The sequence below is a fragment of the Onychostoma macrolepis genome, chromosome 18 (genome assembly GCF_012432095.1).
Source record: "Onychostoma macrolepis isolate SWU-2019 chromosome 18, ASM1243209v1, whole genome shotgun sequence".
NCBI classification, from domain to species: domain Eukaryota; kingdom Metazoa; phylum Chordata; class Actinopteri; order Cypriniformes; family Cyprinidae; genus Onychostoma; species Onychostoma macrolepis.
In genome coordinates, this window is record NC_081172.1 from 31,441,328 (window position 1) to 31,513,416 (window position 72,089).

At 38.0% G+C, this 72,089-nt stretch overlaps 1 protein-coding gene across 6 annotated transcripts; it reads right to left on the reverse strand.

Moving 5' to 3' along the window:
- Nucleotides 1–1,522: 1,522 nt before the first annotated feature.
- On the reverse strand, nucleotides 1,523–55,864 carry ets1 (v-ets avian erythroblastosis virus E26 oncogene homolog 1). 6 transcript variants are annotated; one of them, XM_058750689.1, is made up of 11 exons: nucleotides 55,823–55,864; nucleotides 54,805–54,990; nucleotides 52,854–52,952; nucleotides 43,267–43,417; nucleotides 16,166–16,285; nucleotides 15,297–15,497; nucleotides 14,227–14,301; nucleotides 12,598–12,843; nucleotides 10,348–10,608; nucleotides 5,570–5,688; nucleotides 1,523–4,183 (listed from the first exon to the last, which is right to left on the reverse strand). In XM_058750689.1, the coding sequence occupies exons 1-11, from the start codon at nucleotides 55,847–55,849 to the stop codon at nucleotides 3,968–3,970; spliced, it is 1,701 nt and encodes a 566-aa protein (XP_058606672.1). In that variant the 5' UTR covers nucleotides 55,850–55,864; the 3' UTR covers nucleotides 1,523–3,967. The 6 variants fall into 6 exon arrangements, with proteins under 6 accessions (XP_058606672.1, XP_058606671.1, XP_058606676.1 ...); XM_058750688.1 differs by having other exon boundaries at nucleotides 14,227–14,304; XM_058750693.1 differs by lacking the exons at nucleotides 43,267–43,417; nucleotides 52,854–52,952; nucleotides 54,805–54,990; nucleotides 55,823–55,864 and adding exons at nucleotides 22,638–22,745; nucleotides 22,817–24,746 and having other exon boundaries at nucleotides 14,227–14,304.
- Nucleotides 55,865–72,089: the final 16,225 nt, after the last annotated feature.

Sequence of the window (72,089 nt, forward strand, 5' to 3'; positions counted from 1 at the left end):
ATTTCCAAACCTAGTTACCAAAAGACAACAGTGTATGCAACTAGTGCACACACAATAACTGAAAAAGTCTGAAAGTTTTTTTCGATCTGTGCTCTAATTTTGCACAACCCACTGACTCTTTTTTTCCACAGAAGCGAGACCCATATTTTCAGCTAAATTGTGAAATCTATCACTCGTACCTGGTGAATCCCCTGCAAGTTCAACTGCAACAGCGTAGGAACACTTCAAAAAGTAGGCATTGACAACTTGAGGCACAAATCTCTGAAAAGTAAGAATATTTCCCAGAAATACAGGGGATAAATGTAGAAATGGCATTGCCCAACCTCACCTGCAATGTGTGTGAAGAAAACACCAGACTCAAATGGCACATCAATAGTTTGTATGTGCATATATCCATATAACATCCATAACCTACTCACATATATGAGAAAAAATGCTAATTATGTAACAGTTAAAATATGAGCATGCATTTCAAAATGTCTTAGCATTTGGTTTGACTCTCTTTCTTTCTAGTACGCAATGGAAGCAACTGAACATCTGATGCACACAAAATTTACTTATTTGATTAGTGACCTAGAAATATTTTCTTCATTTTATGTCAAAGTATCTGTTTATTTATGGGTAAAAATGAAATTATCATTAAAAATTTACAAAGCTAATTAAATAAACATTGCAACCACTTACCTTAAAAAAAAAAAAAAAAATAGTGAATTCAATTAATATTTTTTTTAGTGTACAAAAGCTAAAAGGTACATCTTCTACCCCTAAAATATACATATTGATACCTTAAAGCTACATATTAGTAACTTTTGAAAGGATAGCAGCCCAGTGACAGCTTTTGTACCTTTTAGTCTGAGTGTGTAGCCTCAGACTTTTGGACCTGATTGAATGTGTGATGTTTTTTTTAATTTTTTTTTTTATTTAATGCTTTGGCAATATAAACCCATATTTGTATAGTCAAGAAAGAGTCTTTGGGTCTTGACAGAGAGCGCAGACAGTCATGAAAAGAAGAGACGACCCTTGTCATTTGTAATTTATTGTGTTGAGGTTACACTTATGAATGGACTCAGTGTGTCTGTTTTAGTTCTTACGTCAGGGGCCTTTTTTTTAGGGTTGTCGCTGCGCAACATATTCCCGTCCCCTTCCTCAGAAGAGCCTGTGGCGCATGTAAATCCCCGGCATATGACGGCCAGAGGAGCAGCACGCCAATCTTAAGTGTGAGAATCAAAGGCAGCGGCCTCTGTCTTTCCGTGATGTGACGATGAAAAACTGCAGCTGTGGTATTTATGATGATTAGCAATGAAAGAAACGAGCTGCTCATTTAACCAAGACTCATAATAAACAAAACCACAAATCTGCCGCAAAGCCTGCAGAGCTGCAAGGTGATAACTGCATGTGTTTGCAACTTCATACCTGTGTTTGTGCGAACGTTGGGTTGCTATGGGTGTGTCTTTCTTCGTGTCACTTTGATTCAGCATTATTGGCCAAAGATTCATTTTGAAATAACAAAGACGCACATGAATCATTTTCTCCACATATATTTTAATAACATAACAATTTAAAGTACAATAAGAAATAGAAGCTACTGTTTATAAAACTCTCCAGCGGAACATAATGATGGGCCAGCATCAGCCTTATCTATACAGAACTGTATAAGCAGACAGGTCTTTAAATTCTTTAAATTTGACTTTTTTTTTTCTTTCTTTCGTTCTTTTTTTTTTTTTTCATTTCATTTCATATAAAAGAAAATTCGCTACATTTTGTCCTGCGCTACCTTATTTTTTTCCCACGAAAGCACCAGCTGTCTGCATCTCATATTTCAAAGTTTATAAAATATAAATTATTGAAAAATATCAAAATGTTTGTGAACTAAATACATTAAAATTCTCATTTTAACAAAAAAATACAGAAATATAAAACATACAAAATAAGGCAAAATTGTGGGGAACTAAAAACAACACTCGTCAATATGAATATGCATGTATGTATCTGTCAAAAGTGTTCATTTTCACACAAAATGCATCACTTTTGCAACTTTTACAATCAGGACAAAGATGCATTATGATTTGGACCTTGTCAAATTAAAAAAAAAAAAAAAAAAAGTCATGTAACATGCCGTTGGCTTTAACAAACTCACACTGTCCTCTTGTTATTCCAGAGAGACTTTTTTTAACACTATAAACTGCTTGTTCAAGCGACGTAGCACTTTTGTTGTTGTTCATGGCAGGACGGTTGCGACTGAAACCAGCTCATCTCTGAATTAAAGACTTTTATTCCGAGCTCTCATGAATGTGTTCCCAGTTTATTGTTTAATCTAGCCATTTTATGAAATGTTATCTGTAAAAATAGACAATTGCAAAGCTACACCAATCAGGATGGGTAGCATATTCTGCCACTGTAAACAATACGGTTTGTTTTCTTAGAAGAACGTTCTTTACTTTGGCTTTTCCCACAAGGTCTCGTGTACGAGACCCTTCCCACACAGTGAAACGCTGGGCTGAAGAAAACACAAACTGAATCTGACTGCCATTAAAATACTGGTAAGTACAGTTTCTCCGGGACACTGTAATATAACTCTGGCTTGACTAAAATACTGCATTTATCTGAGCCGTTACGAAACTTACTCCCATGTTGGATGCCGTGACGTTTGTTAGCCAGTCATAGCACACGCCATCATCTTCAAGTATCAGCATGATCTGGTCTTCCTCCTGTCTTAACCTTATATCAGCCACTAACAGTAAAACTTTCACAAACCATCTGAAAAATCGAACGCAACCCAACAGATCCTTCGTTTCTGCTGCGATATCCATCTCACGTACTTTGCCAATCCAGAAGCATGCTGAAGCGTGCGCTTTTTTCAACATGGCTAACTTGGCCACGTCTGTCTCAAGGTTAAAAGGCCTCGCTTTATGGCTTTCGGTTCAGTCTAGCGCAGCCAGAAAACCATTTGAGGCCCGGTTGAGTGACATTTCAGTTGTCACCTCGAGAAAACACAGCGAGTTCATAAAGACGGTGTGCTATATTAAGGCAAAACTTTATGAAAAACCATTCACGTACAAACAAACCGAGGCAAGAAACGTCTGATGTCTTTTGTCTTAATACAAGTGATAAAAGGACACCTCGTTTTCACCACAAGCGTGTCACCGTTGAGAAGCCAACGGCCGCTTTCATTTGCGTCTCTCACTCACACTCTCAGTTTGACTGAGGTACGTCTCTTTCAACTGAAAAGGGCGAGACTCTGGTATCTATTTTGATCTGGTGATCAAAAACAGCGTTTTCAGCTATGGACATTGTGGTAAGAGCAAGCCATAACCGAGCGTGACCTTAAAAGAAGCGGAGAGACTATCTATCTAAGCACAGTTTGACTTCAATAAACCTTCATATGAAAACGTACAAAACGGCGCAATCTCTGTCCGGACAGCATCGCAATACGACAAATTAATACTGACACATATAGATCTTTAAGAAACCATAAAAAAATAAAAAAACTTTTTGTTATTTTGGTCCGGCTGAGAACTCTTCCTCGTGGTTGGGTATGCAAGGAGACAGAAACAGTAAGCAACTCAATCGTAAATATTTCTGCGATATTCCTCTTGTCTCTAATTTTGGCAACATGTTTAATAACAGGAGCGTTCAGTCCAAGAAATGTCCATCTCATTGTCCTCTGTTCCTCCCCGGTGTTTGTGCTACTGGGTCAAAACGGCAGTTCTACCTGGATTTAGAGTTTTCCCTTCCCACAGAGCTATAAACAAAACAGACGCGCAAAGTCTACGGATTCTAAACTTTGGTAAATGTTTTGACGCTTCCTCTTTTTTTTGTCCCGTGTGAGCTCAAAACAAGACTGGACCACGACTAAGTGTTAAGATGGAATGTGATTGGACCCAAAAATGGACGCCCCGTTTTATTTCCAGGGTCTGTGAGGGACTTTTTCAGCCTTTTTTTAATTTTTATTTCCAACGTCCGAGGTTTACTCATCCGTGTCGGGCTTCACGTCTAACATGGTGTGCAGCTCTTCGGGAGTGTATCCCAGCAGGCTTTTCAAGTCACACACAAAGCGGTAGACGTAGCGCTTGCCGGACGTCTTGTGGATGATGTTTTTGTCGTAGTAGTAGCGCAGCCCGCGACTCAACTTCTCGTAGTTCATCTTGGGCTTGTTTTTCCTCTTGCCCCATCTGCGTGCCACCTACAGGTCAGAGAGACAGGGGTCAGGATCATGAACATGAGATTAATTCACGTGTGCAACCATGCTTCTGTCTTACTTGCAGTAGTGGTGCCAATGTATAGAGACTGCATCAGATACTACTAGAGAAAGAGCGATCGTTGGTTTTCAGCTGATAATTGGCACCGTGTGGTTTGTGTGTGAAGAACAGCAGCCAGCTACACACTCATTATTTAACATTTGCAGTTACCCAACTAGTGTATGTATATATATATATATATATATATATATATATATATACACACACATACACACACACACACACACACACACACACACGTTTGTTTTTCTATACTTGTGAGGACTTTCATAGACTTCTATTGTTTTTATACTGACCTAACAATATTTTCTATTGCCCTACACCAACCCTACCCCTAAACCTACCCCTTACAGAAATCTTTTTGCATTTTTACATTTTGAGATAAACTTCATTCAGTATTTTTAATAATTTATTTCCCTTGTGAGGACCTGCCAAATGTCCTCACAAAGTCAAAAATGTTAGGTTTTACTATCCTTGTGGGGACATCTGGTCCTCACAAGTATAGCTAAACAAGCCCACACACACACACACACACACACGTAACTCATATAAAATACACATAACTCTTTTTTTTTCCCTAATGATTTTTTTATTCCTACATTTTTAATAAATATTGGTAATACGAGCATTTAAAAACTTTTTGTCTGTTACTGTCATGGTATCAATTCTAAAAAAAAATAAAAATACATATCAAATGTAAATGTAAAAATACATATTGGTCAATCTGTTATGATTTCCAAATTGCACCATGATATTTTAGCATGTATATTCAGTTATTACTATAGTGCCAGTATTATTATAGTATCATTGAAATATTATAGTTTTTATTAATATTATACATTTAATTAATGTTTAATATTTTCAGTTTTCATTTTAATTTTAGTTTAAGAAATGTTTTTAGATATGTTTTTGTCGTTTTAAACATTTTTTTTGTTAAATGTCTGTATAGTTTTTATTTCTTTTTATATCAGTTTTAGTTACATTATCGCATAAAGTAAACTAAGTGAAAATGAGAAATGTTGGCTCAGTTTATTTAATAATTTATATAAATAAAATAAGTTTATTTATTTATTTATGTTTCCATTCTATTACAGTTAATGCTCATTTCAAGCAACTATTTGAAATGGTTTCAGTTGACAAAATAAATAAAGAAATTTCTCTCAGATAAAGACTTTTTTGTTTTGTCTTGTATTTGTATGCGTTTATTTATTTTTATTTTATTTTATTTATTTTTTAGAGTACTTTTTTTTTTTTTTGAGTCTAACCCTTCCTGACTACACCGGCAGAATGTTGCCTGTATAACCGCTCACCTCATCAGGGTCAGAAAGCTTGAACTCCCAGCCGTCTCCAGTCCAGCTGATGAAGGACTGGCAGGATTTGTCTGTCAAGAGCTCCAACAGAAACTGCCAAAGTTGGATGGGTCCGCTGCCTGAACAGAGACACAACACCACCACTTAATACAGTCCCATGGAGGATGTTCACAACAAAATCTCAATACCACATCCATGAATCACATATCAAAGTAGCATGTCATTACCATTCTAGATTTCTCAGTTCTAGATTTCCTACTGTATTAGTGCATTAAGTATTTGCATCCCGGTTCAAACTGAGTCTCACATGCCATTAGCTTTATGTCACTCTGCATGAAAACAGAGATGGCTGAGACACAATGGCGTATTGACTGGCTACTGCTCAGACTGCATGTCCTACTTGAGCTTTGGACTCTTTATGTGAATACCAAAGCACTGACATCATTTAGATTTTGCCCCAAGGCTAAATATCTGGCAGATAAATGTGTTTGATCACGCAGGCCATGATGTATATGTCTGCATGTCGCCCGGGTGTATTTGAAAGCATGCATGTGTGTGATGTCGACATGTGTGTGAACGGCTGTGTGGGTGTGAGAGAGTGAAGCCCTTGGCGGACATCTGCAAACCGAGAGGCTTTTCTCACAGGCTCCAACATCGCATTTGCCCCTAACCGTGCCGGGGTCAACTTTAAAGACTTTAGCCTTTCTGCACGGTGACATATTTAAGGAGACATTTGAAATTTTGCAAATGTGCATATTAATGCATTTGATTGTGAGAAGCGATTTAAGGACTAGCACGAAGGGTTTATGCGGTCGTGTTGACCTACAGCACGAGAGCTATCCTGCAAGGGCTTCACAGCGTGTAGGCAGCAGCAGAGCAGCTTGTGCACCCGTCTAGATAAGCTTTGCTTTTTTCTTCATCTTGTGGTTTGTGTGCATTAAAATGAACCGTCATTTCATATCACACCTGCTGCAAAACAAGAGCGAAGAGAAGAGAGAGACTCTCAATTTTCCTTGCAGAAGTCCTGCAGGTTTAGGGATGGACAATATATAGGTAACATATTGATTATCAATTGGCAATACTGAATGTTTTTTTTTTTTTTTTTCATTTATCAGTGGGCTATCAATATTGGATAATTAATTGTGCATGCTCATTTCCCCTATTTTTACATTTAGATTACTTTTGACGTCATTTCAAAGCAAAATCAATCTAAATAAAGCAAATCAAACTGAAAAAAAAATAATAATAATAATATAAAATAAAATGGTGTAATCGGGCAGAATTTTAATATTGGTGCAACCTTAATTTATATGCTTTCAGGACTGATTTTAGATTAGCACATTATTCAGAAGACAAAATACACATTATGTCACATAATGTAAAGTAATAATGTCACATTATTACTTTAAGCATAGACTGTATGCTACATTTATTCAGTTACCTAATCTGCATTATTATTTTGGTGCATTGGGCGGGAAAGCAACACACATGCAAAATACATGACGATAACAGCAGGCACAATTCATTCTTAGTGAATTCCCCACTGCGTGTTACATCCAGCTAAAAATATCCTTGCCGATAATGCAATAAAACACTAATGCAATTCTGAAACAGATTATCTCATCAACAATTCAACAGTTCATTCTAACCCTCTCCCTCTCTGTCTGTCTGCCTCTCTTTGTCTCCATCTAAACATATGAATCACTAAAATCACTCATCTGGATCAATGCAGTAATCTGTTTATGTAGGTAAATGCATTAAAACACATTCCATAAGCTCAGCTACTGTAACACACCCTCATCAGACCCAAAGAGACCAGGGACGGAAAGCAATCGGTCTGTCCTCTACACGCCTGAACCAAACCCTCAGACTGACAGACAAATCCACTGTGGACTTTCAGCAAAGCTTTAAGAGTACATTAAGGCCACTTTAATTGAAGTGAGTGCATGATTACAGCAAGCAAAGGCGAGGATTTCTGAAAACAACTTGGAATGCTAACACTGAGCTTAAAAGGATAGTTCACCCTAAAACAAATATATATATATTTTTTTGGTGAATTAGTATTTATACTCGCCCTCATGTCATTCCAGATCTGTATGACTTTTTTTTTTATTCCATGAAACATAAAAAGAAGATGTTTAGCAGAATGTTCACTCTGTACTTTTCCATCCAATGAAAGTGAATAGTGACCAATATCCAAAACACAACAAGGTCAAATTTGGTAACATTAGTTTACATGAACTAACAATGAAAAATACGTAATCTAAAATACTAATCTCAGTTCATGTTAATTCTGACATCTAATATATTATTAAAATCAAAAGTTATTATTTGATGGACCTGAGCTTACATGAACTAACAATGGACAGTTGTATTTTTAATAACTAACATTAACAAAGCTTACTAAATGGTGTAAATATTGCTAGTTAATGCATTAATGGAACCTTATTGTATAGTGCTTCCAAAGTTGTCACTGGTTCTTGAGTGTTTTAAAATGAAACAAAGTTATCATAACATTTCAGAAGAATTGGGTTTCCATGCATAGTCATATTAAACATTTTTGTGGTGCTTTTTTGCCATTTTCAGAGCTTGACCACCCAGTCCCCATTCACTTTCACTATATGGAAAAAACAGCACGAACATTCTTCTAAACGTCCTTTTGTGGTCTACAAGTAAACGATGACAGAGTTCTATTTTTCTTGGTGAACTGTCCCTTTAATGTGTGCGTGTCTTTATAAGGAAGCCGCCCTGTAAAGTTAAAAATCAGCCGTCGCTGAAGAAAGTGTGTTGCGGTACTGTGGTTGTGCTGCTCTCCTCACAGATCTGATGGATTTGTATGTGCATATGTGATTAATGATGACAAACACGAAACCTCAGAGCTCTGAGAGCAAATAGATCTTTTTTTGTCACTAGCTGTCTTTATCTACCTCATCTCTGAACTCTGAAGGCTGTTGTGTTGACACTGCGGTAACACTCGTAAAAACAGGTAGTTATGTCCATTATAGAAATATGTTTTGCAGTATTCCTCATGCATGTGCACATATACAGAAACAAACACATTTTACAATCTCTTACGTTAAATATGACTCTTACGTCTCGTTTTTTGGGCTCGGATCTAGTATGGAGAATTCCAGATGACATCCAACTACAGGCAAAACGGTGCTTTATATGTTCAAAGAAACCTTAGCTTCCCAAAATAGAAATACGCATAGTGAGTGTGGCCTGTGTGTGCGTTCTTTTATGGTAGGGAAGTGTTTTCTGTTACGTTTTCAGATATATGAGCAGGTAGGTTCGAGACGTATGGCACAAGGTTAAAAAAGCCCCTCGAAGATGGGCCGATAAAGGAGCTCTCATCTTAAGTGCACAGGGCTGCTATCACTTTGTGCTGCACCCTCTGTTGCCAAGACGACCTGGGAAATGGGTTGAGATGTGGGCCGCAGATAAGGAGTACAAGATGAAAACAGCAGAAAAAGAGACGGAGAGCTGGTGGCAGTGACAGAACGTGTGTTTTGATGTGAAGAGGCCGGGGTGTGGCGTGTTTGCTGGTACATGAGCCGCTCGCAAAAACACTGCCACGGCGTTCTTACAGTCATGTAACAAATGTGGCTCTGCGGTTACCAAGTGCACCAATGCATTCAAAACTGGTGCACGACTCGTCTTCACTGATCCTCCAGCAGCCGTGTCCCAGTAACATGAGACGAGACGTCTCCATTAGCAGGACTCGTGTGATTCCAAATGCTTTCTGAGTCCTTTTTTTCATCATAGATATTTCATTTGCCACTGTATGTTTATGATATGGCCTATGATATCATATACATATGGAATAACATCATATGCTATTTAATATGATGTTATTTTATATATGAAGTAACATCATATGCTTTTTGGTATATGGAATATATCATATGGTATGCGATATGATTTATAATATGATATATTGAATAACATGTTTTGATTGATATGGTATAAATAATACAATATGGCATGCAATATTTAAAATATGATATGGAATGACATGTTTTTTTTTTGCATATGGTATACATCATATGAATATTGCATGCAACATGTAATATGATTTATGATGTATAGAATAACATGTTTTTAATATGATATGGTATACAGCATATGATGTAGTAAGCAATATGATATATGATATAATCTATTATATCATACATGGAATAACATGGCTTTTGATAGGAATATACTTTTTTGATTATTTTTGCATGATATGGTATTGAATATGACATATAATAAGATCAATTATATGTGCAATAACATCATATGGTTGTTGATATGATATATACAGTATATGGTACGGTGTGTTACATGATATACAATATCATATGATTTCTGATATATAGAATAAGGCTTTTTTTATATGATATAGTATATAATATCATAAATAATATAAGATATGCTATTCAATATCATATTTACTTCCAAGAATACCATGGTAATAATATGGTATCCAAAAAAAAAGTCATACCTTAAAAAAATTCCACGCCAGTACCATGGTACATGTTCAAAAAAAACATTGTATTACCATGCAACATGATAACATTGTACCATGCTCATCATCTTTTTTTTTAAATAGTATTAAAGTACTAACTTCAGTAAAGTTATTGTTGCTGGTCTTGTGTATGAATGTGAAACTAGGCTATGTCTCAAGGCGCTGGCTTTCTGTCTTGTGCTTATTTAAATTCTGACTCATTTGGGTTTATTGCATGAGTAGGTTGTGTGCATGAGTGGAGAATGATTGTATCCGGGGTAATGCTGACCTGTGTAGCCAGCGAGCGCAGCCGCCGGGATGACCGGTTTGTCCTTGCTGAGGTCCGAGCGCTCCCGTACGTAGTCTTTGAAGGTACCCTTTGGTTTGTGTCCGTGCAGTGCGGTGGGATAGTCCTCCGAGTCGAAACTGTCGTAGGAGGGAACTCTCTGTAGGCTGTTGAATGACGACTGACTACTCCAGGACTGCGTCAGTCTGTCACAGCTCTCGAAACTGTCAATGCTCTCAAACGAATCTTGACCTCCCAGCTTACCTGCGACAGAGATTTCACTGTTATTAAACATCATTCACGGTCATTTTTCATTCCACATGTTCAAACAGACAGTGTTTCGATCTGACGCATGTTGTATGGAAAAGAGGAGCATGTACATTCTTCTAAATATCTACAAAAAATAAATAAATAAAAGCGTATAACAGTAGTATGGTGACAATTAAAACCAACCGGATTTTCCTTTAAAGATCAGCGTCCCCATTTATAAAGACATGCATAAAATGTATATTGTAAGTATATTTAACTAAATCTAAACCAAAATTAAAAATGCTGAATGAAATAAGTAATACATAGTAAGTTGATGTAATAAAATAACTAAACCTGAGAAAAAAAAAAAAGTATAAATCCATATAGACACACACACACAACAAAATTAAAATGTAAAATTGAATCATATAAAAACTCATTTAAAGTATTAATAAAAACTAATGCTAAAATAACACTGAAATATTCCTAAATTTGAATGTACAACAATTTCTGAAATGTTAAAAAAAAAAAAAAAAAAAAAAGGTTATCGTTATTATTATTATTTATTTAATTTTTCAGTAAATTATATATAATTATTTAATTAATTTCATTGACATTTATTGCAAAGCAGTTGCCTGTTTGCAGATATAATAATAATAATAATGCACATTATCTTTACATTGTAATAAACAATGCTTGATTATTTTAATTTATAAATACACGTACTATAAGTATATAATAATGCAAAATGTTTGCACACTTACTTTTCAGTTGGCATACACATAAGAACATTTTCACGTCAATTTTTGATTTTATAAATCCTGATTTGTTCCTCGCTTGTTACATAGCATAAACTCCATAGAATTTAGGATCAAATCGGATTGTACGTGTGTTTTAAAAATGAGGTCCCAGGCCTTTATTTCTACCCATGAACCCAATGTCTTTGGTTACAGAAGGTGCAAAGTTTGGCCACTACACCAGCCAGAGAAGTTCACAAGCAGTCTAGACCCAACCACGTGGAAAAATCCAGAACTGGTCCACACCACACTGTGTTTCTCTTACACAATTTCCATGTGGAAATATTTGGGTTTTCTCTAATTGGAAGAAAATCAAAACAAATTGCTTCTCTATTTTTGGCCAAGCTGGAGATAAAAGGCCGGTCTTGATTGAATGTCAATTACAGAATGAAAGATAATACAGAGCTGGGACTGATCCTGAAATCCTCAATTGAAAAATTGAAGCCACATGCGAGTTTGGTGGCACCACAAATACTTTCCCACGCAGGAAAAACACAGCGCCGTTGCCAAAGCTGGGATTTACTCCACAGTGTGTACCTAGAGGGCGAAAACCCAAATCTCTGCGTTGTTCAAAAATATACAAGCGACTTTAACAAATCTTAACGTCTAATCCAAATTGCGATCATTTGTTCAGCTGCACAATGGTTAGACAGGAGGGTTTATTCGAAACCAGACGTACGTGAGGTAAAGTTACTTCATGAGAAACCGGAACGCTCTTTTCACGCTTTACACCTCTCGCTCCTTACGAGAACCTCAGGTTCACAAAAACACCTCGTACCCCAGTAACGTAACCTCACACGGACGCCTTGACACAAAAGACGGCTACCAGCGCTCTGTGGCTTCAAACATCTCTCACTTTGAAGCAAACAGCTTTGTTTTTCTCTCCTTTTTCCCCACCACAGTTGAGAGCATCTCAAGATGGTGTAAGATAGAACCGCAAACAAACCCAACGGTCTACTTCATTCCCTGGCAATGCGTGCATAACTGCAGTAATGCGAGATGAGAACGGCGTTTCGGAGACCACACACTGCTGATCACTGTGGGGGTGATGGGGATCAATTTAAGCTCCGATGGGAGATGGTAAACATGCATCTAAGACGAGAGGAATTAGCTTTCGCCTCCCAAACATTTATGCCGTATTAATCTAGACCTTGCATGAACACGGTTTCATTTGCATCGAAACGTGTGACCTTTGGCCCATACTCACCTCTGCTAATGCGACCCACACACATGTTGTCGGGTGACACAACTTCCTGTTTGACTGAAAAGTAGTCCCCCTGCAGCGGATTGAGAGGCGTGTCTCGGAGTATAACGTTGGGATACTCGCTCTCGTATTTGAGCGACAGCAGGTCTTCTGAGCTGATCGGGTGGAGGGTCTGGTAGGACTCTGTGATGAAGCTCGGCTCTGAGTATTCTGACGGAGGGACGCACTGAGGATGTTCAATGCCATAGTCTGGAGGAAAGAACAAACAAGAGTATTTGCATAGACCTTTTCCATAAAATGACATAGTGACCAGGGCTATTATTATTATTATCATATACTATACTATATACTATAAATTATATGAATATAAATATATACATGTAAATATTTTCAAAATATAAACTGTATGTGTGTTTATTTATATATACATAATAAATATACACAGTACACACACATATATTATGTAAACAAAAACTTTTATTTTGGATGTGATTAATGGCGATTAATCGTTTGACGGCACTAAAAAAATGCATTGTTTGTGATTAAATATATATTATCTGAAATAAAATTATTTTATTTCATTTTTTTCAGCTAGCTGCCAAAACAAAATTATATTTTTTTTAGTTGAAGCACTAAATAACTAAAACTAAAACTTAATAAAAACTATAAAGACATTAAAAAAAAAAAAACTATCTAAAATTAAAATAAAAACAGAAAATATAAAAAATAAAATCTAATTCAAAATATCAACAAAAACTATAATAGTATATCAGTGATACTGAAATAACTGGTCTGCGCTACAAAATGATGTAATTATGTTCGTTCATGAGACCATTAATAATTAATTAAGGCTTGAGTTAATTAATCTGCACTAATCTACTCTACAGTCACCATGTATGATTTGAGACCTGCAGTGGAGGTAAAGATTCTGAGTGAATAATGGCTTAAATTTAGTGGTGTGTGCTGTATCGGTCACAATATCGGTACACAATATCGGTTATCGGCTAAAATTAGAGATTATTTATTGTCTCGGTCAATATTAGATTTTTAATTGTGTTTATTTCATGATTTACATTTGGAGTACTTCTGCAGTCATCTAATTCGTACTTAAAATGAATTTATAAAACACTAGTAACACGGTCACTGTGCAAATATATAAATATTAGCGAGTATTAGCAAATATTGATACTAGTACTTAAATATAAAATAAATATCCATTTTTCATACTGTGAATTATAATGTTGTGATGCTTAAATTCACTTGTAGCATTGAAAACAATTGATTTTAGTTTTGTATTTATTTATTTTAGCTATTTAGACAAACAAGAAATTAATCATCAATTTTAATATCATTGCATCCCTAATTCAATTTCAAAGCCATGCGTGACTTTGTATGATGGTGCTTTTCTTCTCAGCTTGATAGCAACAGCTTTTTCTGTATTAATAAAGTTAGACTTGAATGACATACAGTAAGTGTGAGTTAATACAGAAATTTTATGAATGAACTTTTCCTTTAAGGCAGGCGTTAAGTGATAAAGGATTTATTCACTTACAGACAACACCTAGTAGAGTCATGACTGAAGTGCTGAACGTGTAGTGATGACGTGAACTGAAAGAAAGGACAGATACTCACTGAAGAAGTAGTCGGAGGGGTAGCGAGATTCCTGGAAACTGGAGGTCAGGCCGTTGACAGGGAAATGTTTCGGGTCTTCTGTGTGAAGAAAACAACACACATCACTGAACCCATGCACACTTTCAAAGCTGAGCTTGTTGTATAACAGATTAGATTGTGTAAGGTAGTGCAACAGAAACTGCTTTTATATGCATGTCAGAGTGGAATTTACCTTACAGGCTTTCAAAATGTGAAACCTCATACATGCTTCCAGCATTTGACATGTCAAATCACAGCACACGTTATAAAATCTAGATGACAAAATCTGCTAAAGATGATTTAACGTACTGTATCTTACTCTTTTGTAAAAGTCACCTTATAAATAACATTACATCTCAAAATTATAATGGGATGATCTGTATTCAGAATTTTGGATGTACTCTCACCTGTGACTCTAAAATACATCTGTCAAATGCCGTATTAATGTTTGAGGTTTCTAAGTTGAAGTATTTATCGCAAAGCAGCTGCTCATTTGGACATAATAATGCATTTTGTGATTTTCTATTTATAATCACATTTTAATAAACAATGTTGCAAAAAAGTTTGAGATATACTGACACCTATGACTGTTAAGTTTCAAATGTGTCAAGTTTTTAAATTTAGATTAATGAACTATAGTGTATAACGGTTATTACCGTTAACCAAAACATAAAAAAAAAAAAAAAAAACATTTTAATTACCTGAAGTAAAATAAATATTAACTGTTTTAAAAATATTTTTATTTTAGCTAGTTGACAACACAACATCTAATTTTCATTTAAGTACTTAAATAACTAAAACTTTAAAAATATACAGATATATTTAACAAAAATAATAATTAAAAAAATGACAAAAAACACAAATTACAGAGAAAATCTCTAAATTGAAACTGAAAACAGAAAAAAAAAAAATAATAAACAAAATAAAAAAATAAATATATATATGAAAACAGAAAAAAACTATTTTAAGGAAAATGATAACAGTATCTCAATGATAGTACAGTATCAGTGGTTGATGATTGGTGTCTTTCATGAGGCTGTGAGGATGTCTACCTTTCTGCAGCATCTCTAAATGCTCCCAGAGGATGTCGCCCACAAAGTCAGGTGCCAGATCCAGGAATCGCTCTTTGCCCAGCGCACAGAGATTGGCCCCGTCCATGCTGAACTTATGGAAGTCCACATTCTTCAGACTGAACTCGTTTACTGTCCAGGTCAACCATTCTCTAACGTGGGCCTCTGTCCACTCGCGGGGGTCTAGAGAAGAGAAAGGGACAGATTCAATGTGTATTTTATTACATATATTGCATAGATTGCATCATATTAAAGAAAGATACAGTATATTTCTGTTTCATGATCAGCTACAAAAATGATTAAGTAAGCATGCTATGCCCATAAACTACCAAGACACTAATAATCTGTACGTGCAGTGCTGATGCATGCGATATTATAGTCGCAGGTCCGGTGGCTTGTGTGAAATTGTCAGCTGATTTCGCTATAAATTTGATGCCATGATGAGAGGAACTGAAACAGCTGTAATTTTAGTCTACAGACCCACACACCAACTCTCTCTCTCTCTTTCTCTGTGCATGCACTCCACAACTGCTATTTCCAGACAGACGCAAACCCGACACAGACTTCAGCCTCCCCAGACACAGCAAGTAAAGCCATCCTGCGGTCTGCCATAGTTTGGGAAGCATAATTCATAACCTCTGCTGTTTCAGACTGCCATGTGCCTATCTAGCAAGATCTCTTTTTAGGCAATCTGATCGTGGTCATTTCAAAAACAGCCTAGTGCTACAGAATACTGAGCCAGGAACTTTGCCTTAAAGTGAGAGAGAGCTACATAAATATGGATATAGGATTTACTCTAGAGAGTTATTAGACAGTGTTTTTATTTAGATGGAAGTGCTGTAGAGTTGGACCTTTTGGGATGGAGAGCCGCTGTTGCTCCCTGGTGAAGCCGCTGAATGTGGCCAAAAGAGCCTGTGACATCATTTCTTTACTTCCTGGAGTCAATAAGGGAACATCCGCACACTCCAGATCTGTTGGACCAAACACAGACAAATATGTCATCACATGATCTGAGATTAACTGCAGATATACTATGTTTCACAAAAAAAAAAAAAAACAAGTTCACATCTGACAACTCACTTAGGGAAAAACAAATAAATAATTAAATAAAGTACAAATAAATAAAATAATTAAAAAAATAAAGTAAAATAAAATAATTAAAAATAATAATAAATTAATGAATAAATAATAAATTATACTACATTTCACAAAAATAAAATAACATAATAAAATCAAGCCAAATTATTTTATTTATTTATTTATATATAAGTTTTGTTTTTTTTTACTTGATTTTACTTGAAGTAAAATACTTTTTTTTTTTAAATCAAGGAAAAAATAAAAAATACTCCATTGTCATAAGATATACAATATTTTACAAAAATAAAATAAAATCAAGTCCCAACAAATGAAAAATAAAACAAATTATGATCATTTTACCTATTTGTTTTATTATTATTTTACTTGTTTTTACTTAAAGTAAAATAAAGTCAAGGCAAATCAAATCAAAGAAAACTACTACATTACAAGTCAAAATCCCCCCCCCCCCAAAAAAAATAAAATAAATAAAATAAATAAAATAAATAAATAAATAAATAAATAAATAAATAAATAAATAAATAAATAAATAAATAAATAAATAAATATATACACTCTCAGAAATAAAGGTACAAAAGCACCTTTTCAAAAGGTACACTTTTGTACCTATTAGGTTCAAATACGTACACTTTAAGTACTAATATGTACCTTTAAGGTACCAAAATGGACCCTTTAGGTACAAACATCCCAGATTTCAGAGTTTCATTCCACAAAATTACTCTCCAGACCAGTCCAGATTCTAAGTCAGTCAGTGTCAAGAATTACATCATCATATACAGTGAGAAAACCAGCAGCGTCAGCGTCACACACTTAAACGTAGTTATCCTACAGGCCTACACACATCAAACACCTCCAACCTGACCTTCTAGAGACTGCTGCTCAGAGCCAAGGACAGTGTGCAAACACACCGAATGTGTGTCACAGGTCAGATTCTACACCGATGACCACCTTCCCACAATCCCTTCCGCCCAGCAAGCTGTCCCATTTCCGTCTCCAGCCACAGACAGATGGGCCTCTGTTGGCAGGGGTCAATAGTTAGGGGTCAGAGGTCATGGCAGAGGGGTGATGATGTCACAGCAGGCTGCGGGCCGTCGAACAGACAGCGCAGTGTTGGAAAGATCGCCGTCTCTGCTCGTGGGCACCCGGCAGGACACAGAGAGGGCTTTGATGAGTTAAACAGTGCCCGATGACTTCCACTGATCCAATTAGGACTGCCGGGGTGGCGGATCGAGGGAAAAGAGGGTCTAGGAAAAAAACCCTGAGGGTTTGAAGAATGTCACAAAGCTGAGCGAAGAATTCGCAGAAGGGACAGTAATGCGATCAAAAACACAAGGTGAGGGGTGGTTATTCTATTACTGGTGGTCGTCAAAAAACGCCCGCCTGTGACTCAGATGCAATGAATTTGTCCGGGAGCTAAATGCACAGTCCAGACTGTGGAAAGCCAACACTTTGTGTCTTTTTTTTCGCTGTCTGTGACTGCTTTTCTACTGACACCCAGATGTTCTGGCATCTCTGTGCGGTTTTGAAACTGCCAGCCCTGGGCGCCGTATGGGTTCGCGCTCGCTGTTGTCGATCCACATCACGACATAACCCAGCCAGGAATGCACAACAGCTGTCCCTCCTAACCTCCTTCTCCCGATCTGCAACCCCGCTTGACTCAAACAGGGAAGGACTTGCGGTGATGCATTATGAGGAGCGTCTAAATGGAGAAGAACAATGCAGTGCTCTAGTGTGATTCGATTAGAGCGAGATGCTGCAGTCTCCATTTACAGTGTTTAATTGTGCATTAGAGAGGCCATTCTACCAGCTGGACGTCAGAGGCTTCATTTAATGCAGAAGAGGCCCATTTTCACATTAGATGATACAAGGCCAGAACTGGCAAGAAAGACTCCAGAAGACCCTGGTAAAGTGCAAATGTTCCTTTTTTTTTTTTCTTCATAAAAGAAAGCATGTTTGTTTGAACAAAATATAAAACACAAATTGCAGTGAGGTTTTTGCATTAGTGACAAATGTAAAGTGCTTTCTGAACAGGAAAAATAGCAGCCTGGTGATTTGAAATGGTTGCATATTTAGATCAAATTAAAAGCCAAATGACAGCTCAATCTGTGCATTCGGGGTTCAGTGGATGCTATGAAAATCAAACCAAGAAAAACATGCACTGAGTTTATCTTTCTGTTAATTTGTTATGTGTCTGCAGTGTTCACTTGAATTATGTTGCATGCTCACTTGGCAAAAACCACGTATCTGCAAGAAAACCTGAAGCGAAACGATAGTTAGCCGTTTTCAAAGAAAAGCTTTACATCAGCTGATCTAATCTGCATGCTGTTACTACCGAAAGAGATGGGAGATGCATTCTGTGAACGCAAACGTTAACATTATCATTGGCCAATCACAGTCATCAAACAGTATAACAAACTTAATCAAACACGCTCTGCCTTCTCTCAATCCAATTCATTTTAGTGAATCGGTCCATTCTCATGGTTCATGTAAATAAATGATTCACTGATCAAATATACAATTAATTTGATCAAATAAACAATTCACCGATTCATTTTAAACTCTGTGTCTTCTTTGTTGAAGACAAATATTTAGTTTAATGTTCATCACAATATTTTTACTTAAAGCTTGTATGTGTAATGCATTATCAAGGGTTATTAAAGGGTATAATGCATTATAATTATTCATAATGTGTGTTGGAATACATTCTATCTTGTCGTAAATAATTATAATCTAATTTAAAATGCATAGTTTAAAAATGAATTGATAAGTGTTATAATGTATTAACTCTGGTTACAATTATTAGATTAGATTGTAGATAAACATTAGATTGTACAATGCATTACAAGGCATAATTAATGCATTAAAACTACTTTTAAAATGCATTATACATAAAGGCTTTAAGTATTAATTTCAAGAGTTACAATCTCATAATGTTCCCTTAAATACCTGAAATGTAGAAACTTTTTTGGCAACTTTTTTTTTTTTTTTTTTTTAAAGTGTAGCTTGACGGACTACTTTAAATGGCGGTTTAATTTCAAATCAGCTTCGCATGGTTTATCACACAGACATTCCAACATTATGTTCTTCTGTGAAGCAAATGAATCATTAGCTCAGCATGTGAAGTTCAATGAATGAAACGAGCATTGTATTAATTTCCACAGAGAGTAACCATACATCGCTAATAGCCGTAGATATGAATCCTTGATAATTCTGTCCACTGAACCGCATTAGGCCCAAAAGATCTTGGGTCTGAGCCATACAGTCCCACACGGAAAACCTTCATGTCTCACGGAAACAGTGCAGGTGTGCATTGGGCGGTGTGGATGAGAGCAAGTCGGCCCATCTCAGCTCTCTGCATTAGTCAGGGGGCTGTGAAATTGTGATTATGGTCACGAGGCCCTGGTGGTCTCATGGAGTCGGGTGTGGTGGGGAGGGGTCGGATGATTCACTTATCGGTAATGTGAGAGCATCCAAGACAACATGAATGGAGTCCCCGAAGGGATGACATCACTGTTGGCATGACCACAGGTCTCCGCCCATCCAGCCCATTTAGTGTTTTCCATAGCATGTTCAGTGATTTAATGACATGCACAGGGCCGATCTACAGCCTTACAGATCACACATTGATGATAGTGTTAATGGTCCGTTCTAAGATTAGACACACTTCAAAAGAACTGTATGTCTGCATTTATGTGTGTGAGGGGTCTGTCTTAAGTGCGTGAGAGACTGTGAGTGGGTGTGTAATAAAAGCCAAATAGCTCATTTGAGGCCCTCAATAGTCTGGATGGTATTTGAGCTTCTGAATGCTTTTTTGTGCTTGGTGTATTTGTGTCTGTATGTCAAATTAGCATATCTTACCCCACATGCGTTTCCCTTTTCGCTTTCTTTCTGTTTCAATTCGGAGTTGCATATGCCATCAAATTCCAGTCTGAAAATAAAGTCATTTGAGGATGTGGAGCTCAGTACAAAGGACAACAACAACAACAAAAAAAAATCCTTAAACCCGCAAAAAGTTGTGGGTCGCAGCAGGGTGTCAGGGTGGCCGATAAAACACCTTCAGTTCTTTATCTCTTGCCCTATCTTTCTCAGAGCGTGTGACAGCGAGACTGTTAAACCTGGCCCGCATGAAGGAGGGCCATTCACGCAGCAGGTCCGCGCTGAACAAGGCACGGTCAAGGGTGGGGGATCCAGTGAGAGAAGTGCTTGTTCTGCCCACTGTTTAGATTTCCATCTGAAAGCATGCAGACCGGGCCGGGCCGAGACAGGAATAGTAGCGGCCCACGATCAAGCTCCCAAAGGCAACGCAAAGTCCGTCCACCCTGCCCGGGTCACGCATCGGGGGCTTTCCTGCCCTGGAACACTGTGGCTATTCTTAGAGACCCAGCCAGTGGGTGCCCCGGGTTCACTAGATGGTCTCACACACATTGCCATCAGTGTGTCAGACTAAGCATTCAAATCTCAATTACTGACAGGAAAGACTTTAAAATTAGGCATTCTTTTGCAAGTTCTTGTTCATATAGTTGTACAGTTAATTGCTAAATCTGGTACTATTGCACTATTGTGCCTAGAACTGAAGTGTTTGTATTACCACAATCTAGGTCTGATCAATAGCTTTTTTGTCTGCACTCATGCCCGCAATTGTAATGATATGCATTACAGAGATACGTATAGTGATGCTACTATGCATACTGCAAAGTAAAGCGGAGGCGGTTTGCAGCATGCAAATTGTGAGAGTGTAACTGCATTGCAGGAGTGAACACCTCTGAAAGACCACGAGTGCACTTGGATCAGTGAATCATACTGTTTAGATTTCTGAACAAACAAATGCTGATCTTGACAAACAGTTTACTCTTTCAGCGACATTCTTCCTACAAACCTCCAATAACCTCCTCTTAGTGCACCTGAAATTGCAGCACTTCAAGAGGGGGAAAAAAATACAAGTTTCCAGCACTTGATATAAATACGTCCAAAAGCATTTCTGATCAAAGTGAATTCATACATGAGTAGTCGGTCATGCCTGAGCTAAGTTTATGAGCAAGCAGCTTTCAGTATCAGGGAAATGAAGGAAGGAAAGCTCTGCATGCAATTAGCAAGCTAATGGCTAATGGTTTCTGCTATTGTGGAACCAACCGATGGCCAACAGATGCATTCTCAGTAAATTAATTCCCCACAGACCGCATTGTTTTGATGTATCGTGCCACACATTCCTGCCTTGTTTTACAATTGCTAATGTGGACGGGATTTTTGTGTGAGTTTGTCCTGTATTTGTGACCTAAAAACCAGTGTGCCTTTGAGTTCAGTTCTAAATGGACCAATTACACAATTAACTGTACGCAGAGAAAAGTACCACAGCTGTAGCAATGAAAAGAGTTCACGAGCCCAAAATAGATGACTGGATGGCTGGAAAAGAAGATGCAATTGTTCTGAAATCCACATCGAACCGCAAAGCACAACGGTGTGCTAAAGCATCATCAAAGTGACTACAGTGATACATCATTTCAGTAAAATCCTCTATGGTGACAAATGTCAACATCACATGTGTCAGAAAGCAGAAGCAGAGAGGCTTGCCAAATTAAGTCTCTGCAGTTCTCAACTGTGTAAGGAATAGTTTAAAATGTTTTAAACACGTTCCATTTGAACACTCTCACAAGCTAAAAAAAAAAAAAATCAGACTAACCACGGTTTTATGAGAAAAGGACGAGGTCTCAAATCCCACCATGCTCAACTGGTGTAAGTGAACAATGTCAAAGACTATCCCTCATTACGACCCCCTCTTGGATCCGATCCAGACACCTACACAGAACGCCTTTAACTGCTCTCGACCCTAAATCTCCCGAGCAGAGCCTCTCTGTCAGAAATATGTAGATAGCGGGGAGAAGGTTGAACGAGAAAGAGTCCCAGCTGTGGCGGCTCTTGTGACTGCCAAGGATCATGTGCCTTCTATTCAGCTGTACATCAAGTAGCACTCACAAACCGAGAGAGATGGTAAAGCTAGCTACAGCCAAACACCTGGACCTCAGAGAAAGCTTAAGATCTCACATGTAACCAGACCGGTAGCCAGGAGCATTCCGTCAATGTGCCTCTAAGGTAGGAGCTGTGTTTAAAGAGGTGAGACAAAAGTAGGATAATTACAAAACCAGCTCCGACTACTGAGCCCTAAAACAGGTGACTTGGTGAAAGCGCATACACCGATGGGAGAGTGGAATCTGGGAACAGGTCTTCCTCTACCTCCCTGAGTTGTGAGACACGTAGCCAGAACTAGTTGGGATGCCGCTCTGATCTCAAAAGCAGATCCGACGCCACCCTCTGCGTCTCTCTGTTGTACTCGGTAGACATCTGCAAAACAGCCACAGTGAAAAACAAGAGTGGCATGGAAAGACAGGCACCGGTCCGGCTGGCTTACTCACCTCAAGGGCCTCCCACCACCCAGGAGGCAATCTAGAGCCCACCAGAGAGCCTCGGAGGGACTGGGTAGAGCTAATGTCTTATGGGAGGAGGGGTGGGTGCTGGAGTCAGCACGGCAGGGGCTGTGACTCAGTAATTAGCCTGTAGCACGCGGCGGGGATGAGAAGACAGCACTAGGCAGACGCCACATCAGGGGCCAGGGAGACGAGGCGAGAGCCCATGTGGCCCGCAGACGGTAGAGAGACAAACGCAGGGAAAAAAAGAGAGACATGGAACACAGGGGAGAAAATGGGTGCTGTAAAATGCTGGAAAAAATACACCATGGTTGTTATTTCTTCCCTGCTCTGGGACATGCTGTGTCTTTTGCTTTTGTTTTGGTCTTTTGAAGTTCAGAGAAGCAGGGCCAGAGATAACTATTGGGAAGACTTCAAACTGCAACACAGTGAAGTGGGTCAGAACGGCTTTCACAAGTATGCTACAGCGAAAACGGCGCTGACGTATGGTTCAGTCATTCTGACGCATGTAAAGATTCGGAAAACGTTTTGTTTGTGCCATTAGCTTGTGCCAATAACTTGAAGGAATAAAGGCTAGGACCTCCCTTCACCCTTTGATGACTACACTTTAAAGGGAACAATAAAAACGTGTGTTCACCAGAAAGAATTTTTGACAGGGGAGTCATGTAGCCAGTGGACATTCTGTGAAGGGGGAGTCATTCACAACAGTACGCAAGACACTATGATCTAACTGTGTTTCATCGTAGCCTCAAGGCCTGAGTCTGGTGAGGTGTCAAATATGAATGCAGTCACTTCTAAACCCTATACCTCACATCAGTAAATTATTTTCGAAGTGACTCTTACACTGATCAGCGAACTATAAAACCTCAGAGACCCACATCAGACTAACCTTGATTGCCAGGGTCCGTATTTGCACAGCTGGCAGGTAAGCAAGGCATGCTTAGGCCTGGTGAGAGTGTGAAGCGTCTGACATTACAGAAACCTATCTGTTATGTAACTAGGAAATCCAGGCCATTTTAAGATACACCCTTGAAGAGGACTGAATTGACTTGAATTATCATCTCTTCACACTTGTCTACTTCTGTACTAGTACTCAGTGTGTGGTATTTAAAGCAAGGGTGTACGAGCGGGGCCTAGCAGGGGATCGGGATGAGAGAGAGTGTCTGCAGTGTCTTAATCAGATAAACGTGGGCAATGGGCAGCCCACCCAATCCTCAGACATTCCTGTCATTCACTGAACCCTGAGACGGACACAGAGTGAGAAAGAAGGAGAAAGGGAAGACCAGATACCCTCATCAAGGGTTATTTCTCTAGGCCGAAATGAGTGGGAGGTGACCCCTGGCTGTCTCTCATGTTGTTGCTGACTCATTTCACTGTGCTAAGTAGTCTTTGGGCAAAGATGAAAGGAGTGACCCCGTTGTCAAGCATTTTGACTACGCCCCTTTCAAAGCAAAGCTCTCAGAAGAAGCTGAAGACTTCTGGCACAGCAAAACTGGCTGGGTTAGCCATTTTGGTAGCAGATGTTACATGGGTTTATCTTTGACCATAAGGCCGTTCTAACATCTGTACTACACCACAACATGATTCAAACTTGTGAATGACTTGTGGGCTCCTTAGCAGGACGCGCAGTCAATCTTTTCCACGTAAACACTTTTGCTTCCTGACTGTCTGTGTGTTCTTGGACATTGTTTTGTGCTAACTCCATACACAATCTTATTTTAGCAATTCCATTAATGAATGTAAGTGTGTTTATCGAGGCTGTCCTGTTCTTGTGTAGGTCCCATTGTCTCTTCATGCACTACATGTCTCTGGGTAAATCAGATAATCTTGACTGAACTCTAAACAACTTTTGTGTGACTCTTGATTGAATTCAACCATTCATCACTTTTGTATAAACAGAGTCAAAAAGCAAATGGGGGCGAGCTTGTTTTTGCACTAGCCGTTGTCTTCAAGACACAGCTCGTTTGTCTTGATTTAAGACCCAATACAAACTGGGATCAGGTGCTTAATGTCTACGGCCTCTCTGCATTAACGACTCGTGCATGCTAGAAACTATCATTTGTGCCAGTCTGCCAGAGCTTTAAACTCCTACAAGCACTTTGTGCTGAACATGGGACCAGCAAGGTGCACATATCCATTCTTCCAGAAGACTAAAGTAGCAGACCAGCAGTAAACATGTCTTATGTGGATTGTACAGTCTTTGCCAGTGCACTCCGTTCACCCTGGCCTGAACATTCACGGTTGACTGAACTCGAGGGAGCTCGTCTTGAGAAATTGTTTTGCAAGATAGCACGATATTTTGGCAACCCCCGCTGCAAGTATCAGCACTTTTTTTTTAACAGCGCACAACTGTTTTTCCATGCGAGGAGAAAGCTTGTGCATGTGTGTTGGAGAGTGTCTACGCGTGGTCATGTGCCAGTGCATTTGTAAATGTAAACTCTGTGACTGTGTGTGAAAAGAGAGCAGGCCCTTGTGCATGCGAGAATATGCAAGCGCGGTAATGATTCATATCACATCTTGCACACCAAGCTGGAGTTATTATGTTTTAGCTTTCGTTCTGACATGCTTGCAAAGGTGAATGCCTTTTTCCATGATGTATTAACAGCTGGTGGTGTGTGTGTGTGTGTGTGTGTGTGTTTGAGAGGTCGGGAGTCAGAATTCTGCATGTACAACCACCAGCTGTGGTCGAAGCCAGTCAGCATTTTACCGTAGGGAAACTAGCGGCCACTGAACTCACCCTGCCCTTCCGGGCCAAAGAAGAGGGTCAGATTCTTAAAGAGTCCACCGGGCCGAGACATGTGCTAACATCCCACTTGCATGCTCGTCGCGTTATTCCAGTCCTCAGGAGTACAGAGGGGGAGTGTGAGACTGCTGACTGCTTAACCAGCATGGCATCTTTCCTCCCTCTCTCTCTCCCTCCCTCCCTTCGCCCTGGTCAGGCATGCAGCCCCTCCTGAGCCGGGCTGGGTCAGCAGTGGGGGTTAATGGATGTGGTATGAATGGACAGTAAAGCAGCATCATGACAAACTTCATTCAGTTGACACTGACCACTCTTTAGCCAAAAGGGAAATTCCCTGCCATGACATGCATGCGTTAGATTGCACGAGCACACTCACAGCAAAACACAAAGAAAGAAAGAAAGATGAAACTTTAATCATGCAGTAACAAGGAGGCCCATAATATCTGCATAAAAGGAAAGAAAGCCCAGGGCTCAGCCAATGACCAAATAATGAACTTACACTAAATGCACAAGAACATTAGATGACGCAATGTTCTGAAAGTCAGCTTGACACGAAAATAATCATTCTTGTAGTTAAAATTCAAGCCTGCTGGTCATGCATGAAATGAAACACGACTATGTAAAGTGGTAAAGTGTGTCATGTCATGAGAGGCCATGTGTGGCAGTCAACATCAGTCTGGTGTCAGACTCTTCATCTACAGTATTTGCTAAATGATTGCATTGCTCTCATTCTTGCACTGCAGCAATAAAAGAGTCCAGTTTTGCACGTACTGTAATATCAGTATAGCTGTTCAAATGATTGAAAAGACAACAATATGGTCTGAATATATAAATGCAACATCACAGTATTTAACCCATTTAATCCTGCTGGTAACATGTGTGGCATACATTTACAGAGTTGCAAACTATAAATGAAAGTGAGGACTGACTACATTTCATAAGAACATTTTTACATGACTGGTAGAAGTAGTCACATGACCAGAGCTGTTTAATTCCAATCTGAAAGCTCCATAAAAGAAAGCATGTCATAATACACATACTGTTTAACAAACATGATTCATATAATGTAGTATTGCTGTCTCATGATCAGAATACATGGAAACATGTCTGTGGTCATATCTGTGGCCAGTGGGACAAAAGAAAGATTTATCAATCTCAATATGTATCTGGCTGATTAATAAAAATGGAAGAAAACATTAACTTAGTCTACTGTATGCAACTTTCTGTTGGGTCTTATTGAACAGCTAAGCAGTTTTCCCTCACTGTGACCACATATAAAATATATTCACTAACTTGGCTGAAATTAGGCTAGGAGTAAACTAAAAAACCAATGGGTTAGAATTAATATATTACATAAGACTTTTTTGTATACCATTGTATCAACGGCTGGCACATCTGGAGCGCCGCATGCAGGCTGTTATACCTGTCTATCACTCGCTGATCAAAAACATTTGATGTTGCAACGAGTTTCGGAACATTTATGTCTGACATCAAACCATGACTGTATGCTACATTTATCTCGATTGCAATGCATTTCACATAGACATTACCTCAGTATGCACAAAAGTTACTCACAACTGACTGGACAAGTGACGAATACGCGTTTTGCAATAATCAAAAATCAAAACAATAAGGATGCGAAAACGATTAGAGCACTTACCGTCTACTTTTTCAGATTTTATTATAGTTAACGGCTTAATATCGACAGCTGCCGTCATTGTCACGCATTCAATGTACAAAGTCTGTTTGTGTGTTTTTAGTCCCAAATGTGTCCTCCAAAGTCCGTCTGTGTGCCTGGAGTTTCTTAGAAATGACACAGGTTTTCCCTTAACAAGATCCGATCTCTGAAGTATTGAAGCGTCTCTTTTCCTCCCTCTCTCTTTCTCCGATCTATCTCAATCACTCTTTCATTCCCTCCCTCTGTTAGTTACCCCGGTCCAGGGCGGTTCTGTGTGCGGCGCGTAAGAGGCTGATCCGCGTAAAGGGGCGGCGTTACACACTGATTCAATTCAATTACAATCCACTCTGCTGTCTCTCCCTGGACGCGACGCACGCGCCGCCAGAAGCTGTGCGTATGTGTGTGTGTGTGTGTGTGTGTGTGTGTGTGTGTGTGTGTGCGTGTTTGAATGTTGTGTGTACTTGTTTTTCTGTTCAGGTGGGGACTTAAACCTGAATACACACAGACTCATGGGGACTCGTATCACGGTGGGGACCTAAATTGAGGTCCCCACGGGAAAACAAGCTAATAAATCAAGCTAATAAATCCAGATTTTCAAAAAGTTTTTTGAAAATCTAAAAATGCAGAAAGTCTCCTGTAAGGGGTAGGTTTAGGTGTAGGGCAATAGCACATACAGTAAGTACAGTATAAAAACAATTACGCCTATGAATGTCCCCACAAGGATAGTGAAACAAGTGTGTGTGTGTGTGTATATTTATTTTTATTTATTTTTTTTAGCAGAAATCCATTATAAAAATTAACTTAGCCATATATATTTACAAAACAGATAGCTTTTATATGTATGTAAAGGTTTCCTCTATTGGTAAGATTCCACTTAATGATTTTGCTTAATAAAATACATTTTAATATAAAAAGTATTTATATATATATATATATATATATATATATTTATTGTTTTATAAAACAGATAGCTTTTTAATAGGTGTAAAAGCTTCCTCTATTGGAACTTAGTGATTTTGCTTGTTAGAATAATGTTTTAATGAAAAAAGGTGATTATTATGTTTATTATTATTATTATTATTATTTGCAAAGATAGTGATAATACTAGCTACAATAAAACCAGTAGCTGCTAATAGAAACTGAAGGTGCATCACATCATGGCAATTTGGAACAGACGCCCCAGTGTAGACCGTTTTATTGATTGTCAGAATGTAGAAAATTATTAATTCCTCTGGCTCTTCAGTCTCAATCTACCCTTTTCCTTGCACTGCATCTTTAAGAGCCAGATGAAAATTTACCAGTCATTCCAATCAGCACACACCTTCTTGTTCTCTATTGGCTGTGCACAAGACTCTGGTACATGGTTTCCCACGATTGTGAGTCCTATGTAAATACAGTTATGCCACCACTGAAAAATCAGTGTAAACACTTTTCAAATGTGGCCTTTGCATCCCCACCCCTTCTTTTTGCACTAAAGTGAAGCTCAACCAATGAGACGGAGCATTGCATTTTAGCTTACGGTCACTAGGGATCACAAAGCTGTGATTACATCTGACCTGGAAACGAGTTTGGTCACTTCTTGGGCACAATCGCCACTTGAATAGTTATGGGAACTTCCCATTTGTTAATTTCACTTACTGTTAGGGGTTTATTCAACACAGAGAAGCTAATGTTGACAAAGAGAGCAGTTTCACAAAGAAACAGAGGTCACATCTTGTCCATTATCTGTGAGAATAGTCTTGAGCAATTTCTTTAGACTCAAAAAAAAAAACCACATGAGTAAATATGTTGCCTAACTGCACTGATGCAATCTACTGCTGAAAGTGTCATATCACCATAATAGCCCACGAACATCCATGTACCACTCGCATGTGCTGTTCTTCAGCTATTTCAAAAGCTGAGACATGCTGACCTCCAAATGATGAATGCGACACACCTCACTCTCTCAAGGAAAAGCTGCCAAGGGCAAGAAAACTATTCAGTCTATTTAAAAACACAGATAAACAGTGTAATCCGTGCTGGCTCGTGTTTTAGTATCCCATTCGTCATTGTGAATGGCTGGAGCTACGCTCAGTTGAACTCTCACCGGAGCGGTGGAATCACACCAGCAACAGAAGAGGATAAAAAGACACGTCTCCTGTCTGGCTAATAGTCTGCAAATGATCTGAAAGTAACGAGTGCTCTCATAACTTCGACCCAGCCCTCATAAACACCTCAGCGTATTTCCTGCCCACCTTGACTAGATCAGTAAAAACCCAATTTAGAATTTTACAGAGGATCCTCTCGCCACACCAGCAGCGCTGGATCTGAATCTAGCCAACTTTCTGACACCTCTAATGTAAAAAAAAAAAATATATATATATATATATATATATATATATATATATATATATATATATTTTTTTTTTTTTTTTTTTTTTATTAAAACAGCACTCAAACCTTAACAAATGTATATCTGGTTGGTTTCGACTCATGTTGTGAACAGGTCAGATTGGATTTTATAAATTGAAATCACCCAACTTATGGATTTGAGCAAAGATTGACTCTTTTTGATGCTATAGCATCACGTCTCATTCATGATGTTTTAATGTTTTTGAAATAAATCTGTTATGCTTGCCAGCACTATTAAAACCTAAAGTTCTTAATCAGCATCGATGGTTCCATAAAGAACCATAAACATCCATAGAACCTTTCCATTCCACAAAAGGTTCTTTAAAGTGGAAAAATTTTCATCAATTATTATTGGTGCTCAAAAAATGTATTGTATTAAAAAAAAAAAAAAAGGTATATCTGATTAATTTCAACTTGATTTCAACGTGTTGTGAACAATTCAAATTAAATGTTATACATTGTATCACCCAACCTACAGTATTTGAGCAAATTTTTTTATTTTTATTTTTTTTTAACTGTATCACGTCTGATACATACAGATGCCATGGCTCTGTTTTTTAATCTAATACACATACTGGTCAAATGTTTGGAATAATTAAGATTTGTTTAAAAAAGTTTTCGAAAGAAGTCTCCTCTGCTGACCAAGGTTGCATTTACTTGATTAAAAATACAGTAAAAACAGTAATATTGTCTAGTATTATTACAATTCATGGTAGCTGTATTCTATGTGATAGGCCTCAATGTTAAAATGTAATTTATTCCTGGGATCAAAGCTGAATTTTCAGCATCATTACTCCAGTCTTCAGTGTCACATGATCATTCAGAAATCATTAAATGTAGAAAAAAAAGAAAAAGAAAAAAAAGAATCATGGGTCTTGAAATATTAGGTAATAATTAAAAATAGTGAGTATATTTCATTAAAGAAATTGTGGTTCGGTTGTATAGAAAATATTGAGGACTTTTTTACTAATAAAACCAAGAGATGTGTTATCCTCATTTTTTTTAAAGGAAACTTAAGCAGTTTTGAGGCTTGAATTGAGGAACTGATTAAACTTAAAAAAAAAAAAAAAAAAAAAGACAAAGAAAGAAAGTAGGCTACCTATTTATTTTAAGAGAATTAGTTCAATTGTGCAGTTTTATTTTAGAGGTGATTGTTAGTTGCAAGTTGAATGATTTCCATATGGCTGGATATGGAGAGTAAATTTTAAATAATAGTGTAATAGAGTAAATAAACATCTATTAATGTTTAATATTCAGTTATGTTTGACATTTGAAAGAGTTTCTGTTACGTTGTAGTTCCCGTTGTTCAGTGCCTTTGTTACCATTGTGCAGAAGATTAGAGCTTATGGTTATGGATACTACTCATCTAAGGCATTGAGCCTTGTTCGGTGAACAGTAGCTTTGCTAGTGCTGTATTTTCCAGTATTTCTCAAGTATTTTCCTTCTTGAGCTGTTTGGCTGTATACAGTCTTTTAAATGTACAAAACAACTCAAAGTCAAATACAAACAGGCCTCGCTCAAAATCACAAACTTTTGAGAATGAACTTAACATAAATAAGCAAAAATAAATAAATAAATATAAATATATATATATATATATATATATATATATATAATATATATTTTTTTTAAGTAGATAGCTTGTTCCATTTTTTTTTTACAGTGTTCTAATATGCTGATTTGCAGCTCAATTATAATTAGCGTTTAAAAATAAATTCCACTATATATGCATTAAAAAAGCTCAAACGTCAACGAACGTATATCTGGTTGTTTCGACTCATGTTGTGAACAGCTGAAATTCAATTTCATAAATCGAATCACCCTACTTATGGATTTGAGCAAAGATTGACTCGTGTCTAAAAGGAGGTGAATGGAGGCAGAGGGATGAGGGCCTGCGACTGCGTTAACTTAATTAGTTGCCATGGTAACAGATTGCCTCTGCAATTTTCATGTGCTGATCAGCTCGTTTCCTAAGTGGAGCCCAACGGTTTTGACAACTGTGGGAACGGCTGCCTAGAACACTTAGCTACGTCACGGCGGATTCGTGCGTTTCCGTAAAACTAATTCTGACCTCCCGGATTTTCCACAAAGAGCTTCGGCGATGGAAAGCTGAGGTAAGAAATGCGACCAGCCCAGGTCTCTGCGTTCAGAATAACCCTATTAGCCGGGTCAATACTAGGCTGCGAGTACGGCGGTGCACATCTGCGAGCGGCGCTGAGAGGCCGGGGAGCCAGCGTTATTGATTAGCTATGGATTTTTAAACAGGGATTCTTCAGAGTGTCCATTAAGCTGTCTGGATAGTGTTTCATCCGACAGATATGAGCGATTATGGAAATGGCTGAGCCTTTATGGGGCTTCTGCGGTCGCAAGAACCCGTCAATGAGAGCTGGAAGGGGGAAGGGATCTTAATGGAAGGAGGAGATCTCGCACTTCTCCCCCTTCTGTCAGTCAGTCACTCATTCACTCATTCTCTCGACCCCCTCTCAGTGCTCCGCTTTGTTTTAAGTCTTAATGAGCTCCTTGTATGTACTTTTAAAAGGACAGACCAGGCTCCCTTGCGCCCAGAGGCGGCCATTAAGACTAATGGGGTTGCTGACTAATATCAGAGCCAGAGGTTGCTGAGTGGCCCTTTTTCTCCTTTTAAGAAAGGACGCCTACGTCCGGCCTGCAGACTGTCATGGCTTTGTTGCTTTCTTGCCAGTTTCATAATCTGTTTTGACTCTGTTGTATCATGTGAGATTGGGATGGCATGGCTCTGTTTTCAAATATATTACTCTTACGGTCAAACAACTGGAATAATTAAGTTTTTTTATGTTTTTAAGAGAATGCTCACAAAAATGCAAACAAAAAAAATAATAATTTTGTGAAATATTATTACAATGTTAAAAAAAAAAATGTGAATACATTTTAAAATGTAATTTATTCCTGTTTTCAGCATCGTTACTCCAGTCTTGACATTGTCACACGATCCTTCAGATATCATTCTAATATACTGATTTGCTGATTCTTGAGGAAACAATTATACTTTTCTTTCATGAAATTGTTAATAGAAAATTCAAAAAACATGATTTATTTGAAATATGAATGATTTGTAACATTATAAATGTCTTTAATAAAATAATTTACATTTTAACATACAGTGCTGCTTGAAAGTTTGTGAACCCTTTAGAGTTGTCTATAATTCTGCATAAATATGACCCAAAACATCATCAGATTTTCATATAAGTCCTGAAAGCAGACAAAGAGAACCCAATCAAACAAGTGAGAGAGAATATTGTCTTTGTCATTTATTTATTGAGAAAAATTATCCAATATTGCATATCTGTGAGTGACAAAAGTATGTGAATCTCTTGGATTAGCAGTGAATTTAAAGCTGAAATTAGAGTCCATCTGTGCAGAAGTGTTTTCAGTCGGTGCAATGACCATCAAATGTCAGTGCGTGACCTGTTTTATTCAAAGAACAGGGATCTATCAAAGTCCAATCATGTTTTTGGAAAGTGAATCATGTCACGAAAAAAGGAGATACAACTATGAAGGGACCTCAGAAAAAGAGTTGATGCTGCTCATCAGGCTAGAAAAGGTCACAAAACCATCTCTAATGAGTTTGGACTCCAAAAATCCACAGTCAGCCAGATTGTGTACAAAATAAAGATCGCTGTTACCTTCCCGAGAAGTGGTCGACCAACAAAGATCACTCCAAAGCAGAACGTGTAATAGTCTGCGACGTTGCAAAAGTTCCCAGGGTAACTTCTAAGCAACTAAAAGCCTTTCTCACATTGGCTAATGTTCATGAGCTCACCATCAGGAGAACACTGAGCAACCATGGCGTGCATGACAGAGCTGCAAGAAGAAAGCCACTGTTCTCCAAAAAGAAAATTGCTTGCTAAAGATCATGTGGACAAGCCAGATGACTATTTGAGAAAGGTTTAATGGATGGATGAAACCAAAATAGAACTTATTGGTTTAAATGAGAAGCTATTATGTTCGGAGAAAACAACACACTCTATTCCAGCTTAAGAATCTCATCCCATCTGTGAAACATGGTGGTGATAGTATCATGGCTTGGGCTTGTTTTGCTGCATCTTGGCCAGGACAGCCTGCCATCATTGATGGAACAATGAATTCTGAATTATACCAGCAAATTCTAAAGGAAAGCGTCAGGATATCTGTTTAAGAACAGAGTCTCAAGAGAACGTGGGTCATGCAGCAAGACAACAACCCCAAGCACACAAGTCATTATACTAAAGAATGGTTAAAGAAGAACAAAGTTAATGTTTTGGAACGGCTGAGTCAAAGTCCAGACCTTAATCCAATTAAAATGTTGTGGAAGGACCTAAGCAAGCAGCTCATCGGAGGAAACCCACCAACATCACAGAGTTTAAGTGCTTCTGCACTAAGGAACGGGCTAAAACTCCTACATGTTATTGTGCAGGACTGATCAGCATTTACAAGAAACTTCACCTTCAGTTACTGCAGCAAAAGGGGGTCACACCAGATACTGAAAGCAAATATCCACATACTTTTGCAACGCACAGATATGTAACACTGGATAATCTTTTCCTCAATAAATAAATGACAAAGAAAATGTTTTTTGATTGGGTTCTCTTTGTCTACTTTCATGACTTATATGAAAATCTGATGATGTTTTGGGTCATGTTTATGTAGAAATATAGAAGGGTTCACAAACTTTCAAGCAGCACTGTATATTCACATAGAAATCAGCTATTTGAAATAATATTTCACAATATTGCTGATTTCACTGCATTTTAAATCAAATAAATGCAGCCTTGGTGAGCGGAAGGGACATTTAAAAATCTTATATCCTAACTTTGTGTATCAGATCCATGAAGGTTTTGGTTGGAATTTGACCGACTGGCCAACAGCCAAACACCTCATTCAGCGGTCAGTATATATTCGTCGTATTAATTTTCCAATGCTTCTTCTGTCTTGTTGGCCGCTATATTATAGGATGGAAAATTGTTGTGTACAAACCGGCAAAGTCTGGGATAAGTACCCAAATACCAGCTAACTGTAGGGTAACAGGATTTCTCAGAAACCTCCTCAAGGTAGCCAACGCTTCTGGAATTATACGAAATTCTGCATGAACATGGGGGAGTCTTGGTCTTGATTCATAAAATCGAAATTCATTCATTCTCCAGCTTGGATCGCATGCAACATCAGAAGTTGTTGACTCCCCAAAACAAGCAGTCTCCAGGATACAGCGAAGGAAAAACACGTCTCTCGCTCTCTGGCCCGTCACACTTACTGGAAGCATGTTCATTGCCTCAGAACTTCATAGTTGTATGGGAATTTACCCTGAGGAGGGCAATCAGGCTGTGTTAAGGAGTTCATTATGCTGCAGTCAGACGCTGGAGGAAGACCCGGGCGCAGACACCGCTTCTCTGATCGCCACTGTGCTGTTGTCATGGTTTCGGTGGTTATGAGGTATCAGATCTGGCTGGGGAAGAGCTGAGCAGTGCAACATCTGTATAACGGCTACCATCAAGAATCAAGCCATGGGTGCTAACAAGATGAGTTTATGCTGGACATCAAATAGTATTTATACAGGGAATGGCCAAAAATATCATATCAAATGAGTAATTCATATTGGTCACAGTCTTGTTTGTTTACTGTAAAATTACCAAAAAAAAAAAAAAAAAAGAAAGTTTTTGGATAATGCAACACGTTAAATACTTAAAAACATAGTTGTACTTATTTTTAATTAATTAATTATGTTATCTTTATATTTGGAACTTGATTAACACAAGTGTGGAAATACTGACATTTTAAATTAAAATTCTATACTATTTTGTCTAAATAAATTAAATTATGATCAAATAAACGTGATAAATATAAAACAAATAAAAAAATGAAATCAATCATTTTCAAATTACAACAGGATAATGTATAGTAAGAAAAGTCAATATATATATATATATATATATATATATTATTATTTTATTTTTATTATTATTATTTTTTTAAGATGGAAAATATGATTAAAAAAAAAAAAGTATATTAACTGATAACCAATATGACATCAACACCTCAATCTATCCCTTATGAACAGCAGTAAAACGAAATACCAGCTAAAGCATTTCAGCAAAATCAAATAAAGTTACACTGAAGGGATTATTACTGACTTTCTTACAGTGATACTGATCATGAAACAATGTAACATTCACACCTCAACACACACACAAAAAAATGTAGCAGACACACTTGTCTTTGTGTATTGCGTGTGTGTGTTTGGTGAATTAATGAGGACCCTGGACAGCAGATGGGGGTTTACCGATGGTGTCCCAAACAGGCGGGGAGGGGGACTGCTTGAACAAAGGCTAAGCTCTTTCTTATCAATTAGCGCTGCTAAAAAGCACATCTCTCGCCTCCATTAGCTCCACCACGTGTCTGCTATTCACCCCATTGTGTGGCAAATTAAATTACATCCCTCCATCTCGCCCTCTCTCCTCCTCCCCTCTCTAGGCGTCTTTTTCCCCCTAGTCGTTCTCTCTTTACACACACACACACACACACGTGCAACAGGCCACGGCGCTGCCGCTCCTCAGTCCATTGATCTGACAGGTCAGAGGCTGCTGGCCTATTCAATCCATCATATACTGCAGGAATGCTACAATACATGGGCCGTGTGCATTCAGTATTCTGTCTTTTTTTAATCACCCACAAGTTATTCCAAATCTTTCATGATGAGAACTTAGGCAGAATGTCCGTGCTGCTCTTTTCCATGCAAATAAAATAGATGGTGATTTAGCCACAAACTTAAGGTGTGATTCACTCTCAAATCTTATGAATCAGTTAAAAATGCCTCACGCAAGATGTGCTTTAATTCCATTTCTGTTACTTATAAAAACTTGTATGGTGTTTTTTGTTAGTTTTTTTTAAACAAATAAATCCCCATTCACTTTCTATGAGTAAAAAAACAGGACATTGTGCTTTACATTAACAGGATAGTTCACCCAAACATGAAAATTATGTCATTAATTAGTCATCCTCGTCTGAAAAAGGTAAAAAAGACATTGACAAATTAAAAATTAATAGAAGAAATCATTGAATAAAGTGGTTATTTTTGTTTTCTTTGCGCACAAAAACTCGCAGCTTCATAACATTACTGATGTTACATGGACCACGTTAACGATGTCCTTACTACCTTTCTGGGCCATAAAACGTTTCAGTTGTGTTGCTGTCTATGCAGGGTCAGAGTGCTCTCAGATTTCATCAAAAACATCTTAATTTGTGTTCTGAAGATCAACGAAGGTCTTACAGGTTTGGAACAACATGACAGAATTTTCATTTTTGGGTGAACTATCCCTTTAAGAATTGTTACGTTTTGCAGATGGAACATACTGTACAGGAGAAAATGTTCATGTTTGGGTGAACTATCCCTTTAATTATGCAAATTCAGAATGTTCAGCTTGTGTAATTGTTGCCTATACATTTGATTTTGTAACATTGAATCGCCTTTGCGAAAACTGTAATGAAGAAATAAAATGATCTGGAGGGGAACTGAAGTTAGTTTCGACACTTGACCTTGCAAAGTGGAGCTGTAGTCCTAAACTTTCACTCATGCGCACTTACGGCTAAAAATGATCTCTCTCTCTCTCTCTCTCTCTCTTGTTTTGTTTTACAGTTGGGGGAAGTGTGTGCAGGACTGATTAGCATCACTGTTTCCTCCTTTCCCATAACCCCCAGACCCCCGCCAGTCGTCTGTTTATTTTAACCCAGAAAAAATGGGCCTTGGCCTGCAAGGACGTGCCCCTCATCAGAGACAGCACTCTCCTCCAAACAGACACACACACACACACACACACACATCTATATACAAAGATACAGACATAGCACACACACACACACACACACACACACACACTGGAAGGTGCTTCCACACAACGTCATACACACACTTCTCAATATTAGCTCTGCAGTTTCTCCTCAATTCAACTGTCCAGTTGTCAAATCACGTAAAATGTAAGCCAGCGGTGCCAGAGCTGCATAACACAGCTGTCAGTGTGTGTGTGTGTGTGTGAGAGAGAGAAAGAGAGAGAGAGAGAGAGAGAGAGAGAGAGATGTGGGAGTTTACAGTGTGATTTTAATGGATGGAGCTGTGAGAACGTGTATGTTTGCACATGTGTGTCATTGGACTTTCTGTATGTGTAATTTGAGGAATGAAGTCTTGTAAATAAGACAAGTGGAGAAACGTAACATTTTAAAATATTATAATAAAATGGGTGAAACAGCATTTTTCCTGGACATGTCCTGGCCAGGACTTCTATTTTGGCTAAAATGTTCAGGTTTTTGCTATGTTTTCCTATTGACACTCTTTACAGTTCCCATACATTATATGTACAATTGCATTGCTTTGACTGTTCTCTGTAGATCCCAAAAAGTTATATTTTTGGCAACTGTAAAGGCCCTTTCATACAAAAAGTGAAATTAATAAGCCTCAGGCTGAAGGAAGTGCCTCTGCACCTCACTCCTGATTTCTCTCAACACGGGACAGGAGAGGAGGTAGTAAATAAATAAATAGGAAAGCAAAGTAACTTGTGTTACTTATTTGAAAAAAAAAAATAACTCAGATATACTCTTGTAAATGTAAAAGTACTTTACTAGTTACTTGAAAGAAGAAAAAAAAAGTAATATGATTACATAAGTCATGTTACTTGTAATGTTTTACCCCCAGCACTGGCTATTATTCAAACTACTTCTCAGTCATTACTTTCAGCATATAGCTCAGCATAATCGTACTTAATTAGTAAAATTACATTTTAATAAACATATTATTATCAATTTAAAGTACTTCACATGTGCTTTGGTATGTTGTAAAGAATGTTGAGTTTCTTGCACAGGCTGACTGTTTCTCTTCATAAGACCTCACTATGTAATTTTGTGTTGTCTGTCTGGCTTCCAGTGTCATCCGCTTCCAGCTGTACAAAACTGCGCAAACTGGTGTTTTCTTACCATATTATTTTAATGTATCGTCTTAAATTATAAGCACACTGGTTTGTAGTGCAAACAGTTTTACCGTTTACTGCACATTTATATCCTTCTCATTATTTCCCTACAGTAGCTAATGAATCCAGGACGTTATGTTGCATAACATATTAGCACAGGAACAGTTTCTTCCCTCACGAAATCCATCTCATGAACACCTGACAATAATTGTGGAACGCACACTATTTATACACTTATATATCTAACACACATACTTAGTCTACATTTCAATTTCAGCACATAATGTACCTGTACATACAACTGTCTATTTGTATATTTTTATTCCTTATTTACTTGTTCTATTTTTTAATTCTTCATTTTATTATCTGTGTTTTTTGTTCTGTCGCTGTCATTCTGTTGCACTGTGGTAGCTTCTGTCACGAAAAAAAAAAGTGTATATGTAAACATACCTGGCAATAAAAGCTCATTCTGATTCTGAATCGTAAATCTCGCTCCATCACAGAAAACAGCTTACGTCCACGTTGAAAATTAAGGTGGATATGCTTTTTTTGACTTTCAAAGTGATGGGAGGTGTGAACTTGCATTTTATGAATCACCAAGGACCACGGTTTCAGCTAAAAATACTGTTCTAAAAATGTTCTGTATTGTTCTACTGAAGAAAAAAGTCATCTACATATTGGATGCACTGACAGTCAGTAAATTAACAGCAAATCTACATTTTGGGGTAAAGTATCCCTTTAAAGTGGCCCTTTATTTCGTCCCAAAAAAATAAATAAATAAATAACATTTATGATTTGAAGTACACTACAAATGCAGATTCAAAAGAATTCAACATGGTTCTTTTTTCACAAGGGCTGATGATGATAAGAGTTTATTTGGCCTACTCTACTCAGTTTAAAGCATTTTATCATTGTTAGATCTCTAGATTTCTCTAGAATTTTATGTAGAAAATGCCTCCTTATTGTATAATGGTTGCGTGGTTTATCTTTGGAAACACACCGTGTGATAAGCAGCATTCACATCTGGACTGTAGAGAGCTAGAGTCTGCTCTATTTGTTACATGACTTCATACTAAATAGAAAAGTAGTCTACTAGTGCACGTTCTCTGTGAAATAGTACAGACAAATAGTTACTTCTTGATGGACTTGAGGAGCAACAGTGTCTGACACGTTGCAGAAAACTGACACAAGCTTTCCCTCTCCACATACAGGTCCCATATGTGTCGAACGCAAAAGCCGTTTACAGCGTGTCTCTGGTTTAACTGCCTGCACCTGCGCCTGCAGCCTACAGATGCAGGACTAGTACAGCTCTGCTGAAGCTGTCTGAAAACATGTGGGCGTCTGCGCGTGTCTATGTGTGTTATGGTGTGTCGCACGGCACGTTTCACGGCACACCTGGAAGCCAAAGGCCGGCCTGCTGTTCTAATAGTCATGGAATAAATTCCACCTTCGTTTGCAGCAATAATGCACTGGTTCGTTAAACATCATGAGCTTTCGCACGTGATTGGGTAGTATTAAAAAGGACAGAGGAAAAAATGACATCTGGAAAGCCAAATCATCTAGTCAAAAGAATTTTAGTCAATCTTCTCATTGGAAATTACATCAGGAACTAAATTTGGTCACATCTTTCCAAAAGATTTTGCTGTCGTGAAAGGGACGGAAAAACAGACATAATCCCGAACCGAAAAACAGAGTCTGTCAGCTCTGAGGTAACGCTTAACATCATAAAGTCATGTACCAAATTAGTAATAAGCGTGCATGACCACAGCGGCGCGTGAGCGGGCGGTTCCCATTCGCTCTCTATGGGAGCTAATCAGCAAATTACGTGAGGGATTGTGGGATTGACAGTGGAGCGTAAAGCGAGTTAGAACGTCAAAAAGTTGAGAAGTGCTAAACTTCAGGCAAATTATGGGTGATATTGCAAATCACAGATATCGGCTGAATTTAATTCAGTTTTCAAATGCGGTTTAGTACGGCAGAGCTGTGAGTGGGCCAACAAAACGTCTATTAAAATGACAAACTTTGCTTCTTTATGTAGTGTCATAATTACTACTGTTGTCTATGAAATATGGTTAAAGTTACTGCTGAATGTACTGACAAGCATTTATGATAAACTAAAATATACTTTAATGTCAAGCTTTTGTCATGTATTTAAATATATGTTCAACAACGTCGTTTGCACCACGTTCCTCCGCTACTTGATTCTTTTGTTTTGGTGCGTTAATCTGTTAAATTACTTTGTAGAACAATTAATGATAAATATATGTGCAATAGGCCACAAAAGGTGTGTTTAAATGATACACTGTTGGCCAAATTTCATTAAAGATGAAGGTGTCCCAATTTACCTGAATTCACCCATACTCTTTCAAAAAAGAGTACCTGAATTAATTCAGGTACATTAGGACACTTTTGCCATTGAGATTGGGAACAATGTAATATGGAAAAAATAACTTGTGTGTTAACTGAATGCAATGTTTTCAGACAATAACTGCATGCCATTTATAATTAAATGAAAATGTATTATTCTGGGTTTACGTTAAATGCAGTTAGATGAACTTGTTTTGACCCACTTAAGTAGGATTTCATATGTAGTTTCATAATTACTTTTGTTGCCTTTGAAATATGGTTAAAGTTACTGCCGAATGTACTGACAACCATTTATGATAAACTAAAATATACTAAATATCCTTTCTATTGAAACGTGTTTGTCATGTATTTAAATATAGGCCACAAAAAGTGACAAAATGACACGTTTTTAAAAGTTTGTGTGATGCATGTGCATGTGCTTGATGATTTCAGATCAAAGTATAAGGTAAAAAGTCACACTAACTGCTCCAGACGAGATCTTCTGGGTGACAGGAGGGCGGCCTGTTTCATTCTGACTAGCAGCTGTAGCAGTCCAACGGTTTTTGCACGCGGTGGCTTGGATGACAGTTCAAGAGAGTGTTTTGAGGTTACCGTCTCTCACAGGCGAGCTCGTTCACTTTAGATTTGACTAAACCGTGCCTCACCCATGACTAAAGAAACGATCTCTGGATTCTGCTGGCCTCCAAAAGCTCTCTAAACACACGGCCCATCGTATTAAATAAAACGCCAAACATCAGAGCGTTCACAGCGCTCACATGCATCACCTCCGAGGAAAGAGTTCAAGAGGTCGTTTTTTTCCAGTTGACGTTGTTTATGATGGTGCAACGTACTCAGGCCAAGCTGGAGGCTTTCAGTGAGTGGCTCCAGCAACAAACATCAGCAAATCCCATCAAACCCGACCCGGCCCGATCCCCCAGGGGCCCCGAGGCTTGGGAAAAGGACGGCCACTGCTGAGCCCTCGCGCCCTCGTACCCTTATGGCCTTGTGTCCCGTTTGGGGAGGTGTCAAGCGATAGTTGGTGCCACTGCTGGATCCATCCCAACACACACATGCACGTACAGATGGCGCATGTCGCCGCTTTTTCTGGCGTTTTGAAAAGCAGGGAGGCTGATGTCAAACACTGGGAGGAATGTTCTCATTCTGAATAAACATTTTTTTTTTTTTTTAAATGTCCTGCACAAAAATATCCAGAGCATGCAGTCACCTCCTCCTTCCAACGTCACACACACAAATAAAAACACGCACACACTCACACATGCACTGAGTGTGGCAGAGAAAACATTGTTCTCTGGGGGACGACGGGGACATTGACCCCCAAAGAGATGCTTTTACCAGATGCCTCACAGTTTCCTCCTCCCCAAATCTGAAGTGTGTGTCTGCGCACATGCACGTTTCACAGTCACACACACACAAAGATCTGTTTTACGCCAAACAGGCCTCAACTTTACATTGTGTCAAGAGTGTATTGACCTCATTCTGAGACATGCATTTTTTCTTAACTCTACAGTCAACTCGCAACCCATTTTATGTCTCAAATACGAGTGAAACAGAATTTTTAATGAGTTAAAGTGTCGGAAGGAATGATTTTAGCGATCAGGAATTGATTGGACAATGAAAAGTGGGCGTTATGTACCAGGACGAAGGGGAGGGGTTAAAAAAGTAAGAGGTATTTGTGATGTCAGACGAAAATGAAAGTCATTTTATTTTAATTTGAGTATTTAATTTTAAGCAGAGCACCTAAATAATACATATAATTCAAAAAAATAAATAAAAAAGATTAGGAAATTATATGAACCTATGAATTGTGCAAAAGAAAAAAAAAGTGTCTAAATAAAAAAAAATAATGTCTATAATATAAACAAAATATAAATGAAATGTATTAATGTTTACTTTAAAAATATTTGTTTATAATCTAAGAAAGATAATATTTGATGGTATTGATAATAATAATAATAATAATACAAATGCTTATGATAAACAAATGGATTTGTAATAATAATAATAATAACAACAATAATAAAAATAGTAATTATTATTATTGCTGTTGTTATTTAATGTTACTTTATTCTATATTTTATATATAATGTTTAGTTTATTTATGTTTGCCAAATTTTATAATCTATAAAAGGTAAATGCTGGACAAAGTATTAAAAAATGTCAATGATGATTGTTCAAACAGCATTTATTAATAAATCAGAAGATATACTGTTCATTAAGAAACTTGGCCTTGATTCTTTAATATCCCTCAAACACTCATCCCAGCACACACACACACACACAGCATGTTTTGTCTTACCGCTGGGGCTGAGCTCTGGTCCGGTGGGCACCTCCTGCAGGGTGATGTGATGGCCGTACAGGGGTCTGGGTGGAGCTGGGTTTTGTGGGTGAAACACGGCGGGAGGCTGCATATGAGGAAGCACAGTCACTGCCATCCCTCCACTCGACCTCTACAGAAACAAACACAACACAAACTACTGAAGCCAAAGCTGGGATGCTGCTGTTACTTGGGAAAGCCACAGAGATGATTGGATTATTTGCAGTTCACTTTAAACACACAATAGTAATAGAAATTTATATCTAAACCCTTTTTGTGTCAAAGGTCTTTTGTCTTTCAAGGGCTTTCATTCATGACCGCTTACCATCAGTGAACGGCAAAGATTTTTACATATGAAATTCCCTGTGTGGCCCGAGGCAGCTCGAGTTTCTGTTGAAGCAAAGCGCTTGAGAAGCAATTTTATTCTTTTGATCTCGGTGGGACTCTGACGTCAGGCCAGGAGAAAGGGAAGTCAGACAGTCAAAAGAGAAAAAAAAAAAAAAAAAAAGGGAAAATGAAAGAGACACTAGCAGAGAACTTTGCTGAGTCAACTGGTTCATTAACAGGGTCATACCACATTTTTTTGTTTTTATTTTCATAACTTATAACGTTAGTAAAGGCTAGCACCAAAGTAGTCATATTTTAATTATTATTATTATTTTTTATTTTATTTTATTAATTAATTTGTGTCAGCTCTGCCTTTAGGATATGCAAAAAAAAAAAAAAATCTAACATTTTGTTTGTTTTGCTAGCATGTCCAGCTCTTTTGTCTCAGAGAAAAGAAACATGTCATAACTTAAGAACTTAAACTATGCTCAAAACAAAATAAATGGATGATTATTTATAGGGTACAGTGTTTACATTAAAATAACAATCAGTATTCTGGAATCAGAGGTCATAGATTGAATATGTTTTGCAGAAAGAAAACTGATCCAGGATCAACTCTGACCTTTTAATACCCTCAAAAATAAGATCTGGTAAACACACAGAAGCATTAGCTACTCAATCTCCTAAATCCTCCTCTGCGATCTGCATCTAAGAGGCCAACAGATCCACAAACAGTCCTTCATCTGCGGGATGTTTTCTGAGAACAGCTTCTGGGGCTCATTCTGAGGGAAAATACCGCTTACAGAACAATTTGTGTCAGATAAAGGTCCATTGAAATAGCCAAATCAGCAAATCAACTTCCTTAGGCCAAAAGCACATGCCATCAAATGTAATTGTGTAGAAGATGTGTGTGTACAGTAAATAGGCATTGTCCTCGGCTTGTTGACAGTCTCGGTTAACTTCTTGAAAAGAATGTTTAAGACTGATGAAACAATGCAGTATTTGTGACCAAAGCGTAACGGCCTTCAGTTTGGAGGAGATTGTTGTGCGCTCTTGTTTTAGAAACCTGATATGAAATCTCCAGCTGCACGCATGACTCAAAAATCATGTCCCATTTTCAATGGGGTTTTGATTCATGTTGTGATGTTCACTGCTGGGTACAGGAACAGGTTAACTGGTATCAGCATATCTAAAGCATCTTTGTGGTGAATAAATCAGCATTAATGCAGGGCGAGCGCATGCGTCTGCTCTAGATTATCTGTCTGAAATGTTATCTGTCTGCAAAAAAAAAAAGAGAGCTTCTTTCCATTTCGAAGAAGCTGCAAGCTTTCTTTGATATGATTTATCAAGACTAAAGTGTTGAGCGTGGCTGGTTGTGGTGCAAATAATAATTTGCCGTGTGGCTGCCACAGGTGCCACGGCTGGAGTTCATTTAGAGCAGCTCTCGTGCTTTTTGAAGATAATGTAACTGTAAAGTTAAAGTGACAACGTGAGTCCAGCCATTTTATTTTTTTAGTCAAAACAAAAAGCTCATATTTTACTAACATACATTATGTTATAGCATAACAAACATTATAACTCACACATAATACTTAAATCCAAAATCTTCCAAAAAATATTCTACTTCCAAATTTCATATTTAATTCAATGTGTTACTTGCCATTTTCTTGTAATTATTTGTGAAATTGAATGTCTGAGTGAAAATTGTTTCTAATTGAATCCCGCACCAAATGTAGTGCATGCACAATAATTGGACACTGGAGTTTTAAAAGCTTCAAAATTACACAAAAGCAACATAACTAGTGTTGTGAACTGAATCAACAAATTCAAAGAAACAAACAAACAAATTAATGAATACATTTTGGAATATTTGTTTATGATATATTATATTTTATTATATATTTTATAAACACACCTACATTACATGTAATATAAAAATGTGTTATTTGAAAAGTAACTATTTAAATTACAGAAAAAAAAAAGCTGTAAAATCACTTAAGATATAATGTTACACAAAAAGGTTACCACATATGGTTAAGGTCTTGTGGCTATATTATTTGAACAGTGAGTGTTTTAATGCTTACAACAAAGCTTCAAAATGACACAAAAGTGTATTTAAAGTATCACAAAATATCATCAAAATAGTATACAGGTGCATCTCAATAAATTAGAATGTTGTGGAAAAGTTCATTTATTTCAGTAATTCAACTCAAATTGTGAAACTCGTGTATTAAATAAATTCAGTGTGCACAGACTGAAGTAGTTTAAGTCTTTGGTTATTTTAATTGTGATGATTTTGGCTCACATTTAACAAAAACCCAACAATTCACTATCTCAACAAATTAGAATATGGTGACATGCCAATCAGCTAATCAACTCAAAACACCTGCAAAGGTTTCCTGAGCCTTCAAAATGGTCTCTCAGTTTGGTTCACTAGGCTACACAATCATGGGGAAGACTGCTGATCTGACAGTTGTCCAGAAGACAATCATTGACACCCTTCACAAGGAGGGTAAGCAGCAAACATTCATTGCCAAAGAAGCTGGCTGTTCACAGAGTGCTGTATCCAAGCATGTTAACAGAAAGTTGAGTGGAAGGAAAAAGTATGGAAGAAAAAGATGCACAACCAACCGAGAGATCAAGAATTTGGGTGAACTTCACAAGGAATGGACGGAGGCTGGGGTCAAGGCATCAAGAGCCACCACACACAGACGTGTCAAGGAATTTGGCTACAGTTGTCGTATTCCTCTTGTTAAGCCACTCCTGAACCACAGACAACGTCAGAGGCGTCTTACCTGAGCTAAGGAGAAGAAGAACTGGACTGTTGCCCAGTGGTCCAAAGTCCTCTTTTCAGATGAGAGCAAGTTTTGTATTTCATTTGGAAACCAAGGTCCTAGAGTCTGGAGGAAGGGTGGAGAAGCTCATAGCCCAAGTTGCTTGAAGTCCAGTGTTAAGTTTCCACAGTCTGTGATGATTTGGGGTGCAATGTCATCTGCTGGTATTGGTCCATTGTGTTTTTTGAAAACCAAAGTCACTGCACCCGTTTACCAAGAAATTTTGGAGCACTTCATGCTTCCTTCTGCTGACCAGCTTTTTAAAGATGCTGATTTCATTTTTCAGCAGGATTTGGCACCTGCCCACACTGCCAAAAGCACCAAAAGTTGGTTAAATGACCATGGTGTTGGTGTGCTTGACTGGCCAGCAAACTCACCAGACCTGAACCCCATAGAGAATCTATGGGGTATTGTCAAGAGGAAAATGAGAAACAAGAGACCAAAAAATGCAGATGAGCTGAAGGCCACTGTCAAAGAAACCTGGGCTTCCATACCACCTCAGCAGTGCCACAAACTGATCACCTCCATGCCACGCCGAATTGAGGCAGTAATTCAAGCAAAAGGAGCCCCTACCAAGTATTGAGTACATATACAGTAAATTAACATACTTTCCAGAAGGCCAACAATTCACTAAACATGTTTTTTTTTATTGATCATATGAAGTATTCTAATTTGTTGAGATACTGAATTGGTGGGTTTTTGTTAAATGTGAGCCAAAATCATCACAATTAAAATAACCAAAGACTTAAACTACTTCAGTCTGTGTGCACTGAATTTATTTAATACACGAGTTTCACAATTTGAGTTGAATTACTGAAATAAATGAACTTTTCCACGACATTCTGATTTATTGAGATGCACCTGTATATGACTTGTTGCACTATATTGCAAATCTTCTAAAGCCAACAGTCCAAAATTCAAGACATAACCATTAATAATCTTGTGCTTTTAAATACAGATCATTAATTGAGTTGAACTCAACTGTTAATGGATCGTTTCGATTAAAATAAAACTTCAAAGAGTGATTCATACAACTACTTTTCATTACCTGACAATGTCAAGATTTTCCATGAATAACCACAAAGATTTCAATCAGTTCCTTGCACAAAACTAACAAATAGCTTCAGAGGATTTGGATTATAGTGCACAAGTCATATGCACCACTTTTGTGATACTTTCATGGTGCTTTTTTGGTCATTTTGGCGCTTGACAGACCCGGTTCACATTCACTTCAAATAAGTCTAGTTCATAGTTCATTTTCACATCAACTATTCCTAAATCTGCACACATAAGAGATGCTCTGTATTTAACACTGTGCCTAATAGAAAGAGAAAGTGTGTCCACTTTTATATTCCCTAAGTGTCAACAGACAGGTTGTGAACTGACTTTACTGTGGCGACAGAAGCCGCTGTATCTGAGCTACTGTCTGTCTCCAGGGCTGTTCTTCATGAAGGGAGGCGTCCGCAGCCTGACCGACTGCCCATCTGATAAACCTGCTGTTGAGTTAAGACTGTTGTTATCAGCCGAGACCTGGCAGCAGCTTTATAGAACTGAGCTCATTGGAGGATCATGCTTAGGCTGTCTGAAAGTCCCTTGCTGGAGTCATGGGGAGCGGAGACGAGAAGTCGAGAGCGGAGAGAGATACAGATGATGGTTGAGGGAGAGACGGAGGAAGTAGGGAGGACGGCTGTAGGATTTATGGGGTACAGGAGGGTCCCGTCCCATACAAAGGGCAATGCCACCCTTGCACCCATTGACATCGCTGGGATTTCTGATGATGAGCGGGACATTAGTGGTACAACATCAGGATGTTTAAAGAGGAAACTAGAGATGGGGATTGTAAAGAATTGAATGATTCTGGTTCTGATTCCTCATAAGGATTCAGAATCCTTAATGGTTCCATTACATCTGCTTTTAAAACATTTAAAGCATAAATACCCAGAAAAAAAAAAGATATGCATCTCCATTGCCAAATGCATAATTATTGTAAAAATTAACTCTTAACTTTTTTGCAGTCTCATAATTGGCCTTTGCTATATTTAGGCCTTACATCAAAAACAATGTAAGTTGCTTTGAAAGCATGCATCTGTCAAATGCATGAAATGTACTGAAACAAACAAAAACATGGTAATATTTCATTTGTTTAATTTTATAAAATAATGTTGATAATGCATGGAAAAATGTAATAAGAATTAGCTCATAAGAGTCATTCATGTGCGAACTGGATGACACTGGTTGTGTTGTGTGTGTTTTGATTCATTTAAAGATACCGACTCTAAAGAATCTTTTTTTTTTTTTTGGTAACTAGACTACCTGGTTGCATTTTTTTTTTTTTAGATTCTCGAAGAAGAATGGACATATAAACGTCATTCACTCTGTAACCACTACATTGGTTAGTCTAGTTATTGTTATTATTATTATTATTTACTTAAAATAACCTGATCATGAGACTTGTTCATTCGGGAATTGGACTGCACTAGTTGCGATGTGATATGAGTCATATGGAACGGGAATTCGATTATGCTGGTTGAGCTGCATGTGTTTTTTGATTCACTAAGAAGAATGGACTCATGCCATTTGTTCTGGAATCACTACACTTTAAGCTTTTTTATTCACTTAAAAGAACAAGCTAATAAGATTTATTCATTTATTCAGTGATTCACTAATAAGAACTGGCTCATAACATTCATTCGATCGGATATTGGACTACACTTTATACATTATATGTGTTTTTGTTTGTTTGTTTGTTTGTTTGTTTGTTTTTAAGAACCAACTCATTAGAGTTTTGCTTGTGAATTGAACTGCACTTGGTTGCACTTTATGTTTTTTGATTCATTTAAAGGAACTGACTCATAAGAGTTATTTGGCTGGGAATTTGATTATGCTGGTTGTGCTGTGTGTGTGTGTGTGTGTGTGTGTGTGTGTGTGTCATAATTCAATAAGAATGTATTCATAAGCATCATTTGTTCTGGATCACTACACTGTTACATTAAGATTTTTTTGTTGTTGTTTTGTTAAAAGAACCAGCTCATGAGATTTATTCATTTGGGAAATAGACTGCACTGGTTCCTTTGAATGTTTGTTGTTGTTGTTGTTGTCATTGTTTTGTGTGTGCTTCACTCATAAGAACCAGCTCATTTCAGATTAATTTGGTTGTGTATTGAACTACACTGGTTGCACTGTATGTTTTTCTGATTCATTTAAAGCAGTGTTTCCCAACCAACGTGACGGGTTGTGGGGTGTGCCGTGGAAAATTATCTAAAACTTCCATATCTCTATTATATTTTATTATTATTATTTTAAATCAGTGCTATTGGTCATCGTTATGTCTGTTTATGGGGTTTACAAATATTTAACCAATGAAAAGCATTCAAAAGAGCTTGTGACTAAACCTCGTAACTCCATTGGATCCTCAAATTGTCAGTCAAACCTCATAACTCCACCCCGCCTCCATTAAGAATGAAGGGCCGCGACGCGCAGTTTGAAGACAGACGTCTACTTCACAATGCAAGGGTAAATAACTGATGTTTGAACAAGAGCAGCGTTTCCTTTACTCAAGAAACGCTGTCTATGAAGGTTAATGTTTTTGTATGTTTAAAGAGCAGTCTCTCTTAGCATTTGCTGTCTAGTTGTAGCCAATACACTTTTGTACGTTTTAAATATCCTGTGTCCTGCGGTTTGTCTTTTATATCGTGAGATTTTGGTCAAATGTATTTAACAACAAGAGAAACTGAGTGCCCATATAGCTACAATAAACTTTAAAACTGCAAACTAATGAAAACCTGATGCTCAGATGTGGCCGTTCTAATGATGGACAAAACACAGATCTCTGTCAATTGGTCGACGAAAACCTTGTTAACTGCATTTGAGTTTGATTTTAAGAAATTAAGTGCAAGTGTCTGATCATATATAAAGCCAAAATATCAACTCTGAAGACGCAATGTTTAATTAGGCCCTCTCTCTCTCTCTCTCTCTCTCTCTATATATATATATATATATATATATATATACACATATACATATACATACATATACATATATATATATATATATATATATATATATATATATATATATATATATATTTGTGGTGTGCCTTGGGATTTTTACATATCAAACCTGTGCCGCGGCAGAAAAAAGGTTTGGAAACACTGATTTAAAGAACCAACTCATAAGAGTTTTGTTCGTGAATCGGATTGCACAGGTTGTGCTGTATTTTTTGTTTGTTTGTTTGTTTCGTGATTTATTGAATGGACCAACTCATAAGAGTTCTGTTCTTGATTTGGACTGCACTGCTCTTACTGGAATCTCGAAAGTGAAAGTGAAACTAAAAAGCGATCGTGCATTTGAAAGCAGTTTCAATCCCCCGCATATTATTAGCGGCTCCCTGATGCCTGCATTTTATATACAGTATAATTACCCAACGATATAACTGCGAGAGAAAGTATTGAAATATATATTTTCCCTGTGTTTCCTTCCTGCTGTGTGAGCTATACTGAAACGAGCTGCACTGTGAAACAGCCAATCAGAGCAGAGCTCAACATTATTATTCATGACCCTTCCAAATAAGGTAATAACAGACCATTTCATTCTAGGGACAAATCCTAGGGTTGTAAATGTTTTTTTTATTTTTTATTATGGTTCGTGGACCCAGTTCCCAATCCTAGAGGTACAGTAACGCTTTTTTCCACCATGCTTTGAAACCCAAATATCAGGAATGCAAATATGATGCATTTGAAAAGTGGATGTCGTGTCAACAGATACTTAAGCAGAAACAGTAACACCAGGCAATCTTGTTCTTTCAGTCTGTAGTGCTAATGACACAGACAATATCTGCCTGTCTTCCTCAGTTCACTCGTCTTCATAAGAGAGCGAGGGGTGGAGGGGATGTTCAGGGGGAGAGATGAGATTAGAGAATGTCTTTTCTTCTTCAGCGCATGCAAATGAATGAACCAGGAGGGAAGCCCCCTCCTCATAGCCTTTGACCGTAGTGGGAGACAAGCGTCTCGATTTCAAAAGCCACGAGGCCACCTGAGCAGATTAGCTGTATGGTGAGTCCCTGCATGAGGAGGATGGGCCGCTGCGGATTAGCATGCGACCCTTTCCGACTCAAACACTAACAGCCCTGTCTGTGCATACTGATGCCTGAATGTCCTGCCTAAATCTTTATTAGACACCTTTGATTCTGCACTCACCTGTGCAGAATCCCAATGTGCCCCAGCCGACTCCTCGCCAGGACTGTTAAAATGTTCCCTTTTACAAGCGCCCAACAAACTACCTTAACCCCTCTGACCTCTAGACGGGGCGGATGGGGGTTAAAAGGAGGTAAATGTTTTTTCCCTTTAAGCATTCCCATACTAATTCTTCCCCACCCTTTGTATTGAGCGTTTATTTAAATTGAGTCGAGAAAAACCTGTAGCTCTGGAGTCATACGCAGCGTTCTGTGTGCAAACAGTGTTCTGCATTCAGGGGAAGATTTGGTGTCACCTGCGGGTTCACATTTATTTAATGCCACTGAAATCACATTGATATTCACCTTTGCATCTGCTCAGATAATAGCAAATGTGTATGAAACACCTGGATGCAAGAAACCTGAGGTGACAGAGCTGGAATATTATGCATTAACAATGCATAAAATAAAGGATATGTTTTGACTGAACTGAAACTGAACACTTAAAGGGACATTATGATATATATAATATATTTAGTTTTTATTTAGTTCACAAAAAAATGAAAATTCTGTCATCATTTTCTCACCCTGAAGTTGTTCCAAACCTGTATGAATTAATATTATGATGAGACACTGGGCCAGTTTTATGAAGGCTTTATTTTATGCTCATAATCTATATTTTTTTCAACAAATACATACACTATCTTTGCTCATAAAACTTTTTTGTATTATGTTAGCTGTATTTAAATGATTAGCTGTATATAAACTATTTAAACTGTGATTTTTACAGTTGTTTTATGGTTTCAGTGGTTACATCATTATGTTTTAACGCCAACAAAGTAAAATGTTGCACAAAAAAAAGATCTTGTGGCTATACTACTGAACATGTGAGTATCTTAATGCTTACGGATTGGCTTCATTCAGTTCCTCACATATATTTGGCAGATGTTTTTATCTGAAGCGACTTGCAATGCATTCAAGGTACACTTTTTATCAGTGTTTTGTCCCAAAAGAAGGGACAAGTGGAAAATATTTTTTTGTATTAATCAACATTATGCCACAAATGCTGTTAACTATGCTTAAAACTCAGAAAAGTGAGAGTGAATATCATGCCAACAGATTCTGGGGTTGAGTTTGTTGTAATAACCAGGAGTGTGTGTTCACTTGTTTCTTACACATGGCTAGTGGGCAGCTCAGGAGAAACAGAGGTGATTTATAGTGGAAGGTGGAGGTCTTACCATTACACCCAGACAGTCAGGCGGTTGAAGAGCCTGACAGGAGGAAACTGGATCCGAGTAGTAACTCATTCTACGAGCTGGAGCTGCCGTGATGGAGGCCTGCGGACAAGAGACAAACACACACACACACGAGAGGTGAGGACCTCAATCAATCTCACACTGTTTATCCCAGAGACGAGCTCCACCAACCTGGATTAGAAATAACCTGCCAATCAAAGCTAAAGATGACATGCGGTGAGCCAAATGCAGCAGAAGGGCGGGAACTGATGGTGAAGCGATAGAGCCTTCTTCTATTGCAATGTTATGTTGCTTAAGTGTGTCTTAATCAACCGGACTGGGTGGTGATCAGATATATCAAAGCAGAGTCATCGTACATTTTTAAATTCGCATGACTTTAAAAGAAAAGACTTTGACTGTGTCATTGCTTACTTCTATGTAAATAAGTACAATCTAGTAAAAATAGTGGTCAGCTGATACAGCTTCTTCAGTGGTACTGATAATGAGACAGCAAGAGAAATCAACACTTTATTGCTGAAAAAAAATTACAATTTCAACTAACTTTTTCAGCTATATATACAGTATATATATATATATATATATATATATATATATATGTGTGAGTGTGTGTGTGTGTGTGTGTGTGTGTGTGTGTGTGCGACTATAAAAATAATATATATTAAAATAAAATTAATATACAAAATACTGATATATACAGTATTATTATTATTAAATAAAATATGCATTTTGAAAATAACAAATAATTGCCAACAAGGTTTGGTTGTCAGCCAATAATATTTAAAAATACAATCAATCAATCAATCAATCAATCAATCAATCAATCAATCAATCGACCAATCAATCAATCAATAAATAAATGTAATGATTAATTGGTTATTCAATACAATACAATTAATCATTATTAAATAGTAGTAAAAATAATAACCTACACTCTAAAAAGTGTTGGATTAAATACAACCCAGCACTGCGTAAAATATGGATGAACACAGCAATTGCGTTGTATTTAACCCAGCATTTTTAGAGTGTAAGAATAATACACTGATCAAATACAGAGCAATAAAGTTCAGAAACAGACCAGAGTCTGGCGTCTGTCTCTTACTCCTCCTTCTCTACCCTCCCCTCTCATTCTGTCAGTGTCTCCTTACTGCCATCCCTTTATCATTGTTTACTAGAGCGGGCATTAGAGAGAGAGCTGGAGCCCAGCTGTGAGGATTCTGTTTCTGGAGCGACTTCATGATGAGCACATGGACGAGCTGGCCAACTACTGAGGATTCACCTAAAACAGCAGCGTGTGTGCATGTGTGTGTGTGTGTGTGTGTGTGTGAGAGAGAGAGGAACATCTTGAAGTGCTTAGAGTGTGGCAACTGATGTTCCTCTGAGTCAAAGGTTGAGGTGACTGTCACATATGGATCTTCCAGAGGTTATCACAACACTCTCTCATTCAGCACAATGAACATCGCTATTCCAAATAGCAAGAACACAGTTTAGCTGATTAAATAATAATAATAATAATAATAATAATACTACATCTGCTTTTTCTGTTTGTACAAACTATATAAATTAGATTTTTGTATATCAATTTCAGCCTATATGAAATTTTGTTATAATGACATTTTAACCATATAAGCTACAATGCAGAATGTAAAACTGAAAACATCTTAAAAGTTTTTTTTCTTTCCTCAGACAGTTGAAAAAGAAAAAGAAAAATTAATTAATTAAAAAAAAGATGGATTTAAAAGTCATATTTGAAGCGATAAAGTTGCAAAACATTGCCAAATCAGCTCGTCGTAACAAGACCGATCGTTTCCCGTCAGTATTATCAGGTTCCTCGCGATTCTTCCCGATCCACAGTGAGTTCGGAGCGCGGCTCCGGCGCGGACAAGCCCTCCACTACAGCTAATCGACGGAGGATAGAAACAAACTTCGTTCTTACCGTGATTTGCTGGAGTCGCTGGAGGCTGTTGGCGGTGGGCTGGCTGTCAGCTGGTGTTTGTACCTGGCTCGTCTTTGGAGAGGAAGGATAAAGCGCACTTGCTGGAGTCCCACCCTCTCCAATCACTGCGCTCCTCCAAAACCAGTCCGCACTCTCCACATCCAACAAGTGTCCAGCCATCCAGACCTACGGGAACAACGGCTTTATATGGGGACACTTTCAAATTCTGGTTTAAATATTCAGATAATAAATTACATTAATGAACCTTTAAATTGATCTTCGAATCAATTACAAAAAAAAAAAAAAAAAAAAAAAATCTCCAAGACGATGGTGGTAGTGGTGGATGATGATAATGTGTGTGTTAAGTCTAGTATAAATGTATTTATTTATTTATTCATTCATTTATTTACTGTTTGTTTGTTTGTTTTTGTTATACTTTATTTTTGTAACTACTTTAAACATGTCAAGTTTCTAAATGTTACCTTTATGTTGGCTTCACATTTAGATTTAATTAATCTAAAAATGTCAACTAATATTTGTAATAATAATAATAATAATATTTTTTTAAACTATGTTAAACACATTTTTTAGACTTACATTTTTAAGCACACATTTAGATTTAATGACACTGAAAATGTTGAGTAAAACTCCTAATAATTTGTATAATAATAATAATAATAATAATTATTATTATTATTATTTTATTTTTAAATTGCTTCAAACATGTAAAATTCCTAAATGCAATCTTTATATTTATCACTTTTATACCATTAAAAAAAAAAAAACACTAAAACACAAAGTTACTAATTTTTAAAATTAATAATAATAGTAATGCCAATAATTAGTAGTATAGTAGAAGTAAATAAAATAATTAGAAAAAAAAAAAGTCGTTATAACTTTTTTATTCATTTATTTGACAAATAAAATTAATTTTTCAATGTTATAAAATGGTCAGTTTTCCTGATATGAGACTTTTTGACAGCTTTAGGCACATTTTATACATTTTGTCTTTACGCACATGATGTGAGCTACTGATACTGTTCATATCAGTTATTCACACTAGCTCTTCCTGGACTTGACTGCGTAACAAAGGTTGAAGAGGAAGCGGAGCGAATGAGTTTTCCCAGTTCCTCCGTCAGTGTCCAGCAGCCTGCGCTGATTCGGTCAGGCTCTGGAGGAAAATGTCCATATACAGAGGAAGAGGAAGAGCGCGCCCGATGGGGGTCACAATGAGTGGATTTCCTCCGGTCACGTCTGTGTCCAGCAGGTTGCTGGGCCGTGGAGAGGAGGAGAGCGTCAGGGAGAGGTTTAGGGAGCGGTTTTTGTTTGGAAATACTGTCCAAGGTCCCTCTTTATGCTGCTGGTGGGAGGAAGGCAGTTTTGGGCCGGAGTGATGATGTGCTGCTGAGTTAGGATGAGTTTTGGATAGAAAGGAGAGGAGAAAAGAAGCTATTTATCATCTGTGATTCCTAAATACAGCTGCGTCGCTTTGACCAGATGAACAAAAAATGACGAGGCCTGGGTGGCCATGACCTGTGTTTGTATATTCATGTGTGTATGTGAGAGAGACTCCACCTGTGTGTGACAGAATACAGTGCGAGAGAAAGCCTGGATTGTCCTCTCTTATGATCTGATCTGGCCTTGCTTGAGAAAACAACACATTTACTCAGAAGTGGCAGTTGTGTAATCACATCTCTCTGTTTATGTGCATGAATAGCAGTGTTGTTTTGAGACACTGTTATAGCTTATAATATTTTACTTTTATATTTTCTGTTTTAATTCAAATTTTTGTTTTAGGTTTATAAACACACACACACACACATATATATATATATATATATACATATATATACACATATATATATATATACACTATAGTTTTAGGTTTAGGTTTAGGTTTTAGTTAATTTAGTCATCAGTGTAAAACTAAATGAAAATGAAAAATTGAGAAATATTTACTTGGCAACTACCTAAAATAAAATCACTTTTAAAATATTTTACTTTATTAGTAATAAGTATTTTTATTTCAAGTAACAAAAACAATACTGTTATTTGAATAAAAATATAATAAAATATGCTTTTTTTTTAATTTATCTATCAGTTAGTGTTAAACATATATTTGGCATAATATACTGTATGTATTGTTCACTCAGACTTCCTAACTTCCTCTTTATAATAAATTTAATTTTTGTGTTTTGTTTCAATGTCTTCAGATTTATTTATTTTTTAAATATATATATATATATATATACATTTTTATTCCAGTTTTAGGTATTTTACTCATCAGGTTAAACTAAATGAAAATGAGAAATTTGGAAATGTTTCCTTGGCAACCACCTGAAATAAAATATATTTTTAAAATATTTTATTCTAATGTTGTTGTTTTTTCAAGATTATAAATAAAACAAAATATTATTGGAGTATGTTTTACAAGAAAATGTTATTTATGTCTTTTTACATTAAGATTTAACATTTACTTCAATGTGTTACTTGCCTTTTTTTTGTAATTAATTGTGAAATTTACTAGCAATTTTTACATTTTTTTGATACGATTTTTTATTTTTATTTTTTCCTAGTAATAACCCTGGTGAATACACAGCATTATGTCTAAGAAATTATTTTCCAGATGATTATGTCCCTATTTTCTCCCATCAAACTCAAACAGCCCACTCAAAGCACTTAGTTTTTATCAGCGGGCCATTCGCATCTCGTCTGAAACACCTTGCGGGTGAGTGATAAGCCCTCCGCGGCTGCCCCGCTCTCATTTGTTTGAATTAGAAAGTGCGTGGTCAAAGATCTTCCATGCGGGTCCTTGAAAGTAAATCTGGAGGTGCTTTCAAGTCCAAGGTGAGAAGCGTGAAGAAGTGGCATGTCAACCTGCGCTCTCTGTCTCAGACGGGAATCTCTCTGAAGCCGGGCAAAGCAATCCCAGAGGGCTTCGGAAGGGCCAACACGTCAGGGGCAAGAGGGGAGCTGCGTGACTTATGGCCATGTGCTGAGAGAAGCAGGAGAAAAAAAGAGATAGGTGGGGCAAGACGCGCCCCTTCTGATGAGCCAAATTGAATAAAAGGCAGTAAATGTGATCCAGATCTTCCCCGTGTGCCCACAATGCTGTTTCAATTAGCATGATGATGGCTTCAAAGGAGAGGCCTTGATGCTCTTCTGCTCCACATGATCTCCTCTCATCACCTCCTGCACGCCTCGCGCCTCCCTTATCACTCCAACACCTCTCGCTCGCCCTGTGAAACATTCCGCTTCTCTCTTTCCCCTCTTATGTGGGTGATTCTTTTGTTTTATTGTGTTGTAGTTTAGAATTCACTGTAGATTTAAACCTTTATTTATTGGTTTAGTACATCAGGTTTAACTACATAAAAATAAATAAAACAAAACGTTTATTTGACAACTATACCTAAATTTAAACACTTAAACATTTTATTTTTAACATTTATTTCAAGTAACAAAGTTGTATTCATTCATTCAATCATTCAGTCATTCATTCGTTTTTTTTTTGTTGTTGTTTTTTTTGACAGAATATATGTATTTTAGATTTTTAATATCTCTATGACACAAAAGTTTTAAAACTAGGACAATTCTGTTTTTCAAAAACTTTCAAATCAACTACGTGCTTGTGTTATTTTTTTCTTTTTATAACCCAGTCATTATCACCATGCTAAACAATTTGATATTTTTTTCATAAAATATAAAATAAAAAACTAAAATGAAATAAAATAAAATAATGATACAAAACTGATAGCAAAACCCATCTCTGCTGCCAGAGACCGTTTGAAGATTAGAAATGCAATGAATATTTATTTCTAAACTAATTTAATTTTTATCAGATATTATTATTATTAAAATATTTTCAATTTATTTTTATTTTATCATCCAGTCGCATTCATTTTTAATTTAGTTAACAGTTTACTCACTATAAGCAAAAGTGTGTGTGTTTTTTTTTTTTTATATATATATTTTAGATAATAATAATGTTTTAAGAACAGGTTCATTTATTTTTATTTTTACTTTTAATTATTTTTTAAATTGGTTTCTTTGAATAAAATTCTGTTTTGGTATTTTTCAATTTTTCTTGCAATTGTGATTTCTCATCTCACAATTTTTCTTCTCAGAATGGCAAGTTTATATCTCACAATTATATGTTAAGAAAATTGAAAAAAAAAATGTCAGAATTGTCATATAAAATGTTAGTTACCTTTTTATTTTTAACTTTTTTACCTTATTTATTTACGATGATAGATAGATAGATAGATAGATAGATAGATAGATAGATAGATAGATAGATAGATAGATAGATAGATAGATAGAAGGGGTGGCACGATACATGTATTCGTACCGAACCGTCACGGTACGGACATCTCGGCTCGGTGCACGAGGCCTTACAACGAAATGCCATGAGTTGTGCACTTGAAAACAAAGCCCCCTAGACAGTGACCATGTGCTGATTCTGAATGCGTCTCTCACATGGAGACAAGGGAGTATACTTTAAAGGCTTGCACACTCAACTGTTTGGGAAATGGAGCTTTGTGTATTTTGCTCGTGTATCCTACCTCCCTCATTGGGCACAAATCCAAATATTCCATAATATTTCCATATTTGCGATGTAACGTATCTGAATGCGAAACTATTATTTATTATGTAAATGATAGGCTTTGTACTTCAGACGCGTTCCAACGGTGAGACAGAGGCGCGCGCGCTGATGTTTGGTTCACTGTGTTTTATTTTGATAAAGCACCAACTGCGCTGTCAAGTTAGCAATGCTGGAACTGATGTGTGTGTGTGTGTGTGTGTGTGCGATCACTTCAACTGTTTCCTTATACCAGCAGAATCAACTTTAAACACTTATTGTCTTATTATTGCATCACTGTATAAAGGTCTGCTTTTATGTGTGTACACTCACAATGAAAAAAGAAAAAAAAAAAGAAAAGAGAAACAAATAGGATGTCCATACCCTGATTATTATGTGGCTTTCTGCCATTTGAGTTACCTTTCTGTGAACAAATTAAGCGCGTCACAAAAATGAACTAAAACTCAGCATATAGGCTACATTATGTGTCGCACTGTTTTTTTTTCCCCTTGTTTATCTGTAAACTAAATCAAATATATTTCAAGATTTATTCCTTGTGTGTGTGTGTGTGTGTGTGTGTGTGTGTGTGTGTGTGTGTGTATGTACTGCAGATGTTATATATATAAAATAATGTAATAATATTTAGTATTTTCACATCTAGGTGGAAAAAAAAAGTGTCATTTGTACTACTGTCTGTTCAAAATAAATGAAAAGAAACAGAGCATTGTAGATGTTTTGTTTGTTTCCTATTGTACCGAAATCGTATTGAACCGTGACCCCCGAACCGTGGTACATACCGAACCGTGACATCTGTGTACCGTGCCACCCCTAATAGAAAGTGATACCGTGAAAATCATAGCAGGAAATTAATAAAGTTTTTTCCCTCTTTCTCATCCCTTTATAACTTTTTTCCTATCCATTGTTGCCGCTCTCACGCTCCCTCTCTGTACATCCCTTTGCTCTGTTTCTCTTTCTCTCTCATGGTCTGGTCACGCTATACATTAAACAGAGCACTTTTCCCTCGCCAGCAGCTCTAAACGTTCATCACTCACTCCGTCTGACTGCTTTACTGCTTATGTCCGTCCTGCTGTCGTCACACTGGATCACACCTCACACTAAACTGTGGGATAATTGGCTTTCGAAGTGTTAAACCAAAAGAATACGGCGACCTTGAAGTGATGCTGCCAGACCTTTTATTAGCCATCAAATGAAATGATAAATCAGAACATCAAAGCTTTATCATCTCGCAGAGTCTATCTATCCATCCTGACTAGTTTTGCTAGCTCATCCTCCGTCTCCCAAAGATACCGCAGGACAGGCGAGTTTAATGAGCTTTTATTAGAATCGTCCCAAACGCTGCAGGTTCTTCTAACGTTTCGAGGGGGGAAAGAGCGAGAGATTGTGTGAGAGAAGGTCCTCCCACTCATCTCTCGCAGGAGATCTCCGCTCGCTTTGATACACTGCCCGGCTCTTTCCCAAAAGAAACTGCCCCACAGATGTTGCTCCAGCGACTACAAAGAAGGAGGTCTTTATGAAGACCGAGTCTATTTTAGGCCGCAGCGTTTCCGAGAGGTACGGAGCTGATCTCTTTTCTGCTGAAGCCTTGTTTTTATTTCTTCCTGAGGTATTTTTAGATAAAAGCTGTGGAAATGATGACAAAAGAGAGCATATAATGCTCCGTGACAGTATCAACTCTTGATCACCCAAACCCGAGTTTAGAGCGCTAAACAAAAGAGCTGGCAATCATGAGAATGAAAAAAAATGTGCAGTAAAGACATTGCATGTTTGGTCCAAATGTGGGCCTGACGAGGAGATTCTTAAAGTTGGGTGACTTTTGAGAAGCTGCGTTCTTAGCGAACAGCATTAGCCCTTGATATTATCTTTAATCAAGTCCCCGATCCCTTTTACGAGTTGTGCAAACAGCCTCTAAATAGGCCTTCTAAGCCATACAAACATGCCTTGGAAAATGTGTAGCTTACTCCAGATGTTTCAAGTTTCTTGAAGGTTCTAGGGCTTCTGCCCTTCCATGAGGCTTCGCAATGGGCCTAACTAACCTCCGCCACACTCCCCGGTCAGGACACATGTGCCGGAACTCATTCTGAGGAGCTTTGTTTGTCCAAGGCAACCTGGGTGTTTGGGAGCAGGGAGTGTCGCTCGGACGCTGTTGACCACAATCGGATACAGTGTTGCTCCGTAGAGGTGTGAACCTTGGCCAACAGTGAGGAAAGGTCACAGTGACTCAACCCTTATTGAGTTGAGGACCCTGCATGGACTGTGTACAGTGTTAAGGAGACACATGTTGCCGTATTAAACTTACAATTTCTCGTATACCAAGTATAAGCACCTCTTCTTACATTTACAACAGATGCTTTTTAATACATCATCTGTTTGAGTGAAATATGTAATCACTAAATTTATGATAGTTTTAAACTATGTATGTATTTTTATTTATGTATTCATTCATTTACAAATGAATTATATATATATATATATATATATATATATATATATATTAGTGCTGGGCAACGATTTATCTAGATTAATCTCATCCAAAATAAAAGTTTTCGTTTATATAATATATCTGTGTGTACTGTGAATATTTATTATGTGTATATAAAGACACACACATACAGTATATATTTTGAAAATATTTACATGTATATATTTATATTAATATAATTTATATGATATATAAATATATTTAATATATAAACATAACACATTTTTCTTAAATATATACATACATGGGTGTGTATTCATATATACATAATAAATATACACAATACACACACATATATTATGTACACAAAACTTTTATTTTGGATAAGATTAATCTAGATTAATCGTTGCCCAGCACTAATATATATGTATGTTTTGTTTCTTTTTTTACTTCATGGTGGGAAAAGGCTTCTATAAATAAAAAAAGTAAGTTGTTTGCAACTTGTTATTTAGCAATTCTAACTTTTTCTGTCTTGCAATTGTGATTTCATCTCATCGGAGAAGCCGAATATTCACCAGAAGAGACGGACAGCAGCTCGTAAGTGTTGCGATACTTAGTCATAGATCTGTTGTTTAAATTATTTACTTGCTGTTGGGAAGGAATACTTTCGTTTCCCTTCTATTTCTATTCTGCATTTTCGTTGAAGTTTCGTTGTTTGATTGCACTTTCTGTTAATTATAATAATTTGCACCTCGGCTAAGAAGGAACCTGGATCATTTTCAGTGCTCCTTGCAAGCGAAGTGTTAGTTTCGTCTTGAGTTATTTGCACAAGGCTATTGGCTGGGCCAATCAGAAGCCGGCCACAGCTGTTTTCACGGTAGTGTGTTAAGGCTGTATTTATCAGAGGTCCGAGCGCTGACGCGGAAGCATCAGCGGAAGCGTTCAGCCTCCTCGTGTGAAGACCGACGAGGGTAAAGACCATCGACTTTTCCTGCGCGACTTTAACCGAGCGACACACTTAAGTATCCTTTTTTTCCCCCTTCCCTTACACACTCTCCGTTTCCATCCTCTTTCCTGCCACCTCTATCATGTGTTTCCAAACTATTCGGTTCTCTCTCAACCACGCTCTAACGTCCCACGCAGACGGCAACGTAATCCTGCTAACCTGCGCCTTATCTCTACCTCCTTCACTACACCTCTTTCCTTCTCTGTGGGTCTCTGAATTGTCAGTCAGCTGTCAACAAAGCTGACTTCATTTCTGCTTTTTCTTTAAAATCCACGCTCAGCATCTTGGGCTTGACTGAGACCTGGATTCGTCCAGAAGACTCAGCAACCCCAGCTGCTCTCTACTAATCTCTTTCTCTCACACCCCGGCAAGTTGGCGGGGTGGAGGCACTGGTCTGCTCATTTCTAACAATTGGAAATACTCAACCCGCTCTTCCCTATGCAATTACAACTCATTTGAATCTCATGCCATTACTGTATCAGCTCCGATAAAACTCCAGATCGTGGTCATTTACCGTCCCCCTAGCCAAATTCTAGCCACCTTCCTAGAGGAGCTGGACGGGCTGCTGTCCTCTTCGTGGAGGATGGCACTCCACTCTAGTCTTTGGTGATTTCAACATTCACCTAGACAAGCCTTATGCTACAGACTTCCATGCACTCCTAGCTTCGTTTGATCTCAAACGCCTTACCACTACTAGCACGCACAAATCAGGCAACCAACTTGACTTAATTTACACACGCAATTGTACTGCAGATAACATTCTGGTACAACCGCTACATACTTCGGACCATTTCTTCATTACATTTACATTACACTTTGCTTCTCCTGTGCCACCAACCCCTACCAGTTACTTTTAGACGAAACCTGCGCTCCCTTTCTCCTTCCCATCTTTCCTCTGTGGTATCCTCCTCTCTTCCTTCACCCACCCATTTCTCATCTCTGGATGTAAACGCAGCTACTGAGACTTTATGCTCTACCTTAACCTCTTGTCTAGACGACATTTGTCCTCTCTCCTCTAGGCCCGCACGGGCTGCTCCTTCCAACCCCTGGTTATCCGAGGTTCTTCGTGAACATCGGACTACACTCAGAGCGGCAGAGAGAAAATGGCGCAAATCAAACGATCTGTCGGACCTCAGTAGGTACCAGTCTATGCTCACATCCTTCTCTGCTAAAGTCCACACTGCCAAATCCTCACATTTCCATAACAAGATCGACAGCGCTCCAGACATGCGTAATCTCTTCAGAACATTTAATTCCTCCTCTGTCCCCTCCACCTCCTCCCTCCACCTCTATTACAGCTGATGACTTTGCCACTTTCTTTACAGACAAAACTAGATCAATCAGTGGTCAGTTTTCACCTCCACGCACACAGGACCCTCACCCTACCACATCCACTGCTAAAACTCCCATCTTTTCTTTCTGTCCACTCACTGAAGCTGAATTATCCAAGCTTCTCCTCTCCAACCATCCTACAACATGTCCTCTTGACCCAATCCCCTCACACCTTCTCCAAGCAATCTCACCCACACTCTTACCTGCACTCACACACATCATCAACACATCCCTACTCACAGGTAACTTCCCATTGCGTTCAAGCAGGCTCGGGTAACCCCACTGCTCAAAAAACCTACATTAAACACTTCTCTTATAGAAAACTACAGACCTGTCTCTCTCCTTCCGTTCATAGCGAAAACACTTGAACGAGTTGTCTTCAACCAAGTCTCACTGTTTCTTTCACAGAACGACAAACTGGATGCTAAACAGTCAGGTTTCAGGAGGGGCCATTCAACTGAGACTGCGCTTCTCTCGGTCACTGAAGCCCTGCGAATTGCAAAAGCCCATTCCAAATCATCAGTCCTCATTCTGCTGGACCTATCTGCCGCTTTTGACACTGTCAATCATCAGATACTCCTGTCCACCCTCTCATCACTGGGCATCTCTGGCATTCCACTTCGCTGGTTTGAATCCTATCTCACTGGTAGGTCTTTCAGGGTGGCCTGGGAGGTGAGGTATCCAAAGCACATACACTGGTCACTGGGGTTCCTCAGGGATCAGTTCTTGGACCCTCCTCTTCTCCACATACACTACATCACTGGGTCCCATCATACAGGCACATGGATTCTCATACCATTGCTACGCTGATGACACACAGCTCTACCTCTCTTTTCAACCAGATGATCCAACGGTAACTGCAAGGATCTCAGGTTGCCTGGCGGACATCTCGGCATGGATGAAAGAACATCACCTGCAGCTCAACCTGGCAAAGACTGAGCTTCTTGTCCTCCCTGCCACTCCGACTCTACAGCATGACTTCACGATCCAGTTAGGTTCATCAACAATAACCCCATCAACTTCGGTCAGAAATCTTGGTGTAATCTTTGATGATCAGCTGACCTTCAAAGACCACATTACAAAACTGCTCGATCTTGCAGGTTTGCACTATATAACATCAGAAAGATCAGGCCCTTTCTGACAGAGCATGCTGCACAACTTCTTGTCCAGGCCCTTGTCATTTCTAGGCTGGACTATTGCAATGCTCTTCTGGCTGGACTTCCGTCTAATACAGTCAAACCTCTACAAATGATTCAGAATGCAGCGGCACGACTGGTCTTCAACGAGCCCAAAAGAGCCCATGTTACACCTCTCTTTATCTCCTGCACTGGCTACCAATCACGGCTCGCATCAAGTTCAAGACACTGATGCTTGCATATAGAACAACCACTGGCTCAGCACCCGTTTACTTGCACTCTCTATTAACAAACTACATCCCCTCCAGAAATCTGAGATCTGCTAGTGAGCGACGCCTCGTGATACCATCACAGAGAGGCGCAAAATCACTCTCTAGATCATTCTCATTCACCATTCCTGGCTGGTGGAACGATCTTCCCACCTCTATCCGGAATGCTGGATCCCTGTCAATCTTCAAGCAACAACTGAAAACTCATCTCTTTCGACAGCACTTGACTTCATCCTAAACTTAAAAAAAAAAAAAAAAAATATCTTTACTTATTCCTTCCTTTGGTAGTTTGTATTTATTTGAACAATGTCTGAGACTTGGTGTTGCAAGCACTTCGTATGTCTGATTGCCTCTTCAAGATTAATCGCTCGATGTATTCCCCAATTGTAAGTCGCTTTGGATAAAAGCGTCTGCTAAATGACTAAATGTAAATGTAAATGTAAATAATTCAGATTTCTCAGAATAGCAAGTTTATATCTAGTAACAGCCTGGTCTCATGTTTATACGTAGGTATTAATACGTAACATTTACAAACACAAACGTACATTTTTGTACGTTTTTATTGATGCTAAAACGTACAATTTAGACGTTTTCCAATGTTTAAAACGTACAAATCGATACGTATTTTTAGCTAAAAAACGTAAAAATATTTGCATGTCTTTTATATCATTAAGATATTCGAATCAATGCATTTTTATCATTTTATCTATAAGCGATTTAGACTTTTAGACCCCTTAACCTACCCCCAAACCTAAACCTACCCATTTTATAGCGAATATAAAACGCAATTGACCGAAACATGCATGAAAATAACCATATTAGTAACAATATAGCATTAAAAAAGTTTTTATACTCGCCACTCCTGCATCTAAACCTAAACATAGATATTTCTGTACAGTATAAGAAAAACATGACAGACAGGTAAATACAATTACAATCATTTATGTATTGCAAAAATGTCAAAAGCACTACCAAAAGTAATCCAAATGACGATGCGTTGCAGCCGCAGTCCTCTCTGGCGGAATACAGTAGGTTTGTGTGAGGTGCAGAGCAGAATTTATGTTGTTAATCGCTGAAAATATGATCCAGTTTTTCCTGATCCTCTCGAGTGAAGTCGTGAAGGTGCGCGAGTGCTAGCATCATTCAAATACACACCTCACCAGAAACACCGCATGTCGCAATCTGTGACGAATGCAGGCGAGAGCCAATGAGCGTTCGATTATCCTGCAGTAAAACCTGTCCTTTGAAGCGGTAACATTTGAATTTGTAACGAACGCGTCAGTCAGCGCGGGCTTTGCTGTTTACGGTCGCTGGACTCGTTGCTCGGGATGGAGATGAAGATCGTCGAATAAAGGTTTGGATTTGGGTCTGTTCCTCGCAGTCCTATGGATTCTGAAGATCTGGATTACAGCGCACGAATAAAATCTTTTAATTTCGTAATTATGTTGCGGTTTTGGTGGGGTTTTTTTTATAGTTCTGTTGTCAGTCACAGCATGTTGGAGAAAACGCCTTTTGTGGCCCATGGCAAACAAAGTACATGACAAGGTTAAACGATTTCAAATGTTATTTATTTTAAGGTTTAAAGTGAAGTCTTGTTTAACATTATGTAGGCCTATTATTGGAAACGAGCTGGCAGCAGAAATCACACAACAAAACGAAATGTTATCATTTCGTATTAAGTAAACGAGTGAACTATGTAATGATGCAATTGAAAACAAGGTAATTGATATTACCACTAAAAACAACTAATAATAAAATTAATGCCGCGATTTCAATATTCATAATGATTAATTTTTAGATGTCGTCAATACGTAAGTATTTGTACGTTTTAGTGCCTGTAAAAACTTAAGTAAATGTACGTTTTATAGAACCACATTTTATGTAAAATACATTACGAATTATCATGAGATCACGTTGCTCGCAATTAAATGTCATTGTCACAATTCTGAGTTTATATTTTGCATGAAAAAAAGTCAGAATTGTGAGAGAAAATTTTACAGTTACCTTTTTATTTGTACTATGTTTACCTTACTTGTGTATTATTTATTTATTATTTGCTTGTTATTTTCCATGATAGATAGATAGATAGATTCATCATTCAGTGATAAACAGCATGCATTTGTGTATGATCTTCAATGTTTTTAATTTCAAATTGAATAAATGTGTTCATACATTTAACACGGTCTTGTCTCAGCTCTTTTGCACTGGGTTTTCAACTGTTGCATTTTACAGGTGTTTCATCTCAGTGTCTCTTTATGGAGATGGATGACAGCAGAGTTTAATGTGTGCCAGTGGAGCAGATTGTCTGTTGGAAAGGAAGAAAAGAAGATTAAAAATGAGGGCAATCCAGCGATGAAGCAAAAATTAATTTTCAGTCTTGATAAGATATTGGGACCAGGCCAATACAAACAAGGCTCAACATCCAACAGCACAGAACTACTCTTCATTAGTGGTACAAATAAATTCTGAAATTTGAAACACACACACACACACACACAGACATAATTAGGAGGGAAGAACTGTGTGGATCATAGTTTTCCTCAGTTACTCCTCTTTTCGCAAGAGGAGGTGCCAAATACAGATTCATATTACTGCACTTCTGTGTGTTTGTGTGGCCTTTGAGGAGAAATGTCCTCAAAACAGCCTGTTTCGTGTGTGTACTGATGGGCTATGGTAAGAGTTGAGTGACTCCAGCTGTCATGGTCTCTGTTTATAGCACAGCTTTCATGGCAAATTAGGAAGTCACCAAAAGGATAAAAGACAAACTGTTCCAAAACTTTACATTCAGTTAAGTTTTCTCATTTACTCTGTTTTTTAACCAATAACAAATTTTTGCTTCACATCAAATTTACTAAACCGTCCATTTCATGAGATCAGAGCTGGAAAAAGCTATAACATGATTTTTGCATTTTTTTGGGAGAAAGTTACCATAATTATGAGATTCTGATGTCCTCGTAGAACTCATAATTACAACCTGGAAACTTGGAATTTTCTAAGAGTTCCAACTTTAATTACGCAATTACAGGAATTCCGACATGACGCGAACGCTCCATTAGTTCTGGTCCTCAAATCTGATTGGTTGAGCAGCGTTCCAAGCGTCCAACAGCACTGGGACTTTTCACTGGTTATACTGTATCACTCCGCCTGCCTGTGTTTGTTCCAGACAGACTGCTACAGGTTTGAAAAAAGAAAACAATACCAACGCTGTATGATCGTTCCAAGCTGAATTTTCAATAAAAATACTTTAAAATTCAGTTCCGAATGACAGTTATTAGAGCCTTAGGCTGATGATACACGGGGCAGCTTTTTGAGCAATTTTGCAAAGCAACTTTTTTTGAGCAATGTCGTTTGGGCACTTCCCATTAAGAATAGGTAGCAAATTTCTATTTGGGTATTTAGATCAGTCATTGGCCCTGTGTCTCACCTGCTTGCCTGTTGACAGCAACATGCCCAAAGTTGCCCAGCATCATTGCTTAAAAAGTTGCCCATGTATCATCAGCCTTACAATTTTCAGCCCTCCAGAACTCTCTTAGAAGGAAACATATACAGTGGGGGGATCATTTGATCCCATGCTGATTTTGTTCATTTGTCCACTGACAAAGAAATGATCAGTCTATAATTTTAATTGTAGGTTTATTTGAACAGTGAGAGACAGAATAACAACAAAAAAATCCAGAAAAACGCATTTCAAAAAAGTTATAAATTGATTTGCATTTTAATGAGTGAAATAAGTATTTGACCCATTCGCAAAACGTGACTTAGTACTTGGTGGCGAAACCCCTGTTGGCAATCACAGAGGTCAGACGTTTCTTGTAGTTGGCCACCAGGTTTGCACACATCTCAAGAGTGATTTTGTCCCACTCCACTTTGCAGATCCTCTCCAGGTCATTAAGGTTTCGAGGCTGACGTTTGGTAACTCGAACCTTCAGCTCCCTCCACAGATTTTCTACGGGATTAAGGTCTGGAGACTGGCTCTAGGCCACTCCAGGACCTTAATGTGCTTCTTCTTGAGCCACTCCTTTGTTGCCTTGGCCGTGTATTTTGGGTCACCGTAATGCTGGAATACCCATCCACGACCCATTTTCAATGCCCTGGCCCTGACGGTACATGGCCCCGTCCATCGTCCCTTTGATGCGGTGCAGTTGTCCTGTCCCCTTCGCAGAAAAACACCCCCAAAGCATAATGTTTCCACCTCCATGTTTGACGGTGGGGATGGTGTTCTTGGGGTCATTAGTAGCATTCCTCCTCCTCCAAATACAGCGAGTAGAGTTAATGCCAAAGAGTTCTCATTTTGGTCTCATCTGACCACAACACTTTCACCCAGTTCTCCTCTGAATCATTCGCAAACTTAAGACGGACTGTACATGTGCTTTCTTGAGTAGGGGGACCTTGCGGGGGGTGCAGAATTTCAGTCCTTCACAGCGTAGTGTGTTACCAATTGACCAATCAGTAAGCCGATTGGTCAATTAGTTACTGTTGCTCCCTCAGACAAACAAACGAGTTGCTCACTGTCTTTCAATGACAGCTGCAGTGTGAAAACCTCGTCCCATGATGTTTTTGGACAATTCTGTACACAGAAGGCCACCAAATGGGAATTAAATATTCCATGGAGGGATTTATAAAATATTGAAAAATAAATACGGTGGGTAACTCGAAGCGAGGGTTTACAGATCACAATGCAAGCGGGAGAAGTCTCATATCACGGTCGGACATCACGATCGCGGATGACAACATGCAGGATCAACACTGTTCATGTATCGCAGGGTACGATTAAATTAATGTACATTTAACCATTTTAATATGAATAGACAGTGAAATGAAGACCTTCGTTTATGTTTTTGACCTATACTGTGCAAGACACGAGAACAATCCGCTATTTAAGTTTGTACGTTAGCATGGATTCACTAACTTTAACGTTAGCTAGTTTTAGCCAGAGATACCTTGCTAAAGCACAAGATAACATTAATGTTCTGCTTGAGCAGATGAAAACTGTAACTTAATGAGTGTATGACAACCAGAAAATGAACGTTTTTGTCTTCATTTGTATTGGGGTGAATACTTAGGGACATTTTGTTCCGTTTTTGTTTGGATTCATGATTTTGTTTGCCCATCCTCTCAGGATACCTGGAATCAGTGTTACAAGTACCCCAGACACATCGTGTTTCCATTTTTGAAGCATAAACCCCATAAAACCGATGCAAGCTTCGGATCTTCCAAGGTTTCTCTATGGCGCTGAAACCTAAAGATGTCCGAGTTCCGCTCCCCGTGCAACTGATGCTCGACTGCCATTGGCTAGTCTGCGTTTGAGGGGAGGGGCTTACCTATAGGTCAATTGTTTTCTTGGTGACTATGGTCCCAGCTTCCTTGAGATCATTGACAAGATCCTCTCGTGCAGTTCTGGGCAGTTCTCATGATCATTGAAACTCCACGAGGTGAGATCTTGCATGGAGCCGCAGACCGAGGGAGATTGACAGTTATTTTGTGTTTCTTCCATTTGCGAATTATCACACCAACCGTTGTCACCTTCTCACCAAGCTGCTTGGCTATGGTCTTGTAGCCCATTCCAGCCTTGTGTAGGTCTACAATCTTGTCCCTGACATCCTTGGACAGCTCTTTGGTCTTGGCCACGGTGGAGAGTTTGGAATCTGATTGATTGATTGCTTCTGTGGACAGGTGTCCTTTATACAGGTAACAAGCTGAGACTCCCTTTAAGAGAGTGCTCCTAATCTCAGCTCCTAGACACCTGAGAGCCAGAAATCTTGCTAATACTTATTTCACTTATTAAAATGAAAATCAATTTATAACATTTTTTAAATGCTTTTTTTCTGGATTTTTTGTTTTTTATTCTGTCTCTCAATGTTAAAATAAACCTACAATTAAAATTATAGACTGATCATTTCTTTGTCAGTGGGCAAACATACAAAATCAGCAGGGGATCATTTTTTTAAAGATTTTTTCCCCCACTTTAGAAATGATCACCATAAATGGACTAAACCCCTGTACTCTGTATATTAGTGGTAGAGATTTTTGTGACTCTTCTGCAAGTTGCGTCATTATGCTAGTAGGTGGCGATAAATGGCTGTCTTTCTGAGTGAGTCCTTGACTCATTCATTCAAATGATTCATTAAAAACTTGTATTCATTTAGGAACGGAACAAGTCACTCATATGAACACGGAGTCATTCACGAACAAAACACTACCATTGCTGCTGCGGATATGTTTGGAATTATCGTTGGCGAAGCGAAAACAAAGTAACTGCAATGTTGTCTTTAAAATGAAAGATACTCAACATTAATATTCTATTTATTGAATGGTTGTATAAAAAAATAATCACAAATTGTTTTGCCTTTTCAAAAACAACCCATGCTGTCGTTGCTTTAGTTTCATGTTTGCGAATTTAGTGACGGAGGCTTGGGCATATATTTTGAAGGTAATTCCACATATAACATTGCCCCACGAGTGAGATATTGATTTTACACCATATTTAAACTGACTCCTTTTATTTATTTTCATACTTGTTAAT

What these genes read in the sequence shown, in the direction of transcription:
- ets1 (XM_058750688.1), bottom strand. Translation starts at nt 55,849, where the DNA reads ATGAACAGTATCAGTAGCTCACATCAT. An exon ending in TTTAGAGATGCTGCAGAAAG is followed by an intron (nt 14,305 to 15,296) that starts GTAGACATCCTC and finishes TTCTTCACACAG; the next exon opens with AAGACCCGAAACATTTCCCT. An exon ending in AGCTTTCTGACCCTGATGAG is followed by an intron (nt 4,184 to 5,569) that starts GTGAGCGGTTAT and finishes TCTGACCTGTAG; the next exon opens with GTGGCACGCAGATGGGGCAA.